Below are 70723 nucleotides of genomic sequence, written 5' to 3'. Positions count from 1 at the left end.
TACACTAAAATTTTAATATCTCTCGTTACCTTCTCAAGAAATATAAAATTGCTCTAATTGAGTGGGTAACCACACGTGTAAGCGGGTTGACCTGGCCGACTTACACCCCTATCTCTCGATAGGTAGGAAGAATCTCCATGCCCATTTGCACCCCTATCTAACGATATCAGGAAAGATCTGCCAAGACCAAAAATAAATCTATCAGGATGCGAAGAAGAACTACTTGTGGCGAGATGCAATGCATCATATTCATGTGGTGCCCGCCATTACTTGCCGTTTGCTGCGGCAGGTTTCACTTCCAAGATGATCACTAGCACGACGCTTCTCTTCACGCCGATTCTGTTCAGGCTCATGGTTACCTTTAGCAGCATCTTGCAGCACACGGTCTAGTTGCCACACGATGCCGCGATTAGCCCTGCCCAGTATGTATGTGTATGTTGAGCAGATTGTCAAAGATAACATTTGCGTCTCTTTTTTTTCATATAAGAAAAAAAAATCTCTGACAAGTCAGAGCATTCCAAAAAAAGTTATAAGTAGCTTAATTACCGTCAAAGAGTGCAGACGGCTTAGAAGGTCTCGACTTAAACTCAGGGTGAAATTGAACACCAACGAAAAATCGATGATCAGGTATCTCAATGATCTATAGAAAAATGGACAAAGAAAAGCATTAGCATGCAAGCATGGAAATGTTAACAGCTTGTTCAGGCAAAGTTCTCCTGTTTGCACCTCTGTTTTTTCCCCCGTCTTGTCTATGGCAACAAACTCAAGCCCACTGTTTTCAAATAATGGCACCATACTGGGATTTACCTGGGAAGTTAGTCAACATCACAGATAAAATTTCAGAATAAAAATTTCAAAAAGCAATTAATTAAAAGACAATTAGTATCATTATGATGACTGGAAAAGATATTGGTCAGCAAATTAACCTGGAATCTGTGCCGATACCTCTCATCTATGTGGTTGAGACTACCATAGCTGAGTGATTGAAACATAATTAAGTAGTGACTAGTGAGTACGAAGCTACTAGTGCCAACACAGATAATTAAAATATAAAAATGCACTTGCGTTAAGGGTAAAAGTGTACACTCACAGCTTGGCAGACTTGCTATCTGCAACCTTGAAAAATGCCAACTTCGATCCACGCCTCATGGTACCACCCATATCTGCGTTGTTGCACTAAGGAGATGATGCTATTAGAGCAAGTTTCCAACTAGTGGCTCCAATTTATTTATAGTCAATCTAATAGTCAATTCATACATTAGTTACCTACAAAATATTAATGTATGATCCCACATGTTATACACACACTGTGTCTTGGAGCCCGTGGTGTAGCTAACTATAAATTAGTAGCTCACTACTCTTCTTTATCTTCTCTTATCTCTTTAAAATATGTTTAAAGCAGGTGCAATAGCAGGCTATAAGCCAACTATAAGCATCATTTAAAGATATAAGAGAGTGAGAGAAGAGAAGTGGGCTGCTAATTTGTAGCCAGCTGCAGCACGTGCTCTAAGACACAGTATGTGTATGACATATAAGACCATGTATTAATGTTTTAGAGGTAACTATAGTATGAATTGGCTATTAAATTGACTATAGATGAATTGAAGCTAGTAGTTGGGCTATACTATTGGAGTTGCTCTTATAGTAGGCTTATAACCTACTATTATACCTGCTCTTAGCTTGTACCGCATAGCCAGTTAGCCACGCACACATGAATCATGCATGTGCATGGTGGTGCTCGTGTCTCGCGGGCGACCCGCTCCGAGATATTCTATCTTTCTTAATTTCTTTCCTTCTTCGCAAGTACATATAGTATATAGTACAATAGTTCTTTTCATCTCTTTTAGCTCTGGTAATATACTCCATATGAGACAGACTCTGTATACCAATCTTTATTATCCTCCACGACCAATCTCGTGGGACCCCAAAACGGTTTTTCTTTACCAAAAGAACGGGAAATAGCTCTCCGTGTACAACACGCACCCTGCACGTACCCTGGACTGCTGCGCGTCAATGATGGTGCTTCATGCGCCTGCTGCCTTGTCTATGGCCGCCACATCACTGTCGTGCACACCGTCCACCTCCTGCAGCAGCCTGTGGACGCAAATATTTCTCTCTCTTGTTTGGCTCTCACGACGATGGTTGGGTCTTCCTCGTCTCCGCCCAAACAAGCGGCCACGTCCTTTAGAATCTTCCCACTACCCGATGTCATGGTAGTGTAGGGAGTGTTGAAGCTAATTTATTTTTTAAAAATCTTCTAATTAAGTCATGAATGACTAAGAGGCTAATGTATCTGTTGAAGGTTCTAACTAACTCATGTAATGCATGGTTAAGACTTAGAGCAAGACTAATAACATAGCCAGCGAACCAGCTATAAGAATTCTTGTAGCCTTCTATTAGCCTACACAGTTAGCTATTTATAATTAATATACGATCCACTTGTCTCTCATAGAGTTTTTTGGTTTTTGCGTCAGAGCTGGCTATAAGCTTACAGTCCGCTTCCCCTCTATCTCTCCTCTCGTCTCTCCTCCACTTCAGCATTTAGCTGGCTTATAGCATACTATTATACTTGCTCTTAAGAAGCTAACTTAGGCCGCGTTTGGCGGAGAGGGGAGGTAAGTTAACTTACCCGACATAAAAAACATAGTAATAGATTAGTATATGATTAATTATTAAAAAAATTAAATAGATTAATATGATTTTTAAAACAACTTTCCTATAGATTTTTTGCAAAAAATACACTGTTTAGTAGTTCGGAAAGCGTGTACACAGAAAACAAGGGGGGCTTAGTTAACTTATCCCCATGGCCGAACGCGGAATTATTTCTTGAAAGTTCTAGGCAACTCATGCAAATGCATGGCTAAGTCTCTCCAATATTCATGAAGCAAGGATGAAGAAATAACTAGAAAACTATGGAAATCTCTAGAAAAGTGTAGTATGTATATGCATGTTGCATGTTTTAAGACAAGGTCTAGAATAATCTAGCAAATTATAGAGTAATCTAGCTTGGATATGCAACATGTTGTGTGGTGGCCTATAAATAGTAAACTAAGAATGTGTGGAGGAGGATGTACCACTCTACGTAAAAGTGAATGAGAGCTAGTTAACAACATATACCATACAAGCCTCCCTCTTTACAAACACACATAGCAAAACAACTCCTTTATTTTCCTTACTCTCAACAAATTCAAAAAGATAATTAGCACCAATAGGGAGGAGAGAGGTCCCGAATCGTTCACCTCACCGCGACGAGCATGAACCATATCAATGTGGCTTCTGGGCTCTACAGAACGGAGCACAAGGGCATGGAGCTTGAGGACATCATATTCCACAAGGGTGCCCTTATAGTCCTCACTTAGCAGTAGGATTAATTTACTTGCATGGATCGGAGTATCGTGTCTGTAGAAAGTCCAAGATAACTAATGAATTTGTTATGCGTTCGCGTTAACTGATCGAGTCTCACGACAGCTTGCTGATGGTTGTGACATGTGCGATACTGATAGGATCACAAGACATCAACAGAAGAGGTAAAAATTTTCTAGATGTTTCAAGTTCAAATGACAGATCAGCAAGGCATGTCTCTGATGCATTACAACTGGATTGAGACGCCAAGTTTATAAGGATAAATAATGTTAATTGCACGAGTTTGCTTCAAATACTACGAGGTGGCCAATTTCTCAGGCTTCGAGTAAGGCGTCTACTTTCTGGATGATAAGAGTTACTACGATGAAACAACGTAACTTGATGATGGGGCATGCCAGTACAACTCCAACGATAACGGGAGATGAACGAATAACCGTGTGGAACGCTGCTTCCCGCTGGAGCAAGCACCATCAACCTACTCCCCAAGTTTGGATTCTCCCTTGAGATGTCATGTGTTCAGAAGTTTCTTATCACATGGATATCTAATTAATGCCTTTTGTGCTTGTTTGTGCTTTTGTGAGTCCGATGGACTTATTTATGATGACATATATTGGTTGATTAGTCTCATCTAGCTGTCTGCATTTGAAGAACAACTCCTTTTAGTGCATAATTGACTTGTAGGTAAGAATGTTACTTGTCAGCATTGTCTCTACTTTTTTTGGAATTCTGATGACATTTTAGACAATTCATAGTCCTAATAGTTCTGTTTTTAAGTGGATAATTGTAGTATAATGTTTGTGCTTCAATTTTCTGTGACCAACGTGCATCGTTTTTCTTGATAAATGCAACTATAATTTACTTTCAAGTTGTGAGAAATCTAAATTAGTTTGCTGTCATAGACCTTGCAAGTATTACCTGGCTTTGTTTTCTATATTACAACTTTCAGATACGTCTAAAAAATAATCGAATTGTAAATATTGAGTCCTCCATGGCTGAAATTTGTTGACTATTCTTTGCCTTACACCGGTACAACTTTCTGCCGTGCTTGGTCATGCCTTTCTCTCTCACCTATGTGTAACGCGGATTATTTCATTACAATGTCAATGATGTGTATTGTGGAATTTAGTTTGTATGGGATATTTAGCCTGCTTTCGCCTCCCCCATTCCTAACCCCCAAACCCCCAGGTTCCCTCGTTTTTCATGCATATGCTTCCCGAACTGTTAAACGGTGTGTGTTTTGCAAAAATTTTCTATAGAAAAGTTGCTTTAACAAATCATATTAATCTATTTTATATTTTTTATAATTAATCGTGTAACTAATCTATTAGTACGTTTTTCGTATAGGATAACTAACCATCACTTTTACTCAAACGAATACGGCCTTAGTCCTAGATAACGTACAAGATGAAGTAGGTGACAGAGGCCAAGTGGCTGACAAATAAGTAATAGTAATATGTACCGACCTTGATCTTGTTCCACTTCTATAGTTCCATAGGTGCTGATTTTGATGGAATTGCATTGCTGACATAGTTACTGATTAGTCTTGAATCTTTAGCTGCAACATTATTCTTTCAATTGTTGTACATTGTTTGCTACCTTAAGTTTTTTTTACCCTTTGGGATAATTCAAGTTGTTAGCATACCCTTGTATTGACATTGTAACTTCAGAGTGGACATTTCTCTGACCATAACACATTCTCTTTTCTCATGTTGGATATAAATTACGGGTGCTCTTTGCTTTGCTTGAAGTGGAACTGATTTTAAAAACAGTCAAATTTGGTTCTGTAATTCGTCAGTCCACTCTCCTCTGCCTTGATTCGTGAAGTCAACTGAGAAAGCGAGAACATGAGATTCTTAGCTCAAATGCAAAATCTATATAAGGTCTGCTCTCTGTTTTGCAAACCTGTCTGCATGCATTTTTCTGATAAACTAATAATAGCCGCTGGGAATATTTCTCTCAAGTTTTAGCTTCCTACATGAGGCTGGTTCAGGAAACAATGCCACAGATTTCAGACTTCAGAGATCAGTAACTTGCTGCGTGCTTCATTTGTTAGTACAGAGCTGTAACATATCCGGTGGAGGGTTGGGGCCTTTTTTTTTTTTGACGGGTCCGGCCAATGACATTAAGATTGGGCAGAAAAACAGTTATAAAACCATCGACAATATAATGCCGAAACAGGGTTTCCAAGTGAACCAACGTCACTTCCAACATGTGAAAGTCCTGTAAACATCACCACGATTGCAAAAAAATAACACAGGAAATACATGAGACTAGGGTGGCCATTTTTTAAACTGAACCCGAGATGAGACCGAACCGAAACCTGAAACCGTACCAAAATGTCAGCTACTTCGGTATATGTCCCGTTCCTTTGTTCTGATTTCGGTCTCAACTTGTTCTATTTGTTTTGTTAATGAGCATCCATTTCTCACGTATATCATATCAATATGTGTTTCTTATCGGATTCTCTTTGTTTCTTACACTAAAGGAAAGTATTTCACCCCTCGATTGGATATTCACTTTTTTCTTACATGTGACCTAATCAACCAAAGATTAACCATTGGCCAACTGAGGAGGCCCTGTATCTCTTGACAAAGGTGAGAAAAAAAAAAGAGAAATTGTAAGACTCAAAATTGTGATGGCCAAGCCCAACTCCTTGATCATGAGGGCTTCTTGGGCCCAAGAATCTGAGTTCCCAATGGCCCAAATCTTATCCAATTGCTATAAAAAGGCCCAGTGGAGCCCAGGCCGAGAGATGCAAGGCCCTCCCCCACCCACCGGCTTCCAGAAGCAATAGGAATCGATTCAAACGCAGTCGTCTTCCTCGTTGCCTCGCCGTCGTCTCGTCTCTTCTCGCTTCCGCCATCCAACAGCAAATCCCGCCTCCACTTCCTAGCCATCTCCCATGGAGGAGGAGGCGGCATTGCCCTACCCGTCGTCCTGGAACGAGCTCCCCGCCAACCTCCTGTACGAGATCACCCGCCACATCCCGTGCAAGGCCGACCGCGTCCGCATGCTGGCCGTGAGCCGCTCATGGCGCACGTCGCTTCGGGAGCCTCCGGTAAGGCCCCTTCCTCCACAGCTCCCGTGGCTCCTCCGCCCGTCCGCCGGTGGTCCTACCTTCTCGTGTCTCCTCAGCGGCGCCGACGAGGACAGCGTCCACCGCTTCCGCGTCCCAGGCGACTTGCGCGCCGCGCGGTACTTCGGATCATACGACGGCGGCTGGCTATTCCTCGCTTATGGACAGAATCTCGGCCACACGCTCGTCAACCTCTGCAACGGACGACGCTTCCGCCTCCCCGACGTTGTCCCCTGGCCGACGAAAGCAAAGGAGTTCCCCGTGATCATGCTCGCCGCCACCCTCTCCTCCCCTCCAAGTTATACCGACGACCGATGCTTCGGCGCCGCCATTGTCCATTGCTCCCCCTACATGAGCGGCGCGCGACACATGACGTTCTGGATCATGGGGGATCGCTTGGCCAGGCTAACCATCCATCCGGAGATCGTGTACGGCCTGTCCGACATGTTCTATGAGGAAATGGAGGACGTCATCTATCACAATGGAGCCTTCTGTTTCCTCAGCATCTTGGAGAACGTTCTCGTGTGCACGCCGGTGTTGCATCAAGGAGACCTGCAAATACAGGAGGAGTGGCTGCGGTTCTTCCGGCAGGACGACGGCTGTTCCGATCGGCCGGTTGCGCTCGCTCGCTACCTCGTGGAGTCTCGTGGACAGCTGCTCATGGTCCTGAAGAGGAAATGTGACCTTGCTGGATGGCCGCCCTTGGTGTTCTCGGTGTTCCAGATGATGCGCGATCAACAGGTTGCCGTCTGGATCCCGGTCGTCAGGTTGGAGGGCCGAATGTTGTTCGTCGGACATGGCTGCTCCAGATGCTACGAAGTGGATGCCTTCCCCGGATTTCAGGAGGGCATCTACTTCTTGGACGACCTGCACTTCTATGATGTATCCAGGATTCTTCGGTGCCAGGAGTACCTCTGCCACGACAACGGGAAGTACACGTTGGGACAGCCTCCCGTTGTCAGCCGCTGCTTCTGGCCGGACCAAGTCATGTCGAACTACTCCTCACCGGTTTGGCTTCTCCCTGAAGCCAGGTGAAGATACTGGCAACAATGCTGAAGCTCAAGTTGATGTTGACATTCTGTAAGCTGGATTACACATTGTGTTATTGTTTCCTCTTGCTGCTTTGAGAATGAGATAGCTATTGTTGCTTTGTGAACGGGATAGGATTGTTGTTGATTAGTCTGGTACAATCAGAATGACATGGTCGATATTAGCTGAAATCACTTACTGACATCAATCTCCTACTTTGGTATATGTACTTAGCAGTTCATTACTGCATTTTCGCACTTTCTGGTGCTCTCTGACCTCTGAGATTTTGGTGAACTTTAATATTGAAATGACTGGGCTAGATTCCTGTTATGTCTCTTGTTATACGATGCCTGAATTGAAAATGTAATGTATGTAGGTGCTTGGATTTTACTCAGGTTTGCTGCAGCATCCCCTTTCTAGAACTGTATTTGTATTCATGGAATGTGAAGTGTGATCATGTTGTTTTTTTTTTTTTGGCTCCTACAAGAATGTACAGATCACTCAACAAGTGAGAGCATTGAAGTTCCAATCAGAAACAACTAAGTTATGGTTCACTTTTTGTTCTTTCTATAGATCATTAAATTTGCATTGTCAGATGCTTTTCTAGATTTTACTGAACTTGCAGATATCTTAACTTCTTAACTGTGTACTAGAATACCGACTCCGGTATGGTTATCTTTGATAACAGCAAGTTGTCTTGTTGCTAACATTATACTACAATGCACATCATGTTGTTTGACAAACTGTATTTTTATCATTTTGTTCATTTTACATGTGTTCTCGTCCAAATCTGTATTTTAATACATGACACTATTGACTTTATTTAATTATCATTTATTTTGTTGTGATTGGATTTATTATTAAATATATTTCAATTATAACTTAAATTTTTATAGATTTGTGTATTTTTTGAATAAGACGAATGATCAAACGTGTGACAAAAAATTGACGGCGTCATCTATTAAAATAGATAGAGTATTAATGAACTTAATTTACGACCCGTAGTTCATCCTGATGTCATGTGCACTTCACGGTGTAGAGTTGGGTGTAACAATCAAAAAGTAGTTCCACTACCAGGGTACTGAAGTTCTAGTATGTGATGTCCTCCACAGAGTACATCCTCATTAGAGATACTGTTTGTCAATTGTCAAACACCGAAACATGCAGTAGTATTTGCAAGCTTTTGTATCCATATGAATGTGGAAATTAATGGGATCTTTTATGAACCTGAATGCTGAAATTATTGGGCTAGACTTCCTGCATGAATTTTGTTATATGGTCCTTGTGTTGAAATGTACAGATACTGAACTAGTGAGTGTTGAGGTTCTAATGAGAAACAATTTGGTGGTGGTTCATTTTATTTCCTTGTGTCACCAAATTTGCATGCCAGAATCCTTCTTAGATTCTATTGAAATTGCACATATCCTAACTGTTCAGAATACGAAGACTTGCATCTCTGATATCTGTATGTTGTCTGATTTCTAACTTAGTGCCAAAATCCATACACTATGACAGGATAGCAAATGATCTTCGGGGAGCGGCAACCTTCTAGAATGGTGGGCGGCATGTGGAGCACAACATAACAAGAAACAATCCAAGGTGGTCAGATCTGCGCAAATCCTGGTGGCCTAGGAGATCTGGTGTGAGAGGAATAGAAGAGTTTTCAAGGGAGAATTTCGTGAGTCCCAGCACATAATCTCGACCATCAAGGAAGAGATTGCCTTATGGTCCTTGTGCGGTGCGAAACACTTTAGCGAGATAAACAACTAACACATCTTTTTTTTGGCGCGCTGGCACAGAGGATGTGAGTCTGCGCAACCTCTACCCCCACCCCCGTTTCTCTCTCTCGGGTTTTTCAACCCATGTAATTACTGCTCCTTCTTCTTAATATATCACCAACCAGCTGGTTGGGCGTTTCAAAAAAAAAAAAAATCCACAGTACGGTGCTTGATAGATTGTGTTTTGTATTATTTTGCTCATTTTACATGCTCCCTACTCTCAAAATAGTTTCAGTCCTGATTTCTTTTGAAGTAAGGTCACTTTAAAGAGCCATCCAATTGTAAAAGCATTACTTTGCTAATCCAATTTGTATCACATTTCTACTATAACACTATGGCTGCGTTCGTTTGGAGGAAAATTTGGGTTAGTTATCCGGCGCGGAAAACATAGTAATAGATTAATATATGATTAATTAATTATTAATTATTAAAAAAAATATAAAATAGATTAATATGATTTTTTAAAACAAATTTCCTATAGAAAACTTTAAAAAAATACACAGTTTAGCAGTTCAAGAAGCGTGCGTGCGGAAAAAGAGAAGAGTTAGATATCTAAACCTGATGGCCGAACACGGCCTATGTGGATTGTTCTATATTTACCGTCCTCATAAAAAAAAAACAGAAGAAGTTGAATATGTTCTGAGCCTCTAAGCGGAACTCAGAATCCATAGTGGCTGAATCACATGGCAGAATCCCAAACAGAAATCTTGTTTCTCCAAGATAACGGGGCATATACTTGGACCAAAATTTTGTAGTTGACTGTAGCTAAACCAACATTTTCAGAATTTGATGAAATCCCGAAATAAAGTTTAGCTCAGTTGGCTACTTTGCTTGTGACAGTTGGTCGTAATTAGATCTTATAATGGGCTATGTTCGTTATGGTGGTTACTTCGTAATTAACTTCTGCAAACTAAAATTAGATGCACAAGGGTGTTTATATTTGCGGCTAAGAGCAGATACAATAGCATGCTATAAGCCAGCTATAAGTATATTTTAAAGATATGAGAGGGGAGAGAGAATAGAGGTGCGCTACTAATTTGTAGCCAGCTGCAGCACGGGCTCCAAGATACAATGTGTGTATGACAGGTGGGACATGGTAGTATATGTTTTGTAGGTTACTATTATATAAATTGGCTATTAGATTGATTATAGATTAATTAGAGCTAGTAGTTGGCTATAAACTTGCTCTAATTGCACACCACCCCTGCACCACTGTACAAATGACGCCCGAGGAGAGTGTGCCATAGGAGAACAAATTGTTTCCTACAGAACCAGGAAACAAGTACCGGTCCTAGGAATATAATGTTGGTAACACGGTAACAAAATGAATCAATACATGATTTAATATAATATATATATATATATCTTTATGTTCTAGCTTCAAGTCATCCCTGAGTTGCAATCTTTAACGAGAGACACAATATGAAACTTAGCAAAGCTAGGACACCAATCCATATATAGTAGTTTGGGTCTAGGGGCGAAACTCTGGTCTTTATACTTTACCTGAACTTAAGCCAAGGAGAGAAAACAACAAAAAATAGATAGGTTGTGTATTTTTCATACCCTACAAGCCACGTGAAGTGTGTATATGCAGACTGATGTTTATTTAGCAAACAAGTTATTTTAAAATATTTCAAAAGCCCTAAGTGTGGATTGTCATAATACCATCGGAAGGAGACGTCACACCCGCGAGTTACTTTACAACCACTTAAGCGGATAGTCAAATTTTAGTATTTATAAACATATTTTCCTTCATTAGTTTCTTCTCGCTTTTAGTACATAAAACATAATTTTCTCAAAACCATTTGTTAACCAATTTTTATGGTTAACAAGTCTTCTCTGCTTTGGGTCTGGTCCTCTAGACCACCTGACCCAAACTCAACATTCTCGCCCCCAAAATCGGTCTTCTTGGCCCACATCCTTAGCTTGGCCATCTCAGTCTTATAATGTCAAACGATACCCTAGGTCACTTCACCGAGTGACCTGAGGAGATTGGTGTTGGTGACCAAGGAGGCAACGACACATGTTTGCAAGAACGGGACATGTGCATGACTCGAGCCTAATGGGAAGACCTAAGTGACTGTTGAGTACCACAATGAGAATGGTGCCAAATGGTGCAAATTTCCTTGGTTGTGTCCACATTGTCCTCATCTCTACCTAGCATGATGAGATAGTCATCAATGATAAGATTTCCATTGACTCGAAGGACCATGTCATCAAGAATGTCATTCTTGAGTAGTACCTTGATGATAAGAAAATATTCCATTTTAACCCATGTGGCTGCTTTGTCATTGGTAGACCTCATGAAGTCATGATGATATACTCTCATTAGCAGGAAGATGATTACTAACACTTACAGTGGTTGAGGAGCTCACGATGGTGCTGTGTTCTCTGTTAAGAAGATGTCCAAGGTGGATAACAATGGATATACATAGCTAGACAAGCTGCCAAGAGCATTATTGCTAACGTCATTGCTCGTGGTTGCATTCTCTATGTGGCACTATCCGTGTTCGACACATATATCTAGGATGGATCATTGACAAGGATATACTCAACATTATAAAGAAGAACTTAGACTTCATGTCCAACATGATCATCAACCTCAATCTCAAGAAAGACGGAAACTAAAGCTATCAATGTTACAAAGTACTAATCGTAGACACTCAGAAAATATTCGAGTTAAACATATACTTAACATATTTAGAGATAGAGTTTATAAAACCCTAGAACCATACTACCAATGATTATGGCCCCATTGTTTTCTCTTTTTTTTGAAAAAAAAGCAAAACCACATTTTTTTCAATTAAAAATAATTTACGGGTAAAATTTTTATGTGTATTTATAGTAACTCATGCAAAGCCGTAAAATAAACGACGGTGAAAAACCACGAAATCATGTCTAGAATGAAGTTTTAAAATTCAAAATTTTACGATAAAAGCTTATATGTCACAAATCATAATGCTGTATAATAAAACATTGGTTTTCCAAAATTTACTCGTACTTGTACTTGCCCAATTCTCCACATCCGACCGAGCGAGAAATTCCCCAGCTCCCGTCAGCTTGACCGGTCGTAGTACGCAGCACACCCTTCTCCAACCTCCCATCGGCCGTCATCGCTCGTCTTCCCCCTCACCTCCGCCGCCGCTTGGCCGCAACTCCGGCGATTTGGCAGACTGTCCCGCTCGTCCTCCTCCCGCGTTGAGCAAGGTGTTGCCCCCTTTCTTCTTCAGATCTATTTTTCCTCTCGATTTTATTCTCTCCTGGCTTTGAGCAAGGTTTTGCCCCTTCGATCTAGTCTCTCCTCCCCGTGCCCGGTCGGATCTAATACCTTCACCTCCTCCGTCGCCGCCGCCTCCTTCCCTTCCCTCTCCTCTCGTCGTCGTTGCCGCGAGCTACGTGTGTACCAGGCAACCAGGCAACGGTCTCTCTTCCTCCCTCACCCCCTCTTTATTTTTTTACCAAGCTGGAAGTGGAAGGGAGGAGGGTCACTAACTCCTCTCTTTTCGCTTCCATGCACGGAAGGGAGGAGGGGTTTTGGGGTGCGTTTAGTTAGGATCTGTTTTTGCTCAGTGGATCTGATCTTCGACCGCCTCTCTCGAGTGGTGGTTTGGTGATCCCCTTGGTCTTTCAAGTGGTATCATGCTCAAATTAGACCTGCTTTGGAATTTTAGGTGTTTTATTTATTGCTGTTTGTAAACCTGTTTTTTTGGATAATCTAACGCTATATATGGATGGTTTGTTGCAAGTTTTAGGGATGGAGAAGCTGAGTGCATGCTATCGAATTATACTTTTGATAACATGCTATACTAATGCTTTAGTGGAAGTACAATATAGCTTGGAAGTTGAATGAAGTACAATATAGCTTGGAAGTTGAATTCTTATTTAAAGGGAGTGGAAAATGGAAATGTTAGACTGGTGCCGCTCCAAACTTAATAACAATTTGAACATGCCAATAAGAATTGATACCGGCCCTGTGCTTGTTGTATGCACTTGATAGTTGCTGCACATGTTTGTACGATTTATTTTAGTCTTTCCTTTGCTAAGTTTTTTCCAGCATGTCGTTCCTGAGAACTTTGTTGTGATGATCAAGAACTTTGGTGGTTAAGTTTATCTGGTGAAAGTAGGAGTGTTGACTGAAAGCATGTGTCTCTCTTTTTTTTGGCCGAATTGGGCGCCCCAAATCTAAGTCGTATACGGAATGTCAGATCTGGCACCCTTGTTGGCTTCTGAGTAGAATCTTGCATGCCGTTTCTCTTTACCGAATCAGACACGTGAGTTGACTCTCTTGCCTGTTTCCAAGCAACACTGGGAAGAAGAGACACGTGAGAGAACTCATACAGTGGCTCAGTAGTTTCCGCACTTCCGTTATATTGTGCACCATGCAGTGTATACGTGGCAACTCTGAGTAGGTCATCGGACATTTATGGACCTAGTTCATTTGATTGTCCCGATTGGATAAGACAAAATGCACAAAAACTAAGACAAAACTAAGCAAATGGTGGGAACATAATGGTTTGAAGAATTTGCTAATAAATCTGTTAGCACCCCCTTTATGTATTTCACATATGTCATTATTTTCCCTTTCCACTATCTGCAAGGTAAATGTTCTGAGTTTTCAAAATTAATCACGTCATGCACTTCCCTATTATCTCCACACTTTCATCTGGTCCTTTGTCCATAACTCCATATACATATATTAACTAATTCAATAATGGTCCTATTTTAATCTCTTCTGCTGATTGCAATGCATTTGTGTTTGCGCTTCTTATTCTTTCAACTGAGTGCTCTTTTTTGTTTGACTGACTCTGATGTTACCTTTTTTGTAAAGTTAAATACTTAAAGACATGTTGCTGGTTCTAATAGAAACATGCATGTTTCCATTCCAGGATTTGTTTCTTAGTAGAATATGTCATGCCTTGCATGCTGTGGTGATGAAGATACGCAAGGAGTACCAGACAACAGGAATCCATACCCAGGGAACCATCCAACAAGTAATAGCACTGGGCCTTTTGTTATAATCATCTGCATTGTCCTATTTACATACTGTAGTTTATGGATGGTGTTCAAGTTTTAATGAATTGCAATCGGTCTGCAGGGAATGATGCATATCGCACAGCTGATCCAACTCCTAGGGGTCCACAACCTGTGAAAGTGCAACCAATTGCAGTCCCCACCATTCCTGTTGATGAAATTAGGGAAGTGACTAAGAATTTTGGTGATGAAGCTTTGATTGGTGAAGGCTCCTTTGGCAGAGTTTATTTTGGTGTTCTAAGAAATGGGAGAAGTGCAGCGGTCAAAAAGCTAGACTCTAGTAAGCAGCCAGACCAAGAATTTTTGGCACAGGTCTGTGTTTCTCTATTTGCGGATTGTGCAACATTTTTTTTTGTCTTGCAACTCATTTCAAAATGCATCCACAGGTTTCTATGGTGTCAAGGCTTAAGCATGAACATGTTGTCGAGTTGCTTGGTTATTGTGTTGATGGGAACCTTCGTGTCCTTGCTTATGAGTTTGCTACTATGGGTTCTCTTCATGATATGCTTCATGGTATGGTCTTGTACAGCCATACCTTTTTCTCTTCATCTCTCCCCTCTCTTGATAGGGTTATAGTGTTATTTTTTAACTCTGAATACCATCAATTGTGGAAATTATCTGTTTACAGGAAGGAAGGGTGTTAAAGGAGCTCAACCTGGGCCAGTCTTATCATGGGCACAACGGGTGAAAATAGCTGTTGGGGCAGCAAAAGGCCTGGAGTATCTTCATGAGAAAGCTCAGCCTCATATCATCCACAGGGACATCAAGTCCAGCAATGTTCTTCTTTTTGATGATGATGTTGCTAAAATAGCCGACTTTGATTTGTCAAACCAAGCTCCTGACATGGCAGCCCGGCTTCACTCAACTAGGGTTCTTGGAACCTTTGGATACCATGCACCTGAGTATGTTCTGGTTTTCTTCAATTCTCTAATGAACCTTCAGAATCATATCAATTAATGTTTGGTTTAAATTTTGGTGTCAGGTATGCAATGACTGGACAGCTTAGCTCCAAGAGTGATGTGTACAGCTTTGGAGTTGTTCTTCTTGAGCTATTGACTGGAAGGAAACCTGTTGACCATACATTACCAAGGGGACAGCAGAGTCTTGTGACATGGGTAAGTTTCATTCACATATGCTATTCGTGGTTATCAGAATATTATGGCTTGCATTCTATTTGCTGGACTGAGTTAATTGTTTATTCAACACTGGCAGGCCACCCCAAGGCTTAGTGAAGACAAGGTCAGGCAATGTGTTGACTCAAGACTTGGAGGGGACTATCCTCCTAAAGCTGTTGCAAAGGTATCAGAGATAACCTCTTGTCTGTTTGTTGCCATAGTTTATTTAAGTAGCACTGCTCCAGATATCATTTTGAGTTTTTTTGACAATGTGCAAAAAACTGATGGCTAAAGATTAAACAGTGTAATGCACCTGAACAGCTGAACTTATTTAGGCCATGTTCGGTTTGACTTATCCTGGCACGGAAAACGTAGTAATAGATTAGTACATGATTAATTAATTATTGATTATTTAAAAAATATAAAATAAATTAATATGATTTTTTAAAACAACTTTCGTATAGAAAATTTTACAAAAAATACACCATTTAGCAGTTCGGAAAGTGTGCTCGCGGAAAACGAGGGGGTAAGTTAACTCGTGGGGGGCAAACGAACGTGGCCTTAGTCCTACAACACGACTGTCATCTATAATAACCAGACTAATATTTTACCTTATAGCCAGAAGCTTTTGTTGCTGACAGCTAAGATTTGGATTATATATATTTGTAATTAACATGGTTCTTGAAGCATGCCTGAATTCAACAATAAGTCTGTCAAAGTTTTATTATTGGCAGCACTTTCTTGTACACCCAGTTTTTAAATCTTTGCTGTTATGTATTGTTTCAAACAGTTTGCAGCTGTCGCGGCATTATGTGTTCAGTATGAAGCAGACTTTCGACCAAACATGAGCATTGTCGTCAAGGCGCTTCAGCCCCTCCTGAATGCTCGAGCAACGAACCCTGGAGAAAATGCTGGGACATAAATTTCAAATTGCATTCTGTATGATAGATAAGAGAGAAGTATGACACGCCGATATTGTTCCATGTGTGGTTGGCTAGCTGGAAGTGTGTACATTTGTGATTATTCTGCCCATGTTGTAATCATCAGGATTCTAGCAACCGAAATATTTGATTCTTCGCATCGGGTGAAACATAATGTCTGAAGGTGACATGACTCTCTACTTAGGACAAGTTCCTAAAGAAGAAAAATCAAAACCTACATCCGGAACTGAGTCTAGAACTGAATTCTCCTCTTGTGCTTCATTTCATCATTTGATTGATCTTTGTGTTCTAACTCCGTCCTAACTGTTCGGAATACAGAGATGGTGGCTGAGGGACACCGATGTCGTATGAGAACTAGGCCATGTTCGGCGAGGGCTAATAAGTTACTTATGTCCTGGTATGGAACATGTCATGGAAAAAACAAAAACGTAGTAACAGATTAGTACATGATTAATTAATTATTAAAAAATAAAATAGATTAATATTATTTTTTAAAAATAATTTTTCTATAAAAAATTTTTGTAAAAAATATATTTTGGGAAACGTGTGGGCAGAAAATGAGTAAGACTTAGGTAACTAGTCGGTGGTGTTGAACTCGGCCCTACAATGTTTTACAGGCCCAATTTGACTGTAAAGGCTCCCATCTTTTCACTTTTTGAAGAAAAGAGAAAAAACGTTTTTGCAAACGAAAAATAATTTGCAGATAAAATATTTATACATGTGTCCATAGTGACTTGAAAGCAAAAGTTGTAAAACACATCACGCTGAAAAATCATAAAATCAAGTCTAAAATTAAGTTTTAAAATTTAAATTTTGGTTTATAAACAATTGTAGCTGCGAAATGACGTGGGTCTAAGAAACTCAGCTCCCTACGGCCCAACCTGATCCAATTGCAATAACGGCCCATCTCTTAGCAGCCCACGCTGAGAACGCCGTCGTCGCCCACCAGCTTCCAGAAGCAACAAGAATATAATAATCGATTCAACCGCAGTCGTCTTCCTCGTCGCCGTCGCCTCTTCTCGCTTCCCAGCCATATCCACCCGCTCCTTCCGGCTCCAATGGCGCCGTCTGGGCGCCGGTGGAATTATATGCCCCGTTCAGTCCTGCGTAGGATCTCATACCACGTCCCGTGCAAGTTCGACCGCGTCCGCATGCAGCTCGTGTGCCATTCCTGGTACCTTCGGCACCTGCCGCCCCTGCCTCCACAGCTCCCGTGGCTTCTCCACCCGTTGGCCGGCGGGCCTGCCTTCTCCTGCCTCTTCAGTGGCGCCGACGATCTCAGGTTGCACCGCGTCCGCGTCCCGGCCGACTTGAGGTCCGCGCGTTTCTTCGGATCATACGACGGGGGATGGCTCTTCCTCGCCAGCGGACGAACTACCGGCAACATTCTCCTCAACCTCCGCACCGGACGACGCATCCCCATCCCCGAGACCCCGACGTCGTCCGCTCGCCAAAGGAATCCCGCATGATTATGCTCGCCGCCACCCTCTCCTCCCCTCCTCCGAGTGACACAGCCACCCGGAACCGATGCTTCGGCGCCGCCATCGTCCATTAATACTCTCTCTATTAATAGATGATCTACTTTGATAGATGATGATGCCGTTATTTTTTTATCGCATGTTGATCATTTGTCTTATTAAAAAATATATAAATATATAAAAAATTAAGTTATAATTAAAATATATTAGGTAATAAATCCAACCATAATAAAATAAATAATAATTAATTAAATATCATCTATTAAAATAAAGATTTGGACGACAACACATGTAATATTAACAAAATGATAAAAATACAGTTTGTCAAACAGCATGATGTGCATGGTAGTATAAAGTTAGCACCGAGGCAACTTGCGGATATTAAAGATACAAGTATACAACCATACCGGAGTCGGTATTCTAGTACACAGTTAAGAAGTTAAGATATCTGCAAGTTCAGTAATATCTAGAAAACCATCTGACAATGCAAATTTAATGATCTATAGAAAGAACAAAAAGTGAACCATAACTTAGTTGTTTCTGATTGAAACTTCAATGCTCTCACTTGTTGAGTGATCTTTACATTCTTGTAGGAGCCAAAAAAAAAAAACATGATCACACTTCACATTCCATGAATACAAATACAGTTAACCTGAGTAAAATCCAAGCACCAACATACATTACATTTTCAATTCAGGCATCGCATAACAAGAGACATAACAGGAATCTAGCCCAGTCATTTCAATATTAAAGTTCACCAAAATCTCAGAGGTCAGAGAGCACCAGAAAGTGCGAAAATGCAGTAATGAACTGCTAAGTACATATACCAAAGTAGGAGATTGATATCAGTAAGTGATTTCAGCTAATATCGACCATGTCATTGTGATTGTACCAGACTAATCAACAACAATCCTATCCCGTTCACAGAGCAACAATAGCTATCTCAGTCAAAAAGCAGCAACAAACTATCTCATTCTCAAAGCAGCAAGAGGAAACTCTCTTACAGAATGTCAACATCAACTTGAGCTTCAGCATTGTTGCCAGTATCTTCACCTGGATTCAGGGGGAATGAGACGAACTGCTTCACTGGGAGTGCTACCGCCATAGCCAGTATTTAACTACCACATAGCCGGCAACCGCAATGGAGCCGATCGTAGCGAGATAGTAGTAATCGATCTGCGTAGACGCTGGTTCCGAAGTGGAGATGGCGCTGCTCTGTGGTGGCGGAGGCGGGTCGTCGAACTCCACCTTGAGGACCGGCCCGAGGCGTGGTTCTCTCCATCTTGCCTCCTCAACTGCGATACGTGCCCACGACCTGAACCGATCTCTGCTCTGACCATCCAGCTCAAATGCCATAGCCTTGATGCTTTCCTCGTGCATAGCATCGGGAGGTTCCTCTCTCCAGATTTTATCGAAGATCAATGTCCATTGATTTTTTACGTTATACTTCAACGATTCCCACCAGGGCCACAACCCCGCGCGAATCGCCATGGAGTAGGGGGGAGAGAGGCGGAAGCGGTGGACGCTGCCCTCGTATGATCCGAAGTAGCCCGCGGCGCGCAAGTCGTCTGGGACGCGGAAGCGGTGGACGCTGCCCTCGTCGGCGCCGCTGAGGAGGCAGGAGAAGGTAGGACCACCGGTGGACGGGCGGAGGAGCCACGGGAGCTGTGGTGTCAGGGGCCTCACCGGAGGCTCCCGAAGCGACGTGCGCCATGAGCGGCTCACGGCCAGCATGCGGGCGCGGTCGGCCTTGCACGGGATGCGGCGGGTGATCTCGTACAGGAGGTTGGCGGGGAGCTCGTTCCAGGACGACGGGTAGGGCAATGCCGCCTCCTCCTCCATTGGAGATGGCTAGGAAATGGAGGCCACGATTTGCTGTTGGATGGCGGAAGCGAGAAGAGACGAGGGCGAGGCGACGTCGCGAGGAAGACTACTGCGTTTGAATCGATTGCTATTGCTTCTGGAAGCCGGTGGGTGGGGGAGGGCCTTGCATCTCTCGGCCTGGGCTCCACTGGGCCTTTTATAGCAATTGGATAAGATTGGGCCATTGGGAAAGTTTCTTGGGCCTAATAAGCCCTCGTGCTCAAGGAGTTGGGCTTGGCCATCACAATTTTGAGTCTTACAGTTTCTCACTTTTTCTTTCTTTTTTTCTCACCTCTGTCAAGAGATATAGTGCCTCCTCAGTTGGCCAATGGTTCATCCGTGGTTGATTAGATCACGTGTAAGAAAGAAGTGAATATCCAATCGAGGGGTCAGAAATAATTTCCTCTAGAAGACTAAGAAACAAGGAGAATCCAGTAAAAAACACATTTTTTTTTCTCAAGTAAGAAACACATATTGATGAGACAATGGATGCTCATTAACAAAAACAAATAGAGCAAGTTGAGACCGAAATTAAAACCAAGGGACTGGACATATACCGAATTAGCTGACATTTTGGTACGGTTTTAGGTTTCGATTCGGTCTCATCTCGGTTTCAGTTTAAAAAATGGCCACCCTAGTTTCAAGTATTCCCTGTTGAGATGTGCTTTCATGCTTCCCGTGTAAAAACTTGCACAGAAATCAAAGCATATCCATGGTTGAGATTAAAAGATGATTGGTACTATAAACCTCATTACAGAGGGGCAGTTTCGTCCTTAAAAATATGAGTCATTGAGTCCATATGCAGTTTAGCCTAGCCCAGAACAGAATGCACGTTCTCCCCCACGCACGTTGCACTGACGCCATCTCCTTCCTCGCACGCACGCAGGACCAACACCATCCCCTTCCTGAGCGCTGCCCCTTTTTCCTCCGGCGAGCAGGTCCACCGGCGCCATCCCATTCCTCCGTGCCGCCCCCTCCTTTTTCCTCTGGCGAGCAGGCCCGCCGGTGCCATCCCCTTTCTCCGCGCCGCCCCCTCCTTCCTCCGGTGAGCCGGCCGCCGCCAACCCCTTCCTCCGGCGACAGTGTTCATGCTGCAATGTTCAATGATTGCAATTTATAAAGCATCTTGCTCTTGCTGCCTTCTGTAGTCAGCCTCTGCAACTGGGCTTATGCATCTTGTGTTTCTTCCTTACTGGATGTACTCTTTTTTCCTTTCTTGTTTCTTTTGGGTTCTGGTGTTTCTTGCGATGTCTTTCTGTCAGATAACACGCTGTTCTTTCTCAGAGAAAAAAAAGGGATTTCTTTTGCACAACTGCATTGCACACAGCATTACGCCATCACCAGAATGGAATTTTCCTATTTAGTGTGTGTTTAGGCATAAGACAGGAAGGGGATGGTGTCGGTGTTGCGTGCGTGCCTGAGAACGTTCTGTTCTGGGCTGCGCTGAACTGAACTGAACTGCATATGGACTCATATTTTTAAGGACAGAACTGACCCTCTATAATGACGTTTACAGTACTAATCATCTTTTAATCTCAACCATTGATACGCTTTAATTTCCGTGCATGTTTTTACACGGGAAGCATAGAAGCACATCTCATGGTGAAGGGTGAAAAGTGAATGAACAGTGAACTTCATTGATGGTGATAGTGTGTGTATGTGTGTGTGTATATATATATATATATATATGGGACCAAGGGGTGGAACCCACGTCCGTACGACCGTACGGACGCGTCCTACAGTGTCGGTTCCCTATTTATTGTCTAGTAATTAATCTACTAATTACAATCATTAACTTAATTGATCACTAATCTTCAGTATTGCAACACTCCCCCTTCATCAATTAAATCTTGTAATTTGTAGTTGGATTGTCTTCCTAAGATTCCCGTAAAGAAAAACTATATAATATATAGTCTCCCCCTAAAAACCTAGTTTTTAAGTAAATGAGGAGAATTATATAATATACCGTTAGATTATATTATAGGTATAGGTATATATATAATTTACTTATTGCAGATCCTTAAGTTGTCTCATACCTATTGCATAAACATATTTGCGGAATAATATTGTTGGTAGAGACTTTGTGAATAAATCTGCAAGATTATCACATGATTTTGTTTGCAATATTTGTATTTCTCCATTTTGTTGTAAATTATGTGGGTAAAATAATTTAGGAGAAATATGGTTTGTGATATTGCTTTTATATAACATGTATTCATTAGTGCAATACAGGCAGAATTATCTTCATAGATAATTGTTGTATGTGATTAATCATTCGACGAAGCCATACGCATTCGCGTGAGGCCTCATATAATGCAATTATTTCAGAATGATTTGTGGATGTGGCTACCAAAGTTTGTTTGATGATTTTCATAATATAGCCGTTCCACCATGTAAAAATACAAATCCAGTTTGTGATCTTGCATTGTGTGGATCGGATAGATATCCAACAACATCAGTATATCCAATCAAGGTTTTACTTTGGTTAAATTTATGGAATAAACCAAGATCCTTAGTACCTTGTAGATATCTGGAAATATTTTTAACTCCTGCCCAATGATGTTTAGTCGGGGCTGCACTATGCATAGCTAGTAAATTTACTGCAAACACAATATCAGGTCTAGTGCAATTTGCAATATACATGAGTGCTCCAACGGCACTTAGATATGGAACCTCATGTCCCAATAATTCTTCATTTTCATCCCTAGGTCTGAATTGATCTTTATTCATGTCAAGGGACCGTACTATCATAGGTGTTTTGAAGGATATGATTTATCCATATTGAATTTATCCAATATTTTTTGTATATATGCAGATGGATGTATCAATATACCTGTAGCGATATGCTCAAGTTGGATACCTAAGCAAAATTTGGTCTAACCCAAATCTTTCATCTCAAAATTCCGTCTTAAGGTGATTGCGTGCTTCATTAATATCTTGTGTATTTCCGATAATATTGAGATCATCAACATACACTGAGATAATACAAAAACCTGTTAAGGATTTCTTAATGAATACACATGGGCAATCATCGTTGTTAGAATATCCCTTTTCATAAGGAATTCTTTCAGTCGGTTGTACCACATTCTACCTGACTATTTTAAGCCATAAAGCGACTTTTTAAGTTTTACACAATACATGTTGCGATGTTGGTTCTGATTCGGAATTTTAAGTCCTTCAGGGACTTTCATATATATATATATCCGAATCTAATGACCCATATAAATATGCGGTCACTACATCCGTGAGATACATGGATAGACCTTTTTTACTGCCAATGATATTAAGTATCGGAATGTTATACCACTCATAACTGGAGAATATGTTTCATCAAAATCGATGCCGGGTCTCTGCGTGAACCCTTGTGCTACTAGTCTCGCTTTATATCTCATCACCTCATTGTTTTCATTCCTTTTCCGGACGAAAACCCATTTCGATCCTACAAGAAAAGTGTTTCGAGAAGTAGGTATTACTGCGGAAAATACCTCTTGTTTCTTAAGCGAGAGTAATTCTGCCTCGATTGCTTCCTTCCATTTGATCCAGTCTGAGCGCTTGATGCACTCTGCCATGGTCTGGTGGAAGGTCAGTTGCAATCTTGGAAGAAAAATGAATGTCGACAATTCTAGTCTTTCTATTGAATGATTCCCCATAATCAATATAATTAGTGGATATTTCTTTCTCCCCTTCTAACTTTGTATATTTTCCCATAGTGATTGAGTTGGGGTCTTCCGATGTCTCAGCAACTATATTTTTGTGCACATTTGTGCTGGGTATGTGATGTATTATTTGAACATCCATATGGTTTGGATTTTCATTATCCAACTGGTGTCTATGTCATGCACAGAAATTCCTCACACGAATTTCTGAACTTAATTGTGTATTAAAGTCCCTGTCCAGAACCAGCCAGGATACACAAAAAGACAATGTTGATTACATAACCATCGTTCTTAGAAACAACTGAAAATAACACTTATTCTAATATAAATGTAGCGGAAAGAGAAGTAGACTAGCTCCAGCGGGTACGACTCCAGTCCACAGGCAAAGTTTCGACGGTAGACCAGCTCACCCCTGAGAGTCTCCTCCATCAGATTCCACTTCTAACTCTGGAGGGGAAATAGGGCAAGGCTGAGTACAAACCACCGTACTCAACAAGCAGCACGGAAAAGAGGGTAATAAATGATGTATAAGGATCATCAAGGGCAGGCTAGGGTTAGTTGCAATAAAGCAGCACTTAAATAAATAACAGAGATTAAATTGAATAAAAGTAATCAAATAAATTAAAGAATAAGTAAATAACAGTTGTAAAATACCACAACACTGTCCAACGTTACACCACGTTGCGACAAGCTCAACCACTACTCAACGTTACACCACGTTGCAGTAGTCCCAAGTGAAAACCAGTTTACCCAAGTCATTAAAGGTTCACTAATCACAGTGAAGCTGACAGCTCGCTCTTAACCGTGGGCACGACTATTCGAATAGATTTACTCTGATCAGAGGTGTACTACTGTACCCACAAGACATAGTCCCACTACACTTGAACATGCGCCGACATGCCACCATGGCATACCGGAAAGGGTACTATGATAGGACCCGTCGCATAACCCTCCCTATTTAATCGCACCACACTTCGCCCCCTCCTTTAAACCAAGTCGGGCAGCCCCCTCTTGTGCCTAGGTGAATCCGAAAGCAGAATAGGCCATCGTTACACCACGACTCCCATCCATACTCCATCACGCTCACCCTTGCCTGGGTACATCGAATAGTTCGCAATTACACTCCAAATCCCACCGTTGCCCATTCTGGCTTGTGGTTAGCACGGAAATAACTTCTAGGGTTTTCTGCGAACCGGTCCTTACTTTTCATGGGCGCGACTCTCAAAACCAAGCACCCACGACCCACCATTAGCAATATTTTAGTTGGCATTAACCCGAACTGGGTAATGAATCATCATTACAGCTATTCAGAGCTAATCATGACTATTAAATGATCCCATGAGCTACTTGATCTAAGCACGGCTAAGCATTAACCTAGGCCTAACTCTAGTCAAGTTACCCCTGGTCTAGCATGAATAAAGTTAGATAAACAACGGAATAATAATAAGGATTACCCGAAAAATAAATACAGTCAATACTTTAATTAAAACAATGCATATTTGAATCAATAAAGTGGGAAATTTGCAATAATAGGTTCAATATGATCAAAGATGAGTGTCAGTTGCCTTGCTCTGGCCCCTGGGGAACTTCAGCGACGATCTCAAAATAAACCGGTGCCTCAGCGGGGTCCGAATCTAAGCGATAAAGCACAAAAATAAATAAAACAGGCACAAACTCTACTAAAACAGTAAAAGAAAGTATTTTAATGGATTCTTGACAATTTTATGAATTTAATGAAATTTGAATGAGCCTAAACGGAGACTAGATGAATTAGTTATGAATTTTAGAAGTTTCCTAGGTTTTTTTAACTAAACAGAAAAGTCCTAAATTAATTATTACGCAATTAATAGGGCTTGCTGACGTCAGCGGAGGAGAGAGGGTACTGACGGGTGGGGTCCACCTGTCGGTGGGAGAAGGGGAAGGTGAGAGGCTGACAAAGTGGGCCAACGGGGAGGGGAGGAGAGAGAGGGAGAGGAGGTGTGACCGACGAGTGGGTCCCGTCGGTCAGAGTGAGAGAGCAGGGGAGCGGAAAGGGGGTGCTCGGCCGACGGCGGCGACCGGTGGGCGGTGACGACACGCGGCACGGCAGCGACGGCGCGACGACGCGACGATGATCGGCGATGAGCGACGCGAACCGACGGGCGGCGGCGAACGACGACGACCCGACGGCGGCGACGCGGGAACCGGCGGCGACACGGGGAGGATGGCTTCAGCGGCGCGGTAGGAGGGAGGCGGCGCTCCGGCGTCGACGGAGTTGCGTCGGCGACGGCGAGACGAGGGTGTCGGCGAGCGGAGGGACGACGGCGAGGACCCAGGCGCGCACGCGCGCGGCGGCGATGACAACCTCGGCGACGGCCCTCGGAGAGGAAAAGGAGGGAGAGGGAGAGCGGCGTCGGCTCACCGACGACGGGGACGGCGGCGGCAAGTCGGCAAGACGGGGGAACACGAGGTGACGGCCGGCGGCGAGGGTGGCGAGGTGCAAGCGGCGAGATCGACTGCGGTGGCGGAGGAGGAGGGCGCGCGGACGGGAAAAGGGTGGCGGCGGTGCTCGTGCAAGGGGTTTTATAGGGCGAAGAGGCGCCGGCTAGGGCGGGGAGGTAGTTGGAGACCGAGTCGGTCACGACGCGGTCTCGGCGGCGGCCGTTGCGGTGGCGGTTGCGGCGGCGGCCCGGAGCTCGGTTCAGACGCGGCGGGAGGCGGCGCGGACTCACACGGCACGGGCGCGCTGGGCCGAGCGACCGGCGGCCCAGGCGGAGGGGGAGGGCGCGTGCGCGGGAGGGAAGGCCGGCTCGGCTGGGCCGGCCTGGAGGGGGAGATGGGCCGGCCCGGGAAGTAGGAGAGGAAAAAGAAAAGAAAAAAGAAAAGAAAGAGGAGGCAAATTGGACTTCGGCCCAATTTGGGAAGGAAGGGAAAAAGAAAGAAAAAGGAGGAAAAAAGAAAAGCCCCACTTTTGCCGAGTTTTAAATTAATTTATTTGGCAAAATTTTATACTTCTTCAATTTAAGTTTAAATCTTGTTAATCGATTTAGAACCTCGATTTAAATAAATTAATTCCTTTCATAGGGAGATTTTTCCTGGGTTAGTTAAGCCAATTATTATTTACAAATTTCTTTTATGAATTTAGGCTTAGGATAAAACTCCGGGCGTGACAGTCTATCAACTTGATGTTGATTTTTATCTGATTTGGAAGTGGTCTTTCTTTGTTTCCGCTGTGGCTTTTTAGGAGCCTTTTCTTTTGTGACTGTACCTCTCCCCCTCTTATTTTGGTTTGGGAGTTTAGTCGTTTTAGTTGTTACCTCCACTTTTTCTAATACATTAACAACAGGATTGTATGATTTTGTGACACCTTTATAATCTGTAAAAGCATCTGGCATTGCAAATTTATAATCCTTTGAACTTCACGTTCGGATTCAATAGTACGTGGATCTAAGGACTGAATACCTGTGGCATTCCAATTTATTTTCTAGCATTCTTTTTGGTACGTGTTATCTCCCCCTAATGCCGGGAAATTGTCCTCATCAAATATACAATCAGCGTATCGGGTAGTAAATAAATCCCCTGTAAGGGGTTTGAGGTATTTAATGATTGACGGTGATTTATACCCCACATATATTCCAAGTTTTCTGTGAGGGCCCATTATTGTACGTTGCGGTGGTGATATCGGTACGTATACAACTTAACTGAATTTTCGCAGATAGGAAATATTTGGTTGATTCCCACGTACTAACTGCAACGGGGAAGCCGTATGATATGCAGTAGGTCTAATTTGAATTAATTCTACAGCGTGTAAAACCGCATGTCCCCAACTAGACGTTGGTAAATTGCAATTATGTAATAATGGTCTTGCAATTAATTTTATTCTCTAGATTAGAGATTCAGCTAATCCATTTTATGTATGCACATAAGGTACGGAGTGCTCTACATTAATGCCTAGAGCCATACAATAGTCATTAAATGCTCTAGAAGAAAATTCAGCAGCATTATCCATCCTTATGAATTTTATCCCGTGTTCGGGGTAATGTGCTTTTAATTTGATAATTTGAGCAATTAACCTAGCAAAAGCATGGTTTCTAGTTGACAGGAGGCATACATGTGACCATCTAGTAGATGCGTCAATAAGAACTATAAAGTATCTAAATGGTCCTGTTAATGGATGTATAGGTCCACAAATATCTCCTTAAATTCGTTCAAGAAATTGTGGTGGTTCTGCTCTAATTTTAAGATAAGATGGTTTTAAAATTAATTTCCCTGTGGCACACGCGGTGCAGACAAAATCGAAACGTTTGGGAATTTTTGTGTTTTGCATCTGATGACCAATTGAATTGCTAATAATTTTTCGCATCATCCCTGTTCCAGGATGACCAAGGCAGTCATGCCAAATCTTGAAGATATCAAGATTTTGAAAAAGTATCTTGTATGCAACATGTTGTATAGGTTTGATATATGTGTAGTACAATCCAGTAGTAGACAGTGAAGGAATTTGTTCAAGCACTTGCTTGTTGTATCCGTTATTTTTAGTAATGAATAAAAATTAATTTTTGTGGTCATTATGTGTTTCAATGTGGATACCATTATGACGAATATCTTTATAACTCAGTAGGGTACGAGTTGAGTCTGAATACAGGAGTGTATTCTCAATTATTAGTTGTGTACTCATAGATAAAATGATTGTAGCTCGACCCGAACCTACAATCATAGCGTCACGACGTGCAATGGTTGTGACATTTTCTTTACTCTTAGTTAAGGTATGAAAATACTTTATTTCTCTGAGTATAGTATTAGTGGTGCAGCTATCCACTAAATAAATTTCTTCCTCCATTTGGATTGATCTTGTATGATAATCAATGAAAATTTGCTCTCCTTTGCTCTCTGTGTGTAGATCTGTGTGTAGAGACAGTGCTGATAACTTGTTGTAAATGAAGATGGTGAAGGGTGAAAAGTGAATGAACAGTGAACTTCATTGATGGTGATAGTATATATATATATGGGACCAAGGGGTGGGACCCACGTCCGTACGACCGTACGGACGCGTCCCTACAGTGTCGGTTCCCTATTTATTGTCTAGTAATTAATCTACTAATTACAATCATTAACTTAATTGATCACTAATCTTCAGTATTGCAACACGTACATGACTTTCCATTGGACTAGTGATATAGTACATTGCAACAGGACGGTAGACTACATAAGCCCATAAAAAATGTAGTGGTTTTTTTTAACAAACCACTTTTTTTTTCTATAAAAACGTGCATAGGAAACGTTTGCGCCAACAGCCCACAGGTAAATGGCGCATCATCGGCCATTACTCCTTGCAGGCGAACAAGAGTGATTGGGATGAATCCTGGGCCTGACAAAAATCGGCCAGAAACTGCAGATCAAGCTGCAAAATCTACTACAAATTTAAAGTTAAAAATTTAAATTTTGTCCTATAAGTATAAGTAAAAGCAAAAAGAAGAGATGTATGTATTGTGCACGCAATGTTATTTTATAGCAGTAAACACTGAAAAGATGAATTTATCCGCTTGTAAACTGTAATAGATTTTCAGCTAGCTTTGTCTCAGGCTCTCAGCAGCAATGGACCAACGATGCCACGTTATGTGGTCTCCTTGCTAGCAGTTTCCTTCGAGTTGAAACTTGGTCACGATCACGCTTACAAGCTTAGAGTGCCAAAGTGGTCAGACGTCTTTGAATTATGTCAGCAACCTCTGATCGAGCATTCGAGCTGGTCTGAAAGAAGAAACAACTGAAGCCCGTGCCAGGTATATTTGGTGCTGAACTCATAATGAGGCCATGCCACTTGACATGGATGTTCTGACGCATGGTGCTCAGAATGAGGCAATTACAGAGGTAACCAGTCCGAAATTGTTATCTATATTAATCGATGGAAGCAATCAAGTTGAAACTTCATTTACTATGCATAAATCAAAGTCTTACATTCAGTACATTTGTATACGAAAAACCATGAAAAAAATCACAGTAACCGTGCTTTGCCTGTCAACGATTTCAGAGACCTCAACGATAACAAAAACCGTACTTAGGCCGTGTTCGGTGTTCGGTAGCTTGTTTAGTTACCGGCACGAAAAACACGATAATAGATTAGTGCATGATTAATTAATTATTAACTATAAAATAAATTAATCTGAATTTTTAAAGCAATTTTTCTATAGAAATTTTTTTAAAAAAATACACCGTTTAGTAGTTCGATATACATGCGCACGAAAACGAGTGATTCTGGGGTTTAGATTTAGGGAAACGACCACGGCCTTAGGCCAGGCTCAATGCATGTTTCTGAAGTGTCATGCCCATTAAATATGGTGTCACATTAGTAAAATTGCTGACTTGGCAGGGTCATTAAATAAGGGAGTTTCTCATCTAAGGGAGTTCCATGAGATGAGAGAGAAGTTTCATTTCCATAAAACTTATCTTGCTTGATTACCTAGTTTACAGTCTTGATAACTCTGCTATAAAACTATATATTGAGACTGATTTTAGAATAATGCCACGGAGACGCTGCTCACAGCAGGGACACGTGCATCGTGAGTCAGATGGAATTTTGTTGAAACAAATTGGATATAGTACTCCCTATGATGTCATTGATTTTTTTATCTATGTTTTATTTAAATTAATATGTAAAAGTATAAATCATACTTAAAGTTTCTATAATAATAAATTAAATTATAACAAAATAATTAATGATTATATAATTTTTAAATAAGACGAATGATTAAACGTAAACCTAAAAGATAGTGATTTAATATAAAAAACCATAGAGGAAATACTTCCATTCTAAGCAAAGCCAAACAATCATCTCTGTAAAAGGATTTTTTTTAAGGTACCCTCCAGTACACGTGAGCTATCCATTAAGAATAATTCAATGGCTGAGATATGTTAATAATATAGTGATTAAATCATGTAGCAGTGTAGTAGAAGGGTAATTTGGATAAAAATTATTGTGGTATTATTATAATTTGTGAGTGTTTGAAGGGAATAGCCAGCCTAATCCGCCGCCGTCGCCTCCGGCCCCGCGTCCTCCTCCTCCTCTGCCGCCTCTCCGCCGCCGCCACTGCCTCCGCCTCCGCCTCCGCCCCCGCGTCCTCGTCCTCATCCGCCGACTACTCCTTCGCCCCCCTTGATGAGTCCTCGTCCGACGACGACGCCGAGCCCTCCCCCACCTTCTCCCTCTTCCTTGCCTTCGCGGAGCAGTTCGTCTCCTGCCCGCATCCCAAAATGCCCGCCGTCACGGACATCGCTGTACTAACGGTAAGCAGTTCCCACACAATTTCTCTCAAATTTGTTGGAAATTGGATACTCTCTCGAATCAGTGCGACATTCGATGTAATTAGTAGGGAATTATTGTATCAGGGGAAGAGATTTAAGGACTTGGACAACGAGGAGAGCTACGAGCGGTTCCGGCAGCGCGAGCGGCGAGGGGTGGTAATTGTAACTCGTATCACATCCAGTAGCAACTTATCACTTTCAAGACTTAGAACTGCATGTGAGAACTCAGGCCACTGAGTCATTGTTCTATAAAAAGGTTCACAGGGTGTGTATTTTAGAAATAAAGCTTCTTGATTGTGTTGTCTATGATCAAGCATCCCTCAAAATAATTGACCATACCAGTTTGCATGCTTGAGCTATTTTTTTAGACTATTAAAAGAACTTAGGTATCCATTATTGTGAGAGACGCATTATGAGTGTTATTCTAAAGTAAGATCCAAATTATTGTTTGATTACTTCAGGAACTTCATCAAAATGTTGAGAAATTACCACATGCATATATCTCTTTAGCATAGATTTATTTCTCTTGTGAGTTATAAGTAAAGCAATGGCATCAACGTTTTGTTGGGCTATGCTTATATGTTGTCTGTGCTTTCACTAAAGTTTTGAAGATTGAATTCACATGAATCTTCAGCATTTTTGAAAAGAAGTAGACCTTACTTGTATCCTTGAGAGCTTTCTCGAAAATAAAATGTTTTATGAACATGCCACTTAGTACTGCTAGGAAGCATGTGAAGTGCACCCAGAAACTTCTTTACCTGTCTAATCTGCGCCGAAGTATCACTTTCGAACCTATAAGTTTGCCCCTGGATCTACATTGTAACACTCGGTAAGAACCTAATAATATGATCTCTTGCAGTATCCTTCAGAAAACTTTCAAAGTAGGTAATAATACTTTCAAAGTAGGTAGCAAATACAGCCATTGCAATATCCTAGAATGGCTGTTTCAGGGGGTCCTTGACTTCCAGTGCTTTGTCACAACAGCTCACCATTTCCTCCGGTACTTCCTATCAACCTATGTCTGTGGTTGTCTCATTTATTTGTGTCAATTGCACGGAATGAATAAGAAACTAACAATTGTTTGCTTCAACTTTGCAGGTTCTATCTGAAGGCTGCAAATGCAGATGACAGAGTCGAGGACCTAGCGAAGTACCTGGCCATGCTTTCACTTCTAGACCACAAACAATTTGGTTATGGAGGTAAACACTTCTAAACCGCAGTGGTAGCCCTTGCTTGCCTTGCCACAGATAATGAGTCATGATGCCATTTGGTTATGGAGGTAAATACTTTAATCATCCATCACTGGCATGCCTTTTCTCTTATGTCTGTAGTCATCGTTCAGTACTACTTCCATAAGCACAAGTTTCAGACTTTTGCTCAGTTTTGTATGTTGTCGTTTTCATTTTATCTCCAACCAGATGTCAAATGCCATGAATCGCCTTAGTGATAGATCTTCACATGCTTATTCCAACTCACAGTATAATGATCCTTGCAAATAACAGAAATGTGTAACCACCGCATAAATGCAGACTCACACGAGGATGAAGAATGATGATCTGCTTAAATGCCTAATGGTTTGTTTTCTCCTCAAATTATCATTCTCGTGAATTGGAAAATGTTCTTCACAGGTTGCACCGATATGGCATAGTAACTAACCAGACTTTTAGTGTGCCACGGCAACTAATGTTCAGTTATCTTGTCATGCAGAGTCTCGAGTGGTTTATCAATTATGCTTCCTGCTAACCAGGACAAAACCAGGTGATATGCCGACCCAATCTTCTACCTAGTCCCAGTAACACAGCGTCGTGCGTACAGATTCACTTACGAATCGGAGGCGTGCAGATTAGTTTGACAGGCGTCGTGCGTACAGATTCACTTACGAATCGGAGGCGTGCAGATTAGTTTGACAGCAGGGTAGATAAGAAGGACAAGAAGCCGGCCAAAACGTGGTTGTGATCGCGTCAGTCCAATAGGGAGCATTGCAACCTGTTGTTGTAAGCTGTAAAATTTAATGGGGTGGTTATCAATTGCAGTGCTACAAAATCTTTATTTCTGGACTATGATGGATATTCCAATTTTTTAACTGATTCAGAATATTATTCCTTTTGTGTTGGAGTCGTGGAGTTAAAAAATGATGGATTCATTGAAGACATTTTGGACTACTAAGCTGTTTATACATTAAAGATATTCTGGACTGCTAAGCTGATTATTCCTTTTGTTGTCCTCGATAAATGGCAGCTACTTACTACTGACTGCTGTAGTCCCTAGCTCAATCAATTGGCTGATTACGTCATGCAGACATTAACTTCATTTACTTTCATTTACTTTCAATAGGTCTAGCTTGTATAAAGCATATTTGTATATATACACAAGCTTCAAATTTCAACTAAAACAATTTAAGTAAAACAAATAATTGTCCTAGACTAGAATGCAATGATGCATATATTAACTATTAAGGTTCAATCTGAACTGAAAAATTAAGTGTTGCATGCGTCATCATATATCTTATCTTCCTCTATTCCATGGCCGTGCATCGGGTGCATCCATCTTATCTAGGACTAAAAATACAGTGTTCAATGCCACATTACTGATTCCTGCTATTAAACAGCCCCAGAATGAGTTTAAATATAGTGAGGCAACGCAGTGGTCTTGATTAAAACGGTAGATGCTGTAGCAGTATGTAATCTCTGCAAGAACTCTTGGTAAACAATTTCCATCCGGGTCCCCCACTCGAGGCATATCCCTTGTATAACGTATATACCTGAAAGAACACATGTTTTAGGGGAAATAACGCAGCACTCAAAGTTAATTTCACAAGGAAAAAGTCAGCATTAAAAGATGTATTCCAAAACACAAATACACATCCGACGCATGTCAAGATGAAGCGGTCATGACACTCAAAAAAGGTGTCACAATTTTTGGCATGAGAGCCGGCTGCAGGCAGAAGAGCCCATGACCTCGACCACTTGCTGTGAGAGCAGAAAAGAACCAATATAGATAGATATAGGGTTTCTAGGGGTTTAGTGAGAGACGAAAGAGGTTAGCTGTAGCGAGAAACATGAACAAAAAGAAGCTGTGGAGGAGGGCAAGGGGAAGAGGAGGCACACCTTAGGGATGATCTATTGATCTGCAGCTGTTGGCGCTCTCCGGTGGCCGGGGAAGCTAGGGGAGGATCCGATGGCGATGGTGATGGCGTAGTGGATGCAGCAGGGGTATATATATACATCAGGCCTGCCGCTCTCCCCGCCCCGGGGTTGTTGAAAAGAAAAAGGCTCTGCGTTATTCTGAGATTAACTGAAGAAAATAAGATAAAAAGAAAAATATGGAGTATATATTTTGGCCACCAAGGCCGGCGCCGCTTGGGGGCAAACGAGCATGCAGATATTTCACGTTGTTATCTAGCAGGTTAGGCGGCAAACGGCTGGCGACCGGTTTTTTTTGACTCGGACAATGAAAATCACGGAGCGGTAATACTACGTATTATTTTTAGAATCGTACGCGGAAAGAAAAGATCAATTAAAAATAAGGAAGAATAATAAAAAGAGTCTATGGGTAATAAAGTTTAGAAAAATCAAAATCTTGGATAATTTTTTTTAGTAATTGTTATTGAGGGAAGAGTCCATCTATAAAATACAATTTGGAAATATCTATAAATACAATTTGGAAAGATCTAAAATTTTGGTTAAAAGTTAAAAAAATTAAGAGAAAGAATCCATTTATAAATACAATTTAGAAGTATCTAAAATTTAAATTGTAAATTAATTATTATATAGAAAAGAGTTTATATATCGGTATAATTTAGAATACATGTAAATGAGGTTCCATGTAAAAATTTAATTTAGAAAAATTTTAATTCAAATTAAACAATTAAAAGTAATTATTATCTAGATAACATATCTATATAGATATAATTTATAACGATACTAATCACGTAATATGCGTGGGCCACTATATTGGTTAATCCTATTTCAATGGCTCGGATATTCCCTGGGATGAGCTGGTTAATCCTATTTCAATGGCTCAGATATCCCCTGGGATGAGATTGAGGGCGAGGCCCCATGCATGCACATCTCCAGTTGCTTGCGTGACAAGACTTCCCCGGGGCAAACGTCCTCTCGTCTTGCTTGGCTGGCTTATGTTTATAAATAAAATGTTGCGTTCGAAGCAGCGGGTTGCAAAATCCAATTAGGCACACGAAAAAAGATAACGTAATTAATATATAATTAATTAAGTATTACTTATTAAAAATTTTTAAAATAGATTTATTTGATCTTCTAAAACAATTTCTATATAGAAAATTTTTGTACGAAATAAACCATTTAGTAGTTTGAAAAGTGCGCTAATACAAACCGAGGAATACTTTAACCAGATAGGCTGGTTGGAACGCAGCCTTAGAGTTAATTTTAGGTTTGTCATCGAAATTCATTTCTGGCCTGGACTTTCAGATCAGTAAAAATACGTAAATAAAATTTTTATTTATAAATTTTTATTTTTTGCAAATATGCTATTTGACATTTTTTTTCATGAAAAGCCAAACAATCACTCTGAAGATTGATAGGACATCATCTTTTACTTCTACATATGCTTATAAGCCAAAATTTGATTTGATTTTTTAATTTAATTTTGGAGTCAATTTTGAGAGTTTTATTATAGTTTTTTTTAATTTTTCTTTTAGATCATTAAGGATATGTATATAAGATATATAAAAGTTGTATTCATAATTATTATTATTTTTGAAAATATGTTGTTTTGTTTTTTATATAAAAAGGCCATGTAATGACCCCTATAGTATATGCCATGGTGCGCCGCGTCGTAGCCAGTTAATCAGCCAAGGCATATTCACCTTCATCACTGGTGTCTGGTGGGGCATCGTAGAAAGACAAACAATGTATTTCCAAAAGCAATTGCAAATAAAATTTTTATATACATATTTTTAGCGACCTAAAAATAAGGCTAAAAATTAAACTACGATAAAAACCCTAAAATTAATTATAAATTTAACTTTAAAAATTAAAAATTTAGTTTATAAGCCAATGCAAAAAGGAAAATGTGCATAGTAAATTATTACAGTACTAACGAGAGCAGCAGTTGAGGTGCAGGGCTGCAGGGCACATAAGTCTGCTCTGTATTTTTCGTTTAACGTCGCAACAGCTTTATTGGGCCAAGGGGTTTAGGCCCACGGCCCACCCCGACGAGGGTGAAAAATAGGCCTCAAGTAGGAGACCTTCTACAAGCAAAACGAAATCTCGTCTTCCTCCTCGTGGCCTCTCGTGCCATTAGCCCACCACCGAGCGTCCAAAGCAACAGAAATCCTCTCCTCCTTCCCGACCCGCCTCCCATGGACGCGCCAGCTCCGCGCCTTTCCGACGTCCACGTCGTCCCCGACATCCTCAGGGTCATCTACGACCTCCTCCCATGCCCCTTCGACCGCCTCCACATGGGCCAGGTCTGCAACTACTGGCGCATGGTCATCAAGGCCGCTTCCGTTGATCTTCATCCCGCAAGCCGGAGGTCCCTCCTTATCCTGCGTCTCCAGAGGCTGCGCCACCCACCGGTTTCAGTTCCGGGTGGAGGAGGAGGACGCTCGCGCGGCGCGCTGCTTCGGCTCTGTCGATGGCGGCTGGGTGTTCCTCACCATCGGCAGGCACAGGCACAGGCTCCTCAACCTCCGCACTGGCGGTAGTTTCAAGCTTCCCTCCCTCTTTGTACTGAACAATGGATTGCACATCCCCTTGGTCATCCTCGCGGCGACCCTGTCTTCATCACAGATGCAAGGGCAGAGCGTCATCGGCGCCATAGTTTCGTCTCGCCGGGGTGTTTCCGGCACTGACAGGCAGCTCGCGTTCTGGCGCTTGGGACAATGTGATACGATTGATAAGATGATGACCCCTGAAGGGCCAGGTTTAGAGGACCTCATATTCCACAAGGGTTCCTTCCATGTCCTCGCCGAAGCAGAGTACATGTTTGTGTATACGCCCCGTTGCGATGAAGGTGAAGACATGGGACAAATTTCTGTAGAGACGAGGTATTGTTATTTCAGCCAGGTGGGTCGCCATTACGATGAGCACGTCGCAGCACACTACCTCGTGGAGTCCCGCGACGAGCTGCTCATGGTCGTCAGGCTCACTCCTCATCGTGGGCAGCCGACGTCGGCGTTCCGGGTGTTCCAGATAGTACATCTGCGGGATCGGCTTCATCTGACCGTTGACATCTTTGACGGCACTGCTGAGTACACCTGGAACGAGCGGCACGAGCTAGATGGCCGGGTGCTGTTCGTCGGGCGAGGATGCTCCAGGTCTCACCAGGTGGCCGATCACGCCGGGTTCGAGGAGGAGGGCGTCTACTTCCTGGATGACGGGAGCTTCAGCGACGGGGACAAGGACAAGCTGCTGCTCCAGAACTCCGATCAGTTGCAGTTCAGCTGCACCGACAGCGGCAGATGGTCGGCACCAACTCGCCAGATCGAAAGCTTCTTCCCGGAGCAAGTTCAATCGAGCTACTCTCCTCCGGTATGGATTCTCCCTTGAGAGATGCCCAAAAATTGATTTCTGATGTTGAGGTCTGCAGTATGTTTGCTAGCGATCGGACTGAAATGTGATTCGTTTACAGCCTATTGTCTTCTCTCGCTGTTTGTTCCTGATAATGCGATAGAATGGTGTAATTCGGTGTATTTTAGGCGGATTACGTCAACAAAGATCCATGTATTTGTTTACTGGTAGTTTGGTTTCTTCATATGTGTACCGTAGCAACTCCTAAAGTGCTTGTGTTTTTGCTACAAGATTTGATGAACTGAATGGAAAAATGATTGCGCTCCTATCCAGGGGTGCATTACATGCTTGTGTTGCAGGGAAAATTTCAGTTTGGAATGCTTGTCAGTGCTTGAGAAAGCTCAGCCTCATATCATCCACAGGGACATCAAGTCCAGCAATGTTCTTCTTTTTGATGATGATGTTGCTAAAATAGCCGACTTTGATTTCTCAAACCAAGCTCCTGATATGGCAGCCCGGCTTCACTCAACTAGGGTTCTTGGAACCTTTGGATACCATGCACCTGAGTATGTTCTGGTTTTCTTCAATTCTCCAATGAACCTTCAGAATTATATCAATTAATGTTTGGTTTAAATTTTGGTGTCAGGTATGCAATGACTGGACAGCTTAGCTCCAAGAGTGATGTGTACAGCTTTGAAGTTGTTCTTCTTGAGTTATTGACTGGAAGGAAACCTGTTGACCATACATTACCAGGGGACAGCAGAGTCTTGTGACATGGGTAAGTTTCATTCACATATGCTATTTGTGATTATCAGAATATTATGGCTTGCCTTCTATTTGCTGGACTGAGTTAATTGTTTATTCAACACTGGCAGGCCACCCCAAGGCTTAGTGAAGACAAGGTCAGGCAATGTGTTGACTCAAGACTTGGAGGGGACTATCCTCCTAAAGCTGTTGCAAAGGTATCAGAGATAACCTCTTGTCTGTTTGTTGCCATAGTTTATTTAAGTAGCACTGCTCCAGATATCATTTTGAGTTTCTTGAAAATGTGCAAAAAGCTGATGGCTAAAGATTAAACAGTGTAAATGCACCTGAACAGCTGAACTTATTTAGTTCTACAACACGACTGTCATCTATAATAATCAGACTAATATTTTACCTTATAGCCAGAAGCTTTTGTTGCTGACAGCTAAGATTTGGATTATATATATTTGTAATTAACACGGTTCTTGAAGCATGCCTGAATTCAACAATAAGTCTGTCAAAGTTTTATTATTGGCAGCACTTTCTTGTACACCCAGTTTTTAAATCTTTGCTGTTATGTATTGTTTCAAACAGTTTGCAGCTGTCGCGGCATTATGTGTTCAGTATGAAGCAGACTTTCGACCAAACATGAGCAATGTCGTCAAGGCGCTTCAGCCCCTCCTGAATGCTCGAGCAACGAACCCTGGAGAAAATGCTGGGTCATAAACTTCAAATTGCATTCTGTATGATAGATAAGAGAGAAGTATGAGACGCCGATATTGTTCCATGTGTGGTTGGCTAGCTGGAAGTGTGTACATTTGTGATTATTCTGCCCATGTTGTAATCATCAGGATTCTAGCAACCGAAATATTTGATTCTTCGCATCGGGTGAAACATAATGTCTGAAGGTGACATGACTCTCTACTTAGGACAAGTTCCTAAAGAAGAAAAATCAAAACCTACATCCTGAACTGAGTCTAGAACTGAATTCTCCTCTTGTGCTTCATTTCATCATTTGATTGATCTTTGTGTTCTAACTCCGTCCTAACTGTTCGGAATTCAGAGATGGTGGCTCAGGGACACCGATGGCGTATGAGACTTGCAATGTTTTACAGGCCCAATCGTAGACTTTAAAGGCTCCCATCTTTTAGCTTTTTTTTTTTTGAAGAAAAGACGAAAAAGCGTTTTTTAAATAAAAAATAATTTTCATGTAAAATATTAATACATGTGTTCATGACGACTTAAAAGCAAAAATTGTAAAACGCATCATGCTGAAAAAACATAAAATTAAGTCTAAAATTAAGTTTTAAAATTTAAAATTTGGTTTATAAACCGTTGTAACTGTGGGTCTAAGAAACTCAGCTCTCTACGGCCCAACCTGATCCAATTGCAATAACGGCCCATCTCTTAGCAGCCCACGCTGACAACGCCGTCGTCGCCCACCGGCTTCCAGAAGCAACAAGAATATAATAATCGATTCAACCGCAGTCGTCTTCCTCGTCACCGTCGTCTCTTCTCGCTTCCCAGCCATCTCCTCCCGCTCCTTCCGGCTCCAATGGCGCCGTCAGGGCGGCGGTGGAATTATCTGCCCCGTTCAGTCCTGCGTAGGATCTCATACCACGTCCCGTGCAAGTTCGACCGCGTCCGCTACCTTCGGCACCTGCCGCCCCTGCCTCCAGCAGCTCCCGTGGCTCCTCCACCCGTTGGCCGGGGAGGGGGGGGGGGGGGGGGCGGGGCTTCTCCTGCCTCTTCAGTGGCGCGGACGATCTCAGTCTGCACCGCGTCCGCGTCCCCGCCGACTTGAGGTCCGCGCGTTTCTTCGGATCGTACGACCGGGCCGGGGATGGCTCTTCCTCGCCAGCGGACGAACTACCGGCAAGTTAAGATATCTGCAAGTTCAGTAAAATCTAGAAAAGCATCTGACAATGCAAATTTAATGATCTATAGAAAGAACAAAAAGTGAACCATAACTTAGTTGTTTCTGATTGGAACTTCAATGCTCTCACTTGTTGAGTGATCTGTACATTCTTGTAGGAGCCAAAAAAAAAAAACAACATGATCACACTTCACATTCCATGAATACAAATACAGTTCTAGAAAGGGGATGCTGCAGCAAACCTGAGTAAAATCCAAGCACCTACATACATTACATTTTCAATTCAGGCATCGTATAACAAGAGACATAACAGGAATCTAGCCCAGTCATTTCAATATTAAAGTTCACCAAAATCTCAGAGGTCAGAGAGCACCAGAAAGTGCGAAAATGCAGTAATGAACTGCTAAGTACATATACCAAAGTAGGAGATTGATGTCAGTAAGTGATTTCAGCTAATATCGACCATGTCATTGTGATTGTACCAGACTAATCAAAAACAATCCTATCCCGTTCACAAAGCAACAATAGCTATCTCAGTCACAAAGCAGCAACAACTATCTCATGCTCAAAGCAGTAAGAGGAAACAATAACGAAATGTGTAATTAATCCAGCTTGCAGAATGTCAACATCAACTTGAGCTTCAGCATTGTTTCCAGTATCTTCACCCGGCTTCAGGGAGAATGAGAGACGACCGAACCCGTGCGTTCTGTGCTACCGCCACAGCCAATACTTAACTATCACGTAGCCGGCAACAGCAACTATGCCGATCGCAACGAGATAGTGGCACTCGGTCTGCGGAGGCGAAGGCGTCGGTGACGACGTCCGCGTGGCTTCTACCTCCATCCAAAGCGGGTCGTCAAACTCGAGCTTGAGAACCGGCCCGAGGCGAGGCTCTTTCCACTTTGCCTCGTTAACGGCAGCACGTGCCCACGCCATGAAACGTGCCCGTCTCTGATCATCTAACTCAAATGCCGCCATCTTGATTCTTTCCTCTTGCATAGCATCTGGATGTTCCTCTCTCTTCCAAATTTTATCCACTATCAGTGTGCCCTGATTTTTCAGGTTATGTTTAAACGATTCCCACCAGGGCTGCAGACCCGGGCGAATCGCCATGGGGTAGGGGATCAGAGAAGGATGGCTGAACGTCGTGTGTCGCACGCCGCTCAGGTCGTCGGCGCCGAAGCATCGGTCGTCGGTATAACTTGGAGGGGAGGAGAGGGTGGCGGCAGCGAGCATGATCATGGCGAACTCCTTTGATTTCGTCGGCCAGGGGCACGGGACAACTTCGGGGAGGCGGAAGCGTCGTCCATTGCAGAGGTTGACGAGCGTGTGGCCGAGATTATGTCCATAAGCGAGCCAGCCGCCGTCGTATGATCCGAAGTAGCGCGCGGCGGGCAAGTCGACTGGGACGCGGAAGCGGTGGACGCTGCCCTCGTCGGCGCCGCTGAGGAGGCAGGAGAAGGTAGGGCCACCGGAGGACGGGCGGAGAAGCCACGGGAGCTGTGGAGGCAGGGGCCTTACCGGAGGCTCCCGAAGCGACGTGCGCCATGAGCGGCTCACGGTCAGCATGCGGACGCGGTCGGCCTTGCACGGGATGCGGCGGGTGATCTCGTACAGGAGGTTGGCGGGGAGCTCGTTCCAGGACGACGGGTAGGGCAATGCCGCCTCCTCCTCCATGGGAGATGGCTAGGAAGTGGAGGCCACGATTTGCTGTTGGATGGCGGAAGCGAGACGAGACGACGGCGAGGCGACGTCGCGAGGAAGACGACTACGTTTGAATCCTTTGCTATTGCTTCTGGAAGCCGGTGGGTGGGGGAGGGCCTTGCATCTCTCGGCCTGGGCTCCACTGGGCCTTTTTATAGCAATTAGATAAGATTTGGGCCATTGGGAACTCAGTTTCTTGGGCCCAAGAAGCCTCGTGCTCAAGGAGTTGGGCTTGGCCATCACAATTTTGAGTCTTACAGTTTCTCACTTTTTTTTTTCTTTTTTCTCACCTCTTCAAGAGATATAGTGCCGCCTCGGTTGGCCAATGGTTCATCTGAAAGTGCATCTAGCCCTTAAAGCGGGTTTTCGATAATTAATGATAATCCTAGTCAAAACATGTGTGCGCTAACTGCTTGTGATTACAGAGAAGTAAAGCGAAGCTTTATTCGTGCTCTATTGCGAAAGGTTCAAGATTAGACTAGAAGTGATCCACAAGATGAAAAACGAACGGATTTGAAGTCTTAGAAATACGTTTTTCTCTTTTTCTTGGAGTCATAAGATAATTCATACTATTAAGAGGGGTCACCTAGTCAACACATGCATCCATGAGTGATTTAGTGAATGTTATAGGCTAGGAAAGAAAATTTCCAGAGAGCCTGGACCAGACAGTTCGGCCCTAGGCAGCTTCCAGAACCAAGTGTGGGCCGGACGGTCCGGCCCCTGGGCCCGGACAGTCCGGCCATGTAACTTTATCCAACGGCTAACTGACATTTGACAACCCTATATAACCCACCTCGGGATTCTAGCTATTGGTGAGGTTTCTAGTTCAAATCATAGAGTTCCTAGGCTGGTTCTAGCCCTCTCCAAGCCTCCCCCACCAATCCCAACACCTCCTAGAGTGATTAAAGAGAGAATCTAGCCTAGGTTGTGTTAAGAGGGATTAGTGTGTGACATTGAGAGTTCTTGAGCCTTCAAGAAAGTGATCACTTAATTTTGAGCGATCAAAAGGATGCATGTGGAGACGTGGAGGCCTATTACTCCTGGAGCTTGAGCTCCTAGACGGATAGGCGTCGCCCGCGAGCCTCCAAGTTTTGTGGATTGTCCGGGATCAAGTTTGTGAAGGTTGACGCTTAACCTCCGCAAGAAAAAATACAAGTTCTCTAGTGGATTCTTGTGGTTCTTCTTAGAAGGTTGTAGGGTAGAGCGAATTGCATCCAAGGACTAGGCAAGAGGTTGATCTTGACCTTGGTGGTCGATCAAGGACTTGCTAGTACCTAGGAGTGAATTCAGAGACCCGTGTCGATCTTGTGTGAAGAAGCCAAGAGAGGAAAATGATCGAGAGAGATCCCGCTCAGTGGAGCGCCTCAACGGAGAGTAGGATTGAAGGATCCGAACTTCGGGTAAAAATCTCTCGTGTTCATATTTGTGCCTTCCTTCTCTTTTCGCTGTTTCTGTGTTCTTTCTGAGTTCATTTTCAACACACACACTACACGTTCACAGGAACCACACCAAGAAAGGAGGACTGAAAAGTCCTCTCTTTCACTGACCGGACGGTCCGGTGTTCATACCCGGACAGTCTGGCCAGAGGCCTTGGCTCAACCCGAAGGCCCCGACCGGACGGTCCGTCCCCTGAGCCCGGACGGTCCAGCTCTACTAACCGCAGCAATTCGAAAGAATTTTCAGGTCGCCTATTCACCCCCCTTTAGGCTATCTCCCTGGGATTTTACGTCTGTGGTTGATTAGGTCACGTGTAAGAAAGAAGTGAATATCCAATCGAGCAGTGAGAAATACTTTCCTCTAGGAGAGTAAGAAACAAAGAGAATCTGGTAAGAAACACATATCGATATGATATACTTCCTCCATCCTAAATGTTTGACGCCATTGACTTTTTTATACACATTTGACTATTTGTCTTATTTAATTTTTTTAAAAATATGTAAAGCTATATATATGCATAAAAGTATATTTAGAAATAAATTAAATGATATAAAAGTAATTAATAATTATATAATTTTTTGAATAAAATAAATAGTCAAACATGCCTTAAAAAATCAACGGCGTCAAACGTTTAGGGACGAAGGTAGTACATTAGACAAGCCAATGGATGCTCATTAACAAAAACAAATAGAGCAAGTTGAGACCGAAATTAAAACCAAGGAACAGGACATATACCGAATTAGCTGACATTTTGGTACGGTTTCAGGTTTCGGTTCGGTCTCATCTCGGTTTCAGTTAAAAAAATGGCTACCGGTAGGAGAGTGCTTTGACCAGGCTAGAAGAGGGGTTTTGGGCCTTTGGAAGGGGGTGGGAGAGGATTTGGGTCTTAAAAGGGAGGGGGGCATAGAATAACTTATTCTAAAGGGGTGTACATATTATTTTTGCTATATGTATGTATGTAAGTATATAGCAAAAATAATATGTACACCCCTTTAGAATAAGTTATTCTATGCCCCCTCCCCTCAAAAGGCCCAAACCTTTCCCACCCCTTCCAAAGGCTCAAAATCACTCTTCTAGCTTGGTCAAAGCTCTATCCTACCGGTTAAACCCGTCATTTGACCTTTGTCCACCCTTACTTTTCTCAACTCTCGTCGTTCTGAAAAGTGCAGTAACATGAAGGCAAAAATACAATAACATGTCTTATAAAATACAGTAACAACGTCAAAATATAGTCATGACAGATCTAGTTTTTTAAATCATATTTTTTAACCAATGTGGTGAAAACGGTTTTGAAAAATAATATAAAACATATGAGATATTACTCTTTAAAGATTGAGAATACAATATTTTTAGCTATCTCACGTGCATTAGTTATACGGTAGCAACCGTATCCAGCCATGATATTACTATACTTCTATCGTGATGTTACAGTATTTCTATCACGATGTTACTGCAATTATGCAACACACATGTTACTGCACGTATATCGCGATGTTACTGCAGTTCTATCACGACGTTACTGTAGTTATGCAGTAACAATACACATATTTTATAGCAACATAGTGTTATTCCTACATAGAAGACGCATCGTTAGTGCACTTCTAGATATTTGTTAAGATTTCGAACTTTAAACAATTTTATCTCTTACCTCATATATTATTTTTTAAGAACTTTTGTATCATGTTGTTCGAAAAAAATATTTTAAAAAAGTAGATCCCTCCTAGGTATGTTTCGACGTTGTTACTGCAATTTAGTCGTCATTCTTGTGAGGCGAGAGACATGAGAGGAAGACCATAAGGCGGTTGATCCACAGGATTAATCTTTTGACCAGCCTTTAAATAAGGTGGGAATCGTTTTTAGGCTTTGGGAGGAGGGTGAGAGGTAGGATGGGCCTTGGGAGGCATTGGAAGGGTATAGAATAGCTTATACTAAGAGAGTGCATATATTAATCTTGCTCTCTTGTATATATATTGATGGAATTTTGTTACGATCCTATTCCAAGGCTCCAAGCAAAGCCAAACAATCATCTCTCTTAAAAATTGTAAATGGTTTTCATATCATAACATTACGTGTTGCTAACGATGCAGGTGGGGCGGGTCGCGGGTGCCCGCAACCCGTCTGCAGCGTTCGCGAGTTATATTGTGGCAACCTGCCGACCCACATCCGGCCCACTAGGCTATTTGCGGTCAGACCGTCAACCCGCAAATAAACTGCAACACAAAGTGATGTTAAATAGCATACAGAAGATCATTGAAGCTAGTTATACAAATTCCCTCGATGATAATTGTGACCATAAAATTGTTGCCATTTTAAGAACCCAGTTATCTAGAACTCTAGATTACAGAACAAGAGCAGTATCTAGATTACACAACAAGAGCAGTATCTGACCAAATCTCAAATCACAGGCGTGTTAAGCACTAAAGCCCCTCTTCAGTAGCATCTCGTTCCCTAAACTCAAAAAAAAAAAAATCGGCTACTTTGCTTCTGTCATCTGCTATTTTGCTTTTGCCCAAATATATACAACAGCTTACTTATTGGCACTGAAGGAACTGAAGCCAACACTCAACTATTTCGAAGTTACTAGATAATCACTTGTGAATGCAGTATGTATATATGTAGGCTGCTAAATAAACTAAGCATACAGCTAGCCATATAAACTAAGCATTTAAACTATCTCAATTTGGATGTACTTACGATCGAAGTACTACTTGCATGGTTGCATATATATTTGCTGCTCCTGCTAATGTACAACATTAATCACACAATAGATGCACTGTTATGCATATATGATTTGGCTTGGTGAGAGTGGACACCGGTGAACAAATTACCTGTGTAGGCGGAGGAGCTGCGGATGATTTGGCCACTGTAGGACGAGCGGGTGTCTTGCGCAGCAATGAAGAAAGATGAGATCGTCGGCGAGAGGTTTCGACCTTGATGACGGAAGCCCCGACCGTATCAGCGGCGGACGACGGCAAGAGGTTTCGACCTTGATTTGGCCACACTAACAGAGTAAGGCCAGAGCCGTTTGTTGTGCGGGCGGGTGCGTCCTCCAGTACGGGTGTGTCATCCGGTCCAACGATCAAGGTGCAATGCAATCGAACCAATTGAGTTATAAACTTCATTTACTATGAATAGGTCTTGTATAAAGCACATTTGTATATATACACAAGCTTCAAATTTCAAGTAAAACAATTTAAGTAAAACAAATAATTGTCCTAGACTAGAATGCAATGATGCATATATCAAGATTCAACCTGAACTGAAAAATTAAGTGTCGCATGCGTCATCATATATCTTACTTATCTTCCTCTATTCCATGGCTGTGCATCGGGTGCATCCATCTTATCTAGGACTAAAAATACAGTGTTCAATGCCACATAACTGATTCCTGTTACTAAACAGCCCCAGAATGAGTTTAAATATAGTGAGGCAACGCAGTTGTCTTGATTAAAACGGTAGATGCTGTAGCAGTATGCAATCTCTGCAATAACTCTTGGTAAACAATTTCAATCCGGGTCCCCCACTCGAGGCATATCCCTTGTATAACGTATATACCTGAAAGAACACAGGTTTTAGGGGAAATAACGCAGCACTCAAAGTTAATTTCACAAGGGAAAAGTCAGCACTAAAAAATGTATTCCAAAACACATCCAGCGTATGTCAAGACGAAGCGGTCATGACACTAAAAAAGGTGTCACAATTTTTGGCATGGGAGCCCGCTGCAGGGAGAAGAGCCCATGACCTCGACCAGTTGCTGTGAGAGCAGAAAAGAACCAATATAGGTAGATATAGGGTCTCATTTATTTGTGTCAATTGCACGGAATGAATAAGAAACTAACAATTGTTTGCTACAACTTTGCAGGTTCTATCTGAAGGCTGCAAATGCAGATGACAGAGTCGAGGACCTAGCGAAGTACCTGGCCATGCTTTCACTTCTAGACCACAAACAATTTGGTTATGGAGGTAAACACTTCTAAACCGCAGTGGTAGCCCTTGCTTGCCTTGCCACAGATAATGAGTCATGATGCCATTTGGTTATGGAGGTAAATACTTTAATCATCCATCACTGGCATGCCTTTTCTCTTATGTCTGTAGTCTTCTATTCGTTCAGTACTACTTCCATAAGCACAAGTTTCAGACTTTTGCTCAGTTTTGTATGTTGTCGTTTTCATTTTATCTCCAACCAGATGTCAAATGCCATGAATCGCCTTAGTGATAGATCTTCACATGCTTATTCCAACTCACAGTATAATGATCCTTGCAAATAACAGAAATGTGTAACCACCGCACAAATGCAGACTCACACGAGGATGAAGAATGATGATCCGCTTAAATGCCTAATGGTTTGTTTTCTCCTCAAATTCCGATATGGCATAGTAACTAACCAGACTTTTAGTGTGCCACGGCAACTAATGTTCAGTTATCTTGTCATGCAGAGTCTCGAGTGGTTTATCAATTATGCTTCCTGCTAACCAGGACAAAACCAGGTGATATGCCGACCCAATCTTCTACCTAGTCCCAGTAACACAGCGTCGTGCGTACAGATTCACTTACGAATCGGAGGCGTGCAGATTAGTTTGACAGGCGTCGTGCGTACAGATTCACTTACGAATCGGAGGCGTGCAGATTAGTTTGACAGCAGGGTAGATAAGAAGGACAAGAAGCCGGCCAAAACGTGGTTGTGATCGCGTCAGTCCAATAGGGAGCATTGCAACCTGTTGTTGTAAGCTGTAAAATTTAATGGGGTGGTTATCAATTGCAGTGCTACAATATCTTTATTTCTGGACTATGATGGATATTCCAATTTTTTAACTGATTCAGAATATTATTCCTTTTGTGTTGGAGTCGTGGAGTTAAAAAATTATGGATTCATTGAAGACATTTTGGACTACTAAGCTGTTTATACATTAAAGATATTCTGGACTACTAAGCTGATTATTCCTTTTGTTGTCCTCGATAAATGGCAGCTACTTACTACTGACTACTGTAGTCCCTAGCTCAATCAATTGGCTGATTACGTCATGCAGACCATGTATCCCGATTCCTGGAGAAATCCAGGCCGTAATTAACACCAACACATTTACTTCCCTCACATGGTCTGTGTAGTTGTTGTACGCCGGAAAATAGTAAACACTAATTACTATTATTTGAAGGCATTAGTTGCAACTCACTCTGTGTATTTGAAATAAGTATAATAGAAATACTTAAAAATTAACCGTCCGAAACTAAATACACATATAACTGTACTATAGGTATGCCTACTACTGTCATCATTATATTTCGACGGAGTTTTGAGCACTATTATTTGCTTGGTTTGAAGGTCCTATCTTGTTTGCAGGCGACAGATATAAGATAGCAACAATCTTTTGTCTATAATCATTAATATTTTCCTGCACGAGGAAACAATACATGTTAAATTAGTCAAAGCAATATTCGTGTCATCTTTTCAGCACTAAGTGAACAACTGGTTCATGAAAAACAAATGGTTTGCTTCGATTTTCTAAATTTGTATTGACAAAATTGACAACTTGTAACCTGTAGATGTGGTGCCTGAGCTTGAGTAGGTTATGGCAGTCTAATGGGATCATGTCTCCCATACATGTGTGATTTGTTGATGCAGATCCGGTGGCGGATGTTTCTTGCACTTTCAAATATGGATGCCTCTTGTTTCTTGCACTTTCACTAGTGCAGATGTGCAATGGCTATTAAATAGAAAAATATGTAATACTATTTTGATCTTATATTACTGAATTCTGGAGCCTGATAAATGAGGCTTATGGTCTATTTACATCTCAATGACATGCAGCAACAACTTGACGAATCTGTTAAGATCTCCAAGGCTACGATAGACATTCTCAAGGATCAAGTTTTTGGTTTTGACACGTTTTTTGTGACCAGCCAGGAGCCTTATGAGGTGACTATACGCAATATCATGGTTTATGGTTTACCACATATTATGCGCAAATTTTGTAGTTATAACTCTGTTTGAATACCATATCACTTGAATATGGCTCTGTTAAAATATTTTATTTACAACTCTGTTAGAATATCAGATCACTTAAAGTTCCGTCTGTTCTCAACTCATACATAGTTATACCAGAATAACGATGCATATATTTTATACTGATTTGAAATGTTTCTATTTAAATACTATTTAATGCAACTAATTTTGTTTACTACCTTTTCGACATAAGGGTGGAATACTGTTTAAGGGCAATTTGCGTGGTCAACCAGCGAAAAGTTATGAGAAGATCATAAATCGGCTGCAGATATTAGGACACATGAAAAGATGGTTTCTTCAGAAGTGTAAGATTGTATAGATGATTGAATGTCTAATCTATTTTTGATTCTTGATTATCAACAGAACAAATTTGGTGATCAATATAAGCTCATTAACCCAGAGGATGAGAAGCCAGTTGCAGTGGTTGTACCTAGGCAAACGTTGCAGCCTGAAACTACAGGTAATAAAATAAACTCACCGGTGGCGGATGTGGGCAGCGGCCGCCGCCGCGGGATGGATGTAGATCTGTTGGAGGGCCGACTTGTGGAGGCGGATCCGGCGGCGGATGGGAGACGCAGCCGGCGACGGAGACCGATGGGAGACGAGGCCGACGGCGGAGGACCGGCGGCCGAGTCGGATGGGAGGCGAGGCCGGCCGTGGGCGGCAGAGGGCCAGCGACGGAGATGGATGGGAGTCGGGGTCCGGCGGACGGCGGCGGAGACGGATGGGAGGCGGGGTCCGGCGGACGGTGGAGGCGACGGGAACGATTCGTTCTGTTCGGTGCATCTTCTTTCTCGCACGGCTGCGTACTCTTTTTTTCTTTCTTTTCTTGCGCCGTGCAGTTACGCGCCTGATATCTTGGCCTAATTAGCAAATAAAACAAAAGACTAATTTACCTCTGTCTTTATTAAAACAAATAACGAAAATACCCTTTCAAATCAACGGTGGTGGATACCACTATTACGCTACATGTTGCCGGGCCACGCGAGCGGAGTAAGTACGGACTCCGGAGCCGCTTGCTATGCGGGTGCGACCTCCGGTCCAACGATGGAGGTGCAATGCATTCGAACCAATTGAGTCGAAACTTCATTTACTTTCAATAGGTCTAGCTTGTATAAAGCATATTTGTATATATACACAAGCTTCAAATTTCAACTAAAACAATTTAAGTAAAAAAAATAATTGTCCTACACTAGAATGCAATGATGCATATATTAACTATTAAGGTTCAACCTAAACTGAAAAATTAAGTGTTGCATGCGTCATCATATATCTTATCTTCCTCTATTCCATGGCCGTGCATCGGGTGCATCCATCTTATCTAGGACTAAAAATACAGTGTTCAATGCCACATAACTGATTCCTGTTACTAAACAGCCCCAGAATGAGTTTAAATATAGTAAGGCAACGCAGTGGTCTTGATTAAAACGGTAGATGCTGTAGCAGTATGCAATCTCTGCAAGAACTCTTGGTAAACAATTTCCATCCGGGTCCCCCACTCGAGGCATATCCCTTGTATAACGTATATACCTGAAAGAACATAGGTTTTAGAGGAAATAACGCAGCACTCAAAGTTAATTTCACAAGAGAAAAGTCAGCATTAAAAGATGTATTCCAAAACATAGATACACATCCGACGCATGCTAAGACGAAGCGGTCATGACACTCAAAAAAAGTGTCACAATTTTTGGCATGAGAGCCGGCTGCAGGCAGAAGAGCCCATAACCTCGACCAGTTGCTGTGAGAGCAGAAAAGAACCAATATAGATAGAGGTTTCTAGGGGTTTGGTGAGAGACGAAAGAGGTTAGCTGTAGCGAGGAACATGAAAAAAAGAAGCTGTGGAGGAGGGCAAGGGGAAGAGGAGGCACACCTTAGGGATGATCTATTGATCTGCAGCTGTTGGCGCTCTCCGGTGGCCAGGGAAGTTAGGGGTGGATCCGATGGCGATGGCGTAGCGGATGCAGCAGGGGTATATATATATCAGACCTGCCGTTCTCCCCGGCCCGGCGCTGGGGTTGTTGAAAAAAAAAACATCTATTCGAAGAAAATGAGATAAAAAGGAAAATACGGAGTAACGAGCATGCAGATATTTCACGTTGTTATCTAGCAGGTTAGGCGGCGAACGGTTTCATTTTGACTCGGACAATGAAAATCAGGGAGGTAATACTACGTATTATTTTTAGAATCGTACGTGGAAAGAAAAGATCAATTAAAAATAAAGAAGAATAATAAAAAGAGTCCATGTGTAATAAAGTTTAGAAAAATCAAAATCTTGGATAATTTTTTTTTGAAGTAATTGTCATTGAGGGAAGAGTCCATCTATAAATACAATTTAGAAATATCTAAAATTCTAGTTAAAAATACTTAGATTAGAATTTCATAATTAAAAATAAAGATAAATAATAAAAAAGAGTCTACATGTAAATATCTCGGATTAAAAAGTTTAAAATAATTGATACTGAGTGAATAGTCCATATGTAAATACAATTTGGAAACGTCTAAAATTCCGGTTAAAAAGAATTAGATTAAAAATATAATTTCGGAATAAAACGTAAATAAAAATAATAAAAAGAGTCCAGGTGTAAATACAGTTTAGAAAAATTCAAATCTTAGATTAAAAATTTTAAAATAATTGATATCGAGAAAAGAGTCCATCTATAAATACAATTTAAAAATATCTAATAAATACAATTTGGAAAGATCTAAAATTTTTGTGAAAAATTGGAAAAATTAAGAGAAAGAGTACATTTATAAATATAATTTAGAACTATATAAAATTTAAATGGTAAATTAATTATTATATAGAAAAAAGTTTATGTACCAGTACAATTTAGAATACATGTAAATGAGGTTACACGTAAAAATATAATTTAGGAAATTTTAATTCGAATTAAATAATTAAAATAATTATTATCTAGATAACATATTCTATGTAGATACAATTTATAACGCTAACCGCGTAATATATACGGGCCACTGTACTATTTAATCCTATTTCAATGGCTCAGATATCCCCTTGGATGAGAATGAGGGCGAGGCTCAATGCATGTACATCTCCAGTTGCTTGCGTGACAAGACTTCCCCGGGGCAAACGTCCTCTCGTCTTGCTTGGCTGGCTTGTGTTTATAAATAAAATTTATTTTTTAACTTTATATTTAAAGTTAATCGTAAGTTCATCATCAAAATTTATTTCTAACTTTAGCTTAGCTTTTAGATCAGTAAAAATACGTAAATAAAATTCTTATTCATAAATTATTTTTTACAAATATGCTATTTGACGTTTTTTTTCATAAAAAGCCAAACAATAACTCCCAAGATTGATAGGGCATCATCTTTTAATTCTACATATGCTTATAGAACAAAATTTGATTTGATTTCTTAATTTAATTTTGGAGTCAATTTTGAGGGTTTTATCATAGTTTATTTTTTAGATTTTGCTTTTATATCCTTAAGGACATGTATATAAGGTATATAAAAGTTGTATTTATAATTTATTTTTTTTATAAATATGTTGTTTTGTTTTCTACGTAAAAAGGCCAAGTAATGACCCCTATAGTATATGCCATGGTGCGCCGCGTCGTAGCCAATTAATCAGCCAGGGCATATTCACCTTCATCACTGGTGGGGCATCGTAGAAAGACAAACAATATTGGCCGCGTTCTTCTATCCCCTAAGATAACTTATCCTTCTTATTTTTCACGCGCACGCTTTCCAAACTGCTAAACTGTGTATTTTTTAAGTGTATTTTTTAAGAGAAATTTATATGAAAATTGTTTCAAAAAATCATATTAATTTATTTTATATTTTTTAATAATTAATAATTAATTAATCATGTATTAATCTATTACTACGTTTTCCGTGTCGGGATAAATTAACCTACCCCTAAACAACCGAACGCGGCCATATTTGCAAAAGCAATTGCAAATAAATTTTTATACATATTTTTAGCGACCTAAAAATAAGGCTAAAAATTGAACTATGATAAAAACCCTAAAATCAATTATAAATTTAACTTTAAAAATTCAATTTAGTTTATAAGCAATGAAAGAAGGAAAATGTGCATACTAAATTATTACAGTACTAACGAGAGCAGCAGTTGAGGTGCAGGGCTGCAGGGCACATAAGTCTGCTCTGCATTTTTCGTTTCACGTCACAACAGGTTTATTGGGCCAAGGGGTTTAGGCCCACGGCCCACCTGACGAGGGTGAAAAATAGGCCTCAAGTAGGAGACCTTCCAGAAGCAAAACGGAATCTCGTCTTCCTCCTCGTGGCCCCTCGTGCCATTAGCCCACCACCGAGCGTCCAAAGCAACAGAAATCCTCTCCTCCTTCCCGACCCGCCTCCCATGGACGCGCCAGCTCCGCGCCTTTCCGACGTCCACGTCGTCCCCGACATCCTCAGGGTCATCTACGACCTCCTCCCATGCCCCTTCGACTGCCTTCACATGGGCCAGGTCTGCAACTACTGGCGCATGGTCATCAAGGCGGAGAACCAGCCGCCGCGGCCGCTTCCGTTGATCTTCATCCCGCAAGCCGGAGGTCCCTCCTTATCCTGCGTCTCCAGAGGCTGCGCCACCCACCGGTTTCAGTTCCGGGTGGAGGAGGAGGACGCTCGCGCGGCGCGCTGCTTCGGCTCTGTCGATGGCGGCTGGGTGTTCCTCACCATCGGCAGGCACAGGCACAGGCTCGGCGGTAGTTTCAAGCTTCCCTCCCTCTTTGTACTGAACAATGGATTGCACATCCCCTTGGTCATCCTCGCGGCGACCCTGTCTTCATCACAGGTGCAAGGGCAGAGCGTCATCGGCGCCATAGTTTCGTCTCGCCGGGGTGTTTCCGGCACTGACAGGCAGCTCGCGTTCTGGCGCTTGGGACAATGTGATACGATTGATAAGATGATGACCCCTGAAGGGCCAGGTTTAGAGGACCTCATATTCCACAAGGGTTCCTTCCATGTCCTCGCCGAAGCAGAGTACATGTTTGTGTATACGCCCCGTTGCGATGAAGGTGAAGACATTGGAGAAATTCATGTGCAGAGGGAGTTTCGTCATTTCAGCCACGAGGGTCGCCATTACGGTGAGCGCGTCGTGGCACGCTACCTCGTGGAGTCCCGCGACGAGCTGCTCATGGTCGTCAGGCTCACTCCTCGTCGTGGGCAGCCGACGTCGGCGTTCCGGGTGTTCCAGATGGCAGAGTCGTCGTCTGATATGCCAGATCACATCTTTCACTACACTCCTAAGTACGCCTGGAACGAGCTGCCCAATCTAGATGGTCGGATGCTGTTCGTCGGGCGAGGCTGCTCCAGGTCTCACCAGGTGGCTGATCACGCCGGGTTCGAGGAAGGCGTCTACTTCCTGGATGACGGGAGCTTCCGAGACTGGCACAAGGACGAGCTGCTGTTCCAGAACCCCGACCAGTTGCAGTTCAGCTGCACCGACAGCGGCAGATGGTCGGGACCAACTCGCCAGATCGAGAGCTTCTTCCCGGAGGAAGCCCCATCGAACCACTCGCCTCCGGTTTGGATCCTTCCCTGAGATGCCCAAAGCGATTTCTGATGTCGACGTATGCTTGCTGCCGATCTGGCTGGAAATGTGATCCCGTTTGCAATGTTTTGTCTTCTGTTGCTAATTGTTCCTGATGATGCCATATCTTCTGTTGAACAGTTCAATAGCAGAATGGCTAGAATATGGTGTAATTCGGTGGTGTCTCATTGTCTCTTAGCTGGATTAAGTCAGCTAAGATCCATGTGTTCACTGGAAGTTTGATTTCGCTGTATGTGTGTCGTAACAACTCTTAAAGTTCTTCTGTTTTTCCTGTATGGTTTGATGAATTGCATGCAAAAATGGCTGTGTTCCTATCCAGGAGTGAATCACATGCTTATGTTGCAGGGAAAAATTCAGTTTGGGATGCTTGTCAGTGCTTGGGTTTTCCTAATAGTAGCATTGTTTGAAATGGATTTGCATGGTGGCTGAAGTTTGACATTCGTAATTGTTTTCAGTCTGTTGGTACTACTATTACTACCCTCTGAATTTGTTTCATGCTCCATAATGTATTCCAGTGCAAGACGCAGAATGCTGCGTATATTTTTCGTAGAAGAGGAACTATTTGACAGTTTAAGAATAATCAGCATTTTGGGCGGCATTTTCAGTAATGATTGATTGGTTATGTGCCTCTCTATTAATACTGATGATCAAGTAATACGTTTGGTACTAGCAGTAATACCATTTGTTGGAGGATGGGCTCATTGTTTGTTTGTACCATGGAAGTTTGTAATGGTGTTTACTGATAACTGGCCAGAAGATGTTCTGCTTCAGAAAACAGGGTAAAAAGAGCAAAACGTCGAGGTGCAGCCTGCAGGGAATATGTTTGTTCTGCATTTTTCTTTCATAGTTCTGAACTTGTTACTTTTACCACTGTTTGGCTTATTTCTTCATCTATGGAAACAACTGCCCTTAATGAGATTAAAGAACATATGCCGTGTGCTAAAAAAATCATCAAAACATCAAGAAGCATGGCATGAGAAATGAATTCATTTTGGTGAATTTGATTCGAACTGACACAACCGGAAGCATGACGTCATGGGCCCAATTCTATCAGGCGATAAATAGGCCTCGAGTAAGAGGCTTCCTCTGCAAGATACTCGCAGTCGTCACCACCACCGAGCGCCCACAAAACACAACAAAACCCCTCTCCTCCTGGCTCGGTGCCTCCCATGGTGGCCCCCGGAATCGACCTCCCCGCCGACCTCGTCTGGCTCATCTATGATCGCCTCCCATGCCCCATGGACCGCCGCCGCATGCGCCAGGTCTGCCACAAGTGGCGCACCGTCGTCACGCCGCCGAACCAGCCGCGGCCACTTCCGTCGATCCTCCTCCTGCAAGACGGAGGGCCCTCCCTCTCCTGCGTCTTCAGCGGCTGCGTCACCCACCGACTCGAATTTCGGGTGGAGGACGCACGCACGGCGCGCTACTTCGGCTCGTTCGACGGTGGCTGGGTCTTCTTCAGCATCGGCAACCATAGGAATACGCTCCACAACCGCCTTGCCGACCGTAGTTTCAAGCTTCCTACACTCTTCTTCATAAGCAAAGGACGGCACGTCCCCTTTGCCATCCTCGCGGCGACACTCTCTTCACCACCGGTTCACGGGAAAAGCGTCATCGGCGCCATAGTTTTGTCTCGCTCTCGCCTGTGTTTTTCCGCCGCCGTGAGGCAGCCTGTATTCTGACGCCTGGGTCAATGTAATGCCATTGATAAGTCCATGGTTCCCTACATACTAGATTCGGAGGACTGTTAGATAATTTAATTCAATCATAAACAATAGATTACGAATTTAAACCCTAATCAGCACATGATCACCGATTAATTCAAATGCAGAAAACTAAATAAACCTGCAAATGAAGCCATCTGATTCCCTTCTTTTCTTTTCTTCAATTCTGTCTTCTTTCCTTCGTCTCCGGCAAGATTAGGTCACCGGTGATCTGATTCGAATCTCCGACCTTCGGGTCTCCAACGGCACTGTCCTGGAATCGCTGTACGAAACCCTTCCAGCGCTTCTCTGATCGGGAGAGCTTGATTTCGAATTTCTGGTTTAGAGAATAAGCGACACGAGCGTCCCCGTGGGCTCCTCTTCTTTTATATAGCACTGGTAGGCCTCGGGGGCTTTTCCTAATCCGATTCTGACCCGTAACCACCGATCGCAGTTACGGCCCATAAGGGTTACGAATTTCAGAGTTAGAGATGGATTACGGATAGGATTACGGTGGTTATATCCTTTCCTAAATATCGGCTAACCGATAAATCAACCAACATTCTCCCCTTGATTTAGAGGTTAATTACGAGTCCATCATACAATATAGCTCCCTAAAGCAATGTGTCACAGCAACATTTCGCATCATTGAGACGACAAGACTTATAGTTCACTATATCATACGAATAAACCCTTGATTAATTAAGCGGGTGTTGATTGAACTTAATTGCCCCGGTTTCTAGGATCTTTATTCAAGGTCATTACACAATCCCATGTTGGCCACATGTTCTTTGAACAAGTTGGGAGGTAAGCCTTTAGTTAACGAATCTGTAAGCATTGATTTAGTGTTTATGTATTCAATTTTGATTGTTTGATCCTGTACTCTATCTTTCACAACATGGTATTTAATGTCAATGTGTTTGGCAGCTTCACTTGACTTGTTGTTACTCGTATAGAAAACTGCGGCTTCATTGTCGCAGTATATAGTCAGTGGTCTTTTAATGCTGTCAACCACTTGTAATCCCGGGATAAAATTTTTAAGCCATACAGCCTGCCCCGTTGCGTGATAACATGCCACAAATTCTGCCTGCATTGTCGACGATGCAGTCAGTGTTTGTTTAGTACTTTTCCATGAAATGGCTCTCCCCGCAAGAGCGAATATATACCCAGAAGTAGATTTCTTGGTATCTAAACACCCTGCGAAGTCAGCATCCGAATAGCTTATAACTTCAGGCTTATCAGATTTTCTGTATGTGAGCATGTAATGTTTACTTCCTTGCAAATAACGCAATACTTTCTTTACTGCCTTCCAGTGGTCCATACCTGGTTTATACAGATATCTGCCAAGCATCCCGGTTACAAACGCCAAGTCTGGTCGCGTACAAACTTGAGCATACATTAAGCTTCCGACAGCTGAAGCATATGGTACCTTAGTCATTTCTTTTTCTTCCAATTCATTTCTCGGACTTTGGAATGAACCAAACTTATCCCCTTTCATAATTGGAGCAGGTGATGTCGAGCATTTGCTCATATTATATCTTTCCAATACTCTGGAAATATATGATTTCTGTGATAAACCTAGCACCCCTTTGGACCTGTCTCGGTGAATCTCAATACCCAAAACGTATGATGCATCACCGAGATCTTTCATATCAAATTTCGATAACAAAAATTTCTTGGTTTCTCGCAGCAGATTCTTGTCACTGCTTGCTAATAAAATGTCATCTACATAGAGTACTAGTATAATGAATTTTCCACCTTTAATTTTGGTATAAATGCAGTTGTCCACCTTATTTTCCTTAAATCCGAATTTCTTGATAAGTTCATCGAACTTAAGGTTCCATTGCCTTGACGCATGTTTAAGTCCATAGATGGATTTCTTAAGTTTGCATCCCATATGGCTCTTTCCTTCCACAACAAAACCTTCCGGTTGAGCCATGTAAACATTTTCATTTAAGTCACCATTTAGAAATGCTGTTTTCACATCCATTTGATGGAGCTCTAAATCATAATGTGCCACTAGCGCCATGACAATTCTGAATGAGTCTTTCTTAGAGACAGGAGAGAATGTTTCATTGTAATCAATTCCTTCTCTCTGCGAAAAACTCTTTGCCACAAGCCTTGCTTTGAATCGTTCGATATTTTCTTTGGAGTCCAATTTAGTTTTGTAGACCCATTTGCAGCCTACTGTTTTTACTCTTTTAGGAATTTCTACTAGATCCCACACTTTATTTTGGCTCATTGATTTGAGTTCATCTTCCATGGCTTGAACCCACCTGGATGAATTTTTACTGCTTATGGCTTCTTTAAATGTGGTGGGGTCATCTACCTTCCCAATATCTTCACCCATGTAAATTTCATAATAATCAGGGATGACAGATCTCCTGTTCCGTTGTGATCGTCTTAATTCTTGATTTTCATTATTGACCACAGACGGTTTAGGATCAGGTTGCGGAATTTCTTCTTCATTATGTATCACAGGACTCTGTTGAGGCTCATTATTTTCATGGGTTTCAATATTTTCCTCAGCAATAGCCGTAGCGTCAACTGTGGGAACTACAGTTTGTGGTACATTATAAAAAATAGGGACATTATTCTCTTGGATTTTCGGAGGAGAAGAAACACTCACCCGAATTTCCTCAAGATTAATTTCCCTTTCCTGTGAGCTCCCCATTTCATAATTTTCCGAGAAGACAGCGTGTCTGGTTTCTACAAATTTAGTGACACGGTCTGGACAGTAAAATCGATATCCCTTAGAATGTGACGGGTAACCGATAAAATGATAGCTCACAGTCTTGGGGTCTAGTTTCTTTAATTGGGGGTTGAATAATTTCGCTTCTGCACGGCAGCCCCACACTTTCAAATAATTTAATGTCGGTTTTCTTCTGGTCCACAGTTCATACGGAGTTTTCGGCACGGACTTGCTTGGAACTCTGTTTAGTATGTGTGCAGCCGTTTTTAATGTCTCAATCCATAATTTATTTGATAATTTAGAGTGACTAAGCATGCTCCGCACCATCTCCATGAGTGTGCGGTTGCGTCTTTCTGCCACTCCATTTTGTTGAGGCTCCCCAGGCATGGAATATTGTGCAATAATCCCATGAATCTGAAGATATTGAGCAAATGGACCAGGACTTTGCCCAAATGGAGCATGTTTCCCATAGTACTCACCACCACGGTCTGATCTCACTATTTTAATTTTCGCGTTGTGCTGGTTTTCAACTTCTGCTTTGAATATTTTGAATTTTTCGAGAGATTCAGAACGATCGCTTATGGGGTAAATATATCCATAACGGGAGTAATCATCCGTAAATGTAATGAATGAATCAAAACCATCTACAGATGTCACTGGGAACGGTCCACAAATATCAGTGTGAATTATTTCTAGTGGACTCGTGCTCCTAGTGGCTCCTTTCTTAATTGATTTAGCAAATTTTCCTTTAACGCAATCTATGCAATGATCAGCGTCAGAAAAATCTAAGGGGAGTAATAATTCTTCTTTAATGAGACGTTCGATTCTCCCCCTAGAAATGTGGCCTAAGCGACAGTGCCACAATTTCGATGAAGTCTCATTTTTATCATTGCAGGCATTTATGACATTTATCACAGTATGATCCAAAGAGAGTAAGTAGAGTTTGTCTCGCACGAAGGCAAGACCAATTACTTTATTTAGATGCTTAATGTAACAAGTTCTCTTGGAAAAATAACAGTCATATCCTGACTCTGCTAGGACTCTAACTAAAATAAGATTTCTTTTAACGGAAGGAGCAACTAAGACATTATTAAGTATTAAATTCTAGCCACTGGGAAGCTTGAGTGTGAGGTCTCCAACAGCCTCCACTTCAATCTCCGCTCCATCAGCTACTCTTAGGATGTGCTCCCCCTTTCTTAGCGTCTGGACGCCATTCAATCCCTGTAACGAATTAGTGACGTGCACGGTGGCACCTAAGTCAACCCACCAAGAATTCTGGGAAAACTCAACATATAGGGATTCATTAACGTTGGAAATTTCATTAATTTCATTTATACCTTTACGGGCCAACCACTCCTTGAAGTGGGGGCAGTCTTTGTGCCAATGTCCATCACTGTCACAGAAAGTGCAGTGAGGATTCTTGAATTTTGGCCCAGCTGAAGGTTGAGCAGTTGATTGAGCAGCCTTACTCCCTCCTTGTTTCGGAGGGTGAGGTGGCTTGCCCTTTTTCTTTGATCCAGAGGCTTCTCCTTGATGGAACTTGCTCTTGCCCTTAGAGTTGACGAGGTTGAGCTGGTCAATGTGTTTCTGCCTTTTGGCCTTTTGACGCTCTTCCTCTTCCACTGCGTGAGAGATAAGCTCTGAAATGGTCCACTTTTCTCTTTGAGTATTGTAGTGAATTTTGAATGGATCATAATCAGAGTTTTGTGAGTTCAGGATGAAATGGACAAGATAGGCTTCCGAAATTTCCATGTCCATCGTTTTTAGTTGATGAGCCATGTGTGACATTTTCATGATGTGTTGTCGGATGCCTTTCTTTCCATCATAGACAGAAGAGCCCATTTTCATGATAAGAGTACTGGCATAGGTTTTGGTACACGCCTTGTAGTTCGATTCAATGTTTGCCATGTACGTCTTAACATTGTCAGAGTCAGCAATCCCCCCTATAATGGAAGGAGAGATGTTGCTCTTGATGTACATTAGGGACACTCTGTTTAATTTCTCCCAAACAGGCCACTTTTCATCGTAAGCCCACTTGAGATTGGTGTATTCCTCATCATTTTCATCCATGAAGTCAGCTAATTTTGGCTTCACGGGTGGATCCTCTCTAAGTGCGAGATCATTTTCCAACAGCCCCAAATTCAGGAGCATGTTGTTTTTCCATTCAGCATAATTAGCCCCATCAAGTGGCTCAATCCTTTTGAGCTATGACAAAGCTGCAGATAACAATTTATACTATAAAACATTTGATAAAAAAATAATATGTGTATAATACTTCTCCAAATCTACTCACCGTTGGGCAGAAAAGACTTAGAAAAATAAAATAAATCCTTAATTATATCACCATTGGGCAGAAATAATCAAGGAAGAAATAATCGAATTTAAATTGACGTGAAATCATAAATAACGTTGGTCAATAAATAACTTCACATCATAAATTCTTTCTAGCAAACTTCCCGTTGGTTCCATTTGACTAGAAATAATTTTCTGAGCAATAAAATATATTTTATCAATTTTATTTTTTTTTGCAATTTTAAACAGCCCATAACAAGGTATAAACTAATTTCTGGAATTTTAAAAAATAATTAATCAATTTTTTTTATTCTGGCCTATCCATTTACCGGGCCGGCCCACGAGAGGCTGGCCCGTTAGGCAGCGCGCTCGTAGGGGCACGGGCCCACGCGGCCGAGTCGGCCCATGAGCGCCGACGGCCCAAATAACGGCGGCGGCCCAGGAATAAGGGCGCTCGGCCCGTGGCCGTCTGATCTGATCGGACGGCCAGGATTTGGTGCGACGAGATCAAAAAACCCCGCGACCGAAACCCTAACCCTAGCCCCTTTTTTCGACTCCTCCCCCTTTTCTCCTCTTCTCCGACGGCGGGCGGCGAGCGCCTGGCGCTGGATGGCGGCGGCGGTCCGGCGGGGAGGGCGTGCGCCAAAGGCGCGGACCATCACCCACCGGCTGGGCGGGCGAGCGCGCCCGAAGGCGGCGGCGCCCAAGCCGGCCGTTCCCGTCGGCGCGGAGACCCGGCGACGGTGACGGCGCACGCACGGCGGAGCTGGCGTGGCCGGAGGAGGAGAGCGGAGGCGGCGGCGCGGCGGTCCGGCGGGGAGGGCGCGCGCCAAAAGCGCGGACCATCACCCACCGGCTGGGGGGGCGAGCGCGCCCGAAGGCGGCGGCGCCCAAGCCGGCCGTTCCCGTCGGCGCGGAGACCCGGCGACGGTGACGGCGCACGCACGGCGGAGCTGGCGTGGCCGGAGGAGGAGAGCGGAGGCGGCGGCGCGGCGGTCCGGCGGGGAGGGCGCGCGCCAAAAGCGCGGACCATCACCCACCGGCTGGGGGGGCGAGCGCGCCCGAAGGCGGCAGCGCCCAAGCCGGCCGTTCCCGTCGGCGCGGAAACCCGGCGACAGTGACGGCGCACGCGCGGCGGAGCCGGCGTGGCCGGAGGAGGAGAGCTGAGGCGGCAGCGCCCTCGCACCGGCGCGCGGCAACCACGCACGCGCGCGTGCCACGCACAGGTCGAAGCCCGCTCGGCGGCGGCAGCGGTGGATGGCGGCCGATCCCCGGCGCAAATAGCGGCGGCACAGGCGCACGCACGGATGGGCGAAGCCCACCCGACGGCGACGGCGACGACCGGTATTGCTCCGGTGAGCTTTCTTCAATCCGAAGCCGGATCACATAGTTTTGGTTGATTGCAATTCGATCTAGGGTTTGAGATTTTTGATTTCTCGGTTTGGAATTCGAATCAATTATAGTGTATGTGACTAATTTGAATCCTTCACCGATTAGATCATCAACAGGCCAAAATAATTAATTAATTCATAATTAATCACTGATGGGATCAAATACGACTAGGATTGGCTCTGATACCACAATGTTAGATAATTTAATTCAATCATAAACAATAGATTACGAATTTAAACCCTAATCAGCACATGATCACCGATTAATTCAAATGCGAAAAACTAAATAAACCTACAAATGAAGCCATCTGATTCCCTTCTTTTCTTTTTTTCAATTCCGTCTTCTTTCCTTCGTCTCCGGCAAGATTAGGTCGCCGGTGATCTGATTTGAATCTCCGACCTTCGGGTCTCCAACGGCACTGTCCTGGAATCGCCGTACGAAACCCTTCCAGCGCTTCTCTGATCGGGAGAGCTTGATTTCGAATTTCTGGTTTAGAGAATAAGCGACACGAGCGTCCCCGTGGGCTCCTCTTCTTTTATATAGCACTGGTAGGCCTCGGGGGCTTTTCCTAATCCGATTCTGACCCGTAACCACCGATCGCAGTTACGGCCCATAAGGGTTACGAATTTCAGAGTTAGAGATGGATTACGGATAGGATTACGGTGGTTATATCCTTTCCTAAATATCGGCTAACCGATAAATCAACCAACAAGGACATCATATTTCACGAGGGTTCCTTCCATGTCCTCAACAAAGGAGAGAGAATATGTGTGTATACATCCCGTTCTGATGAAGGTGAAGACATGGGACAAATTTCTGTAGAGACGAGGTATTGTTATTTCAGCCAGGCGGGTCGCCATTACAATGAGCACGTCGCAGCACGCTACCTCGTGGAGTCCCGCAACGAGCTGCTCATGGTCGTCAGGCTCACTCCTCATCCTGGGAAGCCGACGTCGGCGTTCCGGGTGTTCCAGATGGTACGTCTGCGGGATCGGCTTCGTCTGACCGTTGACATCTTTGACGACACTGCTGAGTACACCTGGAACGAGCTGCACGAGCTAGATGGCCGGGTGCTGTTCGTCGGGCGAGGATGCTCCAGGTCTCACCAGGTGGCCGATCACGCCGGGTTCGAGGAGGGCTTCTACTTCCTGGATGACGGGAGCTTCAGCGACGGGGACAAGGACGAGCTGCTGCCCCAGAACTCCGATCAGTTGCAGTTCAGCTGCACCGACAGCGGCAGATGGTCGGCACCAACTCGCCAGATCGAGAGCTTCTTCCCGGAGCAAGCTCCATCGAACTTCTCGCCTCCGGTTTGGATTCTCCCTTGAGAGATGCCAAAAAATTGATTTCTGATGTGGAATCGGACTGAAAATGTGATTCGTTTACAGCATATTGTCTTCTCTCGCTGAACGATTGTTACTGACAATGCGATAGAATGGTGTAATTCGGTGTATTTTACATTTTTAGGTGGATTAAGTCAACAAAGATCCATGTGTTTGTTTACTGGTACTTTGATTTCTTCATATGTGTACCGTAACAACTCCTAAAGTACTTGTGTTTTTGCTACAAGATTTGATGAACTGAATGGAAAAATGACTGCTCCTATTCAGTGGTGCATTACATGCTTGGGTTGCAGGGAAAATTTCAGTTTGGAATGCTTGTTAGTGCTTGAGTTTTCCTAATAGAAGGATTACGTGAAATGGCTTTGCTTGGTGATTGAATTTTGACACTCTTACTGTTTTCAGTATGTTGGTAGTGCTATTAATACCCTCTGAATTTGTTTCATGATCCATAATGAATGCATTCCAGTGCAAGACGCAGAATGCAGAGTATATTTTGGTTGAAGGGAACTGTTTGACAGTTAATGAGTTAAAAAATGATCTGAATTTTGGGCGGCATTGTTCAGTAATGATTATTTGATTAAGTGCTCTGTGTCAATACTGATCTGAGTAATATGTTTTGGTAGTAGCAGTAACACCATTTCTCGGAGGATGGGCTCATTATTTGTTTGTACCATGGAGTATATATAATGGTGTTAACTGATTACTTACCAGATGATGCTCTGCTTCAGAAAACGGGGTGAAAAGAGCAGAATGTTGAGGTGCAGGGGATATGTTTGCTCTGATTTTTTCTTCATATTTATGAACTTAGGGGGTGAATTTTTTTATGGAAAAGGCTAAATGACATATTTAAAAACGAAAAAAATTTTATAAATAAAAATTTTTATTTACGATCTAAAATTAAATTTGTAAATAAACTTTGGTAAAAAAATCCTAAAATCAACTACAAATTTAATGTTAAAAATTTAAAATTTGGCTTATTAGAATAAGGAAAACGGAAAAATGAGGGTGTTTAATTTTTACAGGATTGTTTGGCTAGTTACTTTATGGTTTATGCATGGAAACCCAAATCCCTGCCCTTAATGTGCCCAGGAATATATACCGTGTGCTAAAATTCGTCAAAAGAACAAGAATGGCATTACAAATGAACCAGTTTTGGGGGTTCTGATTGAAATTATCTCTGGAACTTCTCGGAGTTTCTTAGAGGTAGAAAAAATATTGGCGGGACAGAATGGTCTAGTATCTGAAAACTGACACAACACGAAGCATAATATAATGGGCTATTTATTGGGCCCAATTATATCAGGCCGGAAGGCTTAGGCCCACGGCCCATCTCACCAGGGCAATAAATAGGCCTCAAGTAGGAGGCTTCCTCTGCAAGATACCAGCACCCTCCTCACCTCTCGAACGGTCGAGGCGTCGAGCCATTCACCACCACCGACTCACCGAGCGTCCAAAACCCAACGAAAAACCTCCGACTCCCGGCTCCCATGGCGGCCCCCGGTTTCAACCTCCCCGCCGACCTCTTCGGGCTCATCTATGATCGGCTCCCATGTCCCGTCGACCGCCTCCACATGCGCCAGGTCTGCCACAACTGGCGCACCGCCGTCACGCCGCCGGCGCCGCGGCCACTTCCGTCGATCTTCCTCCCGCGAGCCGGAGCGCTCTCCTTCTCCTGCGTCTTCAGTGGCTGCGCCACCCACCGCCTCAAGCTCTGGGTGGAGGACGCACGCAGGGCGCGCTACTTCGGCTCGTTCGATGGTGGCTGGGTTTTCTTCGCCATCGGCAGACCTCACGGGCACACGCTCCAAAACCTCCTCGCCGACCACAGTTTCAAGCTTCCCTCACTCTTCTTCTTGAGGAACGGATGTCACATCCCCTTGGTCATCCTCGCGGCGACCCTCTCTTCACCACCGGTTCACGGGAAAAGCGTCATCGGCGCCATAGTTTCGTCTCGCCGGCGTCTTCGCGGCACTGAGAGGCAGCTCGCGTTCTGGCGCCTGGGTCAGTGTGATGCCATTGATAAGACCTTGACTCCCACCCAGGCAGATTTAGAGGACATCATATTTCACAAGAAATCATTCCATGTCCTCGACGAACAAGAGCGCGTTCGTGCGTACACGCCGTTGTTCGATCGAGATGGAAACATGGAGGAATGTCATACAGAGTGGCCTCTTTCCCAGATGCGGCGCCGCCATTACGAAGAGCACGTCGCAGCACGCTACCTCGTGGAGTCCCGCGACGAGCTGCTCATGGTCGTCAGGCTGACTCCTCATCATGGGCAGCCGACGTCGGCGTTCCGGGTGTTCCAGATGGTATATCTGCGGGGTCGGCTTCATCGGAACGCTCACATCTTGGGCTCTCTCGAGCACACATGGAACGAGCTGCACAAGCTAGATGGCCGGGTGCTGTTCGTCGGGCGAGGCTGCTCCAGATCCCATGAGGTGGCTGATCACGCCGGGTTCGAGGAAGGCGTCTACTTTCTGGATGACGGGAGCTTCCGCGACGGGGACAAGGACGAGCTGCTGTTCCAGAACTCCGATCAGTTGCAGTTCAGCTGCACAGACAGCGGCAGATGGTCGGCACCAACTCGCCAGATCGAGAGCCTCTTCCCGGAGCAAGCCCCATCGAACTACTCGCCTCCGGTTTGGATCCGCCCTTGAGAGATGCCCGAAAAGCGATTTCTGATGCCCATGTATGCAGTTTGCTTGCTGCCGATCTGACTGAAAATGTGATTCGTTCTTCTGTTGCTGACTGGCTGTTCCTGATAACGAGATAGATGTTGTTGAACAGTTGAGTGCCTAGAATGTTGTAATTCGGTGATATCTGGATACTAAGATCTATATGTGTTCGAGCAGTTTGATTTCTGTGCGTGTATATGTCATAACAACAACTATGTCTGTCTGTTTTTCCTATCAGATTTGTCAAAAATTAATGAATGCAGAAATGGTTGACGTTTCTGTCCAAGTGTTCGTTAATTACTTAATTACATGTTTGTGTTGTCGGGGAAATTTCAGTTTGAAATAATGCTTGCTAGTGCTAACTCTGACGTACTTCTGTTTTCTATCAGATTTTTATGAAAATGAATGCAAAAATGGCCGCCGGGCTCCTGTCCAGGGGGGCATTACCGTTACATGTTTTCAGTCTGAATATGCTTGTCCTGAAAACATTAGCTAGCAGGACAGTCAGAAAAGTGTTTTGCAATGTGCTGTCTTCTTTTCTTGATGGAAGCAATTCATGACAGCGTTAGATGGTTTGGCATTGACATGGACGGTGGAATTTGATTTTGTCGATATATTGTTTTCAGTTCAATGATCTTTATCAGCTCTCCCAGATGGACTGTCCTTTCTTCTGCCGTTCTGCTATATTCTAGGCATTCTAGCTACTGAAAATATAGAACGGAAAATCTGGAAGTTGATTTTCATCCCCGAGGGAGATGTCCTACCGTTTCTCGTCACCTAAATAGTTATATGATTTCTGTTAAAATAATAATGCGATAAATTAAATGTGGAATATATTAATCCACAAACAAGACCAAATTCAGCTTTTACGAGTGGTAAAAAAACAAAACTATTGTACACACAATCATAATTATATTTGTTTTTTAATATAATTTATAGAAGTTAAATAATTATATTTGTTTTATAATAAAATTTATACAAGTTAAATTTGAATGTATAGTGTAACATACCCAAGCCCGTCAACCCGATAACTAAATTTAACTTAAATGCATCATGTGGTTGGAAGTAATTTTAATTGTTTTTGGATCTTAATCATCTCATCATCACATGCAATAATAGACCTAGAGTCACAAAAACAATTAATATGGTATTTGTATGCATCCAAAAATTCTACAAAAATTCTGAAAAATAACTTGATATGTCAGAAATCAATCCTCAAATTTTCAAAATTTTTCTTTAAGGTTTGCTATCTCTTTGATCTATTTTAATCTCTCCAAAATCCTGAAAAACTGCTTAGTAGATTCAAACTTGCTCTCACTGTAAAATTTATTTCAAAACTTCTTTTTGAAGTTTTGTTTCAGCCAAAGTCTTCTACTAACTTTCCTCTAACGCCCTGAGGAGCGGTACACCATGGATCACTCTTTAACCATTTCTTCTCTCCCTCCAAAAATAGAATCAGCTACTAGCTGCACTGTCAACGGCTGCTAACCATGCTATCAACACATGTTCATCCCTTTATTAAGCCTAAACCAAAGACTTCTAACCAAAACTACTTCGGCTCTTTTACTCTCCACATCACCCCGACCAAGAGGATCACTTGTCCAGGTTTCTTGCTGCACAAGATCTTCCTTAAATTCTCTCCAAAGATCCTTTGCAGCCAACTCTCCTTGACTTAGCCTCCAAGCCAAATTTCAAATTTCTTTCACTTGCAAGTGGGCTCCACACCCCCTAGGACCCACATGGCAGCCTCCCACTCTCTCCTCATAGCCTCCACTGCACTCCATGCCCAATGGATACCCAAGAAACCACATCATAGCACCAGCCACCTCTCTCTCTCACTCCCCCCACTTCATCATAGCACCAGCCACCTCTCTCTCTCACTCCCTCCACTTCACTCTTGCTTATTTCTCAAGCCAGCGCGTCAGTAGCAAAGGCATCCTTCCCACATCGCGTTCCAAGCCCGAGCAAACGCATCCCATACCTAGATTGCCCGGAGCTCGACCGTATTTCCCGGCACCGGCAACTTAGGCGTTGTCGTTCTCTATCCCCGGTGAGTCCCTCTCACTTTCTTTCTATGGAACGTGATCTACGTATCACGCCGAGCTCATCCGTGCCTCTTTTGCCCAAGAAACAATCTATTGAACACGTGGTGGGCGTCAACGACCTCGCCGCCGGCCACCGTCTTCGCAGCTCCCGTGGACATCGTTTCCTCCGTTTCTTCGCTTGGTGAGCACCCTAGTATCTTGAGACAGCTCTTGCACTAACTCTTTTACACTAACCGAGCTCTTGCATGCACTAACCAAGCTATTGCAAGCACATGCATGGGCATACCAAGACATACCAGTGTTGTTGCTCATGTTCCATTGGCTACGGACCACCATTTCCCTCACCACCATCACCACGGATGCACAAGGACCCCCTCTACATTTTCTCTTTTGCATTCGAATCGATTCGGGTCACCGATCGTCGCTGGCGAGCTGAAAATCCAACTCACCCATGGTTGCCCCTTGTTTGAGCCGACCGGAGACCTCCTTCGGAGATTCGACTAAAGCTAGGGTCCTATCCGAAAACTGGCTAGACACATGTTACTGTAGCAAGGAAGTGCGGGTTGATTTCCTATCTTCCGAGGGCCTTTCTGAAAAAAACGCCCCTCACTTCAAAAAACGTCATTCACTGACATGTGGGCCCCGCTGGAATTAAATTTTGAAAACTGATTTCTATTATTTTTTCTGAGAATGAGCAGAACTTCAAAAATTTGTAGAAAATTCATTTTAACTCCGAAAATTGTGAAAACAGTTTTTTTAGATCCGAGAAACTGTGAAATATTTTAGAAAAATATAAAACTTAGTACTTTTTGTACAAATTTTTCCTTTATTTTTGTTTTCCCTAAATGTCTCCTAGAGCTTGTTAAATCCATAACAAATTGAAAATAGCTCTAAAAATTGTGAAACCACTTCTATTAATTTTCTAAATTCATGCTCTGTAACTTTGTAAAAGTAATTTTCTTCACTTCTGTACAAAAATGTTACTTAATAAAACTTACCCCTTTTTAAACCTTTTTAATTATTAAATGCATATCTCTTTAAAACAAAGTGATAAAATAAAAATTCCTTCACTAGAGGTCACCTGAGACCAGCACACACTCACTGCATAAGTCTCATGCATTTTTGGTTTTTATGCATTTTTGTATTTATCGTATACGCGTATTTTGAATAGAGGGAGAATACGTCGAAGAAGAAGAGGGTGAGTTTGTTGAAGACCTGGTTCAGGTGTTTGCGGACGAAGGCAAATCAGCTCCTCCTTTGACCACTTTGATCCTATGTTTTATTGGGCTAAATGATTCTATTGCAAACATGCATACGTTAGCTAGTATTAATTTTGGTAAAAGAAATTATATAAATATGGGAATGGTAGATATGACCTAATTGCTGCATAATCCACCTTGAAATATTGAATCTTGCTGGTTGTAACCATAGGGTTCTCTTGGATACAATTATTGTGTTACTTGGGATTATGTTATACTTATATTGCCGCTATATGCTTATATATTCGGTTACCGCCTTACAAAGTACTCATTTTGATAAATGTTATATGTAAAAAAAGTTATTTTGATGCTGCTGGAAAGAATTTTAAATGTGTGAGTATTGTGAACAGAAAATGGAGAAAACTTGTTTTTAGACTTGGGCGGCGAGTGGTGTACATATGGTGGTAGATGTGCACCGATAGGGGGAGCGTTCGCCCGGGTTGATTAAGGACCTCACTCTATGTCATCAACAAATGAAAACAGTACAAACCACATGTGCTAAGTATGGGCTGGCCTTAACCTATTAAGTTGTTTAGAGTTTAGCCTTACATCTTGGTAGGCCGAAGAGTATGTGTTACCGGGTTTTGGTAACTTATCGGAACTTCCTATGGTTTGTGATTTGTTAAAATTGATTAATGACATATGGTATGTGATGATTTGAGCGGGCAGCATGTCCAATACAACGGTGCCATGCCTCGTGAGAGATTCCGGGTAGGGTTCCTTATGGCGCTAGGTTAAAGCGTGGGCCCGCTACTTAGTAGCGCTACTTTGATAGTAGCGTGGGTAAAACACACATCGTGCTGGTGCAAGGCTAGACAATAAACAATGTAACGGTTTCGTTATGACCTCTAGGTCACACTCAACGTTTAGAGTGTGGCGATACCGACGGGTATCGGATAAACTAGAGCGATCCATATCATGT

The 70723-nt window shown here is 42.7% G+C and overlaps 6 protein-coding genes and 3 long non-coding RNA genes across 15 annotated transcripts; 8 read left to right on the top strand and 1 right to left on the bottom strand.

Moving 5' to 3' along the window:
- The first annotated feature begins 6373 nt into the window (after positions 1-6373).
- LOC102713550 lies at positions 6374-7841 on the top strand. Its single transcript, XM_015837219.2, has one exon. The coding sequence runs from the start codon at positions 6374-6376 to the stop codon at positions 7472-7474; it is 1101 nt and encodes a 366-aa protein (XP_015692705.2). The 3' UTR covers positions 7475-7841.
- Positions 7842-12289: 4448 nt separating this feature from the next.
- LOC102704808 (pto-interacting protein 1-like) lies at positions 12290-16568 on the top strand. Its single transcript, XM_006654747.3, has 8 exons — positions 12290-12453; positions 14133-14237; positions 14342-14589; positions 14664-14790; positions 14906-15179; positions 15260-15392; positions 15490-15576; positions 16183-16568. Exons 2-8 carry the CDS (start codon positions 14153-14155, stop codon positions 16312-16314), a joined length of 1086 nt encoding a protein of 361 aa, XP_006654810.2. The 5' UTR covers positions 12290-12453; positions 14133-14152; the 3' UTR covers positions 16315-16568.
- A 13769-nt stretch (positions 16569-30337) lies between these two features.
- Positions 30338-32756, top strand: LOC102704523. Of its 5 annotated transcripts, XR_001550323.2 has the most exons (7): positions 30342-30590; positions 30693-30764; positions 31468-31608; positions 31707-31887; positions 32111-32182; positions 32316-32366; positions 32451-32756. It is a non-coding gene; the product is annotated as an uncharacterized LOC102704523 (long non-coding RNA). The 5 variants fall into 5 exon arrangements; XR_005811889.1 differs by having other exon boundaries at positions 30338-30590; positions 30693-31608; positions 32138-32182; XR_005811886.1 differs by having other exon boundaries at positions 30339-30590; positions 30693-31608.
- A 3190-nt stretch (positions 32757-35946) lies between these two features.
- Positions 35947-37135, top strand: LOC121054495. Its single transcript, XM_040524402.1, has 2 exons — positions 35947-36054; positions 36170-37135. The coding sequence occupies exons 1-2, from the start codon at positions 35947-35949 to the stop codon at positions 37133-37135; spliced, it is 1074 nt and encodes a 357-aa protein (XP_040380336.1).
- A 125-nt stretch (positions 37136-37260) lies between these two features.
- Positions 37261-38566, top strand: LOC121054494 (probable receptor-like protein kinase At2g47060). Its single transcript, XM_040524401.1, has 5 exons — positions 37261-37265; positions 37456-37662; positions 37743-37860; positions 37972-38058; positions 38435-38566. Exons 1-5 carry the CDS (start codon positions 37261-37263, stop codon positions 38564-38566), a joined length of 549 nt encoding a protein of 182 aa, XP_040380335.1.
- A 7434-nt stretch (positions 38567-46000) lies between these two features.
- On the bottom strand, positions 46001-50815 carry LOC102712997. 3 transcript variants are annotated; one of them, XR_001550325.2, is made up of 5 exons: positions 50729-50815; positions 49814-50388; positions 49337-49721; positions 48393-48559; positions 47842-48247 (listed from the first exon to the last, which is right to left on the bottom strand). It is a non-coding gene; the product is annotated as an uncharacterized LOC102712997 (long non-coding RNA). The 3 variants fall into 3 exon arrangements; XR_005811885.1 differs by lacking the exons at positions 47842-48247; positions 48393-48559 and adding an exon at positions 46001-46412; XR_001550326.2 differs by lacking the exon at positions 48393-48559 and having other exon boundaries at positions 47849-48247.
- On the top strand, positions 47185-47655 carry LOC107304279. The gene is made up of 3 exons (XR_001550324.2): positions 47185-47200; positions 47294-47344; positions 47429-47655. It is a non-coding gene; the product is annotated as an uncharacterized LOC107304279 (long non-coding RNA).
- Positions 50816-53149: 2334 nt separating the features above from the next.
- Positions 53150-54753, top strand: LOC102712729. The gene has a single exon (XM_015837557.2). It carries the CDS (start codon positions 53204-53206, stop codon positions 54386-54388), a length of 1185 nt encoding a protein of 394 aa, XP_015693043.2. The 5' UTR covers positions 53150-53203; the 3' UTR covers positions 54389-54753.
- A 10553-nt stretch (positions 54754-65306) lies between these two features.
- On the top strand, positions 65307-66479 carry LOC102712173. The gene has a single exon (XM_006655541.2). It carries the CDS (start codon positions 65307-65309, stop codon positions 66477-66479), a length of 1173 nt encoding a protein of 390 aa, XP_006655604.2.
- Positions 66480-70723: the final 4244 nt, after the last annotated feature.

Source organism: Oryza brachyantha, chromosome 5 (genome assembly GCF_000231095.2).
Source record: "Oryza brachyantha chromosome 5, ObraRS2, whole genome shotgun sequence".
Taxonomy (NCBI): domain Eukaryota; kingdom Viridiplantae; phylum Streptophyta; class Magnoliopsida; order Poales; family Poaceae; genus Oryza; species Oryza brachyantha.
The sequence above is the reverse complement of the archived record's forward strand: the minus strand, read 5'-3'. Positions and strand labels throughout refer to the sequence as shown.

What these genes read in the sequence shown, in the direction of transcription:
- LOC102713550 (XM_015837219.2), top strand. Translation starts at nt 6,374, where the DNA reads ATGCTGGCCGTGAGCCGCTCATGGCGCACGTCGCTTCGGGAGCCTCCG.
- LOC102712173 (XM_006655541.2), top strand. Translation starts at nt 65,307, where the DNA reads ATGGCGGCCCCCGGTTTCAACCTCCCCGCCGACCTCTTCGGGCTCATC.
- LOC102704808 (XM_006654747.3), top strand. Translation starts at nt 14,153, where the DNA reads ATGTCATGCCTTGCATGCTGTGGTGATGAAGATACGCAAGGAGTACCA. An exon ending in ACCAAGAATTTTTGGCACAG is followed by an intron (nt 14,590 to 14,663) that starts GTCTGTGTTTCT and finishes ATGCATCCACAG; the next exon opens with GTTTCTATGGTGTCAAGGCT. An exon ending in CTCCTAAAGCTGTTGCAAAG is followed by an intron (nt 15,577 to 16,182) that starts GTATCAGAGATA and finishes TGTTTCAAACAG; the next exon opens with TTTGCAGCTGTCGCGGCATT.
- LOC121054494 (XM_040524401.1), top strand. An exon ending in CATTACCAGGGGACAGCAGA is followed by an intron (nt 37,861 to 37,971) that starts GTCTTGTGACAT and finishes CAACACTGGCAG; the next exon opens with GCCACCCCAAGGCTTAGTGA. An exon ending in CTCCTAAAGCTGTTGCAAAG is followed by an intron (nt 38,059 to 38,434) that starts GTATCAGAGATA and finishes TGTTTCAAACAG; the next exon opens with TTTGCAGCTGTCGCGGCATT.
- LOC121054495 (XM_040524402.1), top strand. Translation starts at nt 35,947, where the DNA reads ATGGACGCGCCAGCTCCGCGCCTTTCCGACGTCCACGTCGTCCCCGAC. An exon ending in ACCGCCTCCACATGGGCCAG is followed by an intron (nt 36,055 to 36,169) that starts GTCTGCAACTAC and finishes CACCGGTTTCAG; the next exon opens with TTCCGGGTGGAGGAGGAGGA.
- LOC102712729 (XM_015837557.2), top strand. Translation starts at nt 53,204, where the DNA reads ATGGACGCGCCAGCTCCGCGCCTTTCCGACGTCCACGTCGTCCCCGAC.